The sequence below is a fragment of the Rhinoraja longicauda genome, chromosome 14 (assembly GCF_053455715.1).
Source record: "Rhinoraja longicauda isolate Sanriku21f chromosome 14, sRhiLon1.1, whole genome shotgun sequence".
Classification (NCBI taxonomy): Eukaryota; Metazoa; Chordata; class Chondrichthyes; order Rajiformes; family Arhynchobatidae; genus Rhinoraja; species Rhinoraja longicauda.
Genome location: NC_135966.1, coordinates 33,771,636 through 33,843,724, shown reverse-complemented (window position 1 = coordinate 33,843,724; position 72,089 = coordinate 33,771,636). Strand labels below are relative to the sequence as shown.

At 42.7% G+C, this 72,089-nt stretch overlaps 2 protein-coding genes and 4 pseudogenes across 2 annotated transcripts; all 6 read right to left on the bottom strand.

Moving 5' to 3' along the window:
- Positions 1-5,553: 5,553 nt before the first annotated feature.
- On the bottom strand, positions 5,554-9,369 carry LOC144599906 (protocadherin gamma-C5 pseudogene; annotated as a pseudogene).
- Positions 9,370-12,133: 2,764 nt separating this feature from the next.
- On the bottom strand, positions 12,134-15,965 carry LOC144599905 (protocadherin gamma-B1-like). Its single transcript, XM_078411172.1, has one exon. The coding sequence runs from the start codon at positions 15,787-15,789 to the stop codon at positions 13,396-13,398; it is 2,394 nt and encodes a 797-aa protein (XP_078267298.1). The 5' UTR covers positions 15,790-15,965; the 3' UTR covers positions 12,134-13,395.
- A 10,891-nt stretch (positions 15,966-26,856) lies between these two features.
- Positions 26,857-29,458, bottom strand: LOC144599904 (protocadherin gamma-C5 pseudogene; annotated as a pseudogene).
- Positions 29,459-41,140: 11,682 nt separating this feature from the next.
- Positions 41,141-44,999, bottom strand: LOC144599903 (protocadherin gamma-C5 pseudogene; annotated as a pseudogene).
- Positions 45,000-49,326: 4,327 nt separating this feature from the next.
- LOC144599763 (uncharacterized) lies at positions 49,327-64,044 on the bottom strand. Its single transcript, XM_078410999.1, has 5 exons — positions 61,491-64,044; positions 59,349-59,407; positions 54,346-57,040; positions 50,322-50,803; positions 49,327-49,575 (listed from the first exon to the last, which is right to left on the bottom strand). Exons 1-5 carry the CDS (start codon positions 63,868-63,870, stop codon positions 49,327-49,329), a joined length of 5,865 nt encoding a protein of 1,954 aa, XP_078267125.1. The 5' UTR covers positions 63,871-64,044.
- A 3,696-nt stretch (positions 64,045-67,740) lies between these two features.
- Positions 67,741-70,125, bottom strand: LOC144599762 (protocadherin gamma-C5 pseudogene; annotated as a pseudogene).
- Between the last annotated feature and the right edge of the window lie 1,964 nt (positions 70,126-72,089).

Here is a 72,089-nt window from a genome sequence, read left to right as displayed (position 1 = left end):
TACACCAATTACCTTGATCAATACCTTGTAGTACCCGGTAATTGTAGGAGAACTGTGATCCATGGCTTCGATATCAATGGAATAACTATTTGCTTCTTCAAAATCTAGCTCTCCTTTAGTTCGAATCTCCCCGATGTCGGGGTGCAAACTAAACATTTCGCGAAATTTTGGTGAAGTTAATTTGTTGAAAGAATATGTTAAGTCAGCATTCAACCCTTCGTCCAAGTCAGTGGCTTTAACTTGCATCACGCAGATACCAGGAGGTGCGTCTCCTTTTAAACTGACCCTACAAATTTCGTGATCGAATATAGGGGGATTATCACTGATGTCCATTACGGTAATTAACATCTGTGCTGGTTGTTCTGAGTTCACCGGAGGCTTGCTCAACTTTAAATAAACTGGGATCAGTCGACTGCAGTATCTTATAAAGTATCCGCGCACTCTGACCAGAATCTGTGTCAGTTGCTGTTAACTTGGTGACCAGGTACACCTGACCAGCTCACTGAGGCAGGATCTCCGCTGATGCTGCTACACTCTGTTCTGGAGGTGAAATAATTAATGGAGCGTTGTCATTTTGATCCAGGATAATCACATTCATTGCAGCGTTGCTGCTCAGCGGAGGCACCCTGAGGTGACGGGCCTGAACGTAGATCTGGAAGTTTTTCAGATTTCCGTAATCAAAAGAGTACAGCGCATCAATGGTACCGTTCATGGAGTTAATGCTAAAGTAACTGGACACTGGTAAGTCTTGGAAAAATCTTATTGAAAGGCACAGGCTAATTGGCAATTCTGGTCTTTATCAGGATCAAACGCAGTTGCTGCGAAAATAAACGTTCCGGGATTATTGTTTTCCATCACATATCTGTTGTAAGAGGTTTCAGCAAACTGGGGCGTTATCATTCACGTCAGTTATTACACTATGAAGGTTTTTATTTGTTGATAGGGAAGGTGATCCCGGGCTACAAAAGGTATTTTATACGCAGGGACAATTTCATGATCCAAATGTTCACTGGTACTCTATTCAAAATGGTTCTTCGATGACATTTGAAATCTGAAGGGTATGTGCTTTCGTATGTTACATCTAAACTGGCCGTTTTCTTCAGAATCACGATCGGCAACATTGATTACAATTATCAATAATCCTGGGCAAGCATTTTCCGGATTTTTTCTCATGGCTGATGCCAGTTTTACCTCAGGCGCGTTGTCGTTCATATCGATTACCTTGATCAACACTTAAGAGTCTGCGAACATTGCAGGCGATCCGTGGTCCACGGCTTGAACATTCAGGGTTTAAGCTTGCTTTTCTTCAAAATCTAGCGCACCTTCAACCCGAATCTCCCCGGTGAGGGCATCGAAACTGAATAATTCGCGAACTCTTGCTGGCTAGCTTGCAAAAAGAATACGTTAGCTGAACATTCGGCCCTTCGTTCATGTCAACGGCTTTGACTGCCATCACCAAAGTGCCAAGGGTTGCGTCTTCTCTTTAGCTCCCTCTGTAGATTTCATGCTCGAACACCAGAGGATTGTCATTGATGTCCATTAAGGTAATGTGAACCTGAGCTGTGCCAGATTTTGTGCGTTGCCGCCGTCAAAACTAATCGAAACGACGGTTGCGTCGCCCAAAGATTTTTCTGACAGCAGCTTGGCTACTATCCTCGGTTGTTTGCATCATTAGTTTAAAGTACTAACTGGAACAGGTTGTGCAACCGTCCACGGTTGTTTGCGTCTTTAGTCTAAAGTACTCACTGGAACTGATTGCGCAACCAATGGTTATATTTATCCCGACGTCCGGGTCGGGAGAGGGAAGCGTGCCCCCGGTGTAATCGTTTCGGCTATCTGGATGACAATGGTGTTTTCTTGGAACGTCGGCGAATTATCATTAACATCAAGAATCTCCACCTGCCCTCGATACACTGCCATGGGATTTTCCAGTAATACTTCAAAATGAATGTACAAGAGATTGATAGTCCACATATAAATATTGTCCATATATCTTTTCTATATTTCTATATACGTTCCCTGTCAATTTTTTCGCGAATAGATAAAATCCCATTATCCAAATTAATCATTACGTACTTCGCTCCGGCATCAGAGGACAACCGCAATTTACCGGCGGAAAATTGCTGTACATTCCGTTTCAAATCCCCTGCGATATCTCAAAAGCCCCTAACTCCAGTTCCAAGGAAATAGAATATTGCATGTGTCCTAAAATCAGATACGGTGCACATACCATAAACAAGAAAGCAGAGGCTTTGAAAGCCCTGGCACCTTTGATCGCCGAATCCGCCATCGTTCCGTGTTATCATATCATATCATATCATATATATACAGCCGGAAACAGGCCTTTTCTGCCCTCCAAGTCCGTGCCGCCCAGCGATCCCCGTACGTTAACACTATCCTACACCCACTAGGGACAATTTTTACATTTACCCAGCCAATTAACCTACATACCTGTACGTCTTTGGACGTACCAGGCCTCGGTTCGATCTCACCGGCGAACTGCTCTTATTACAAAATTACTGCGGCACCGTCTGTTTTATATATCCACATTCTAAATGTGTAAAAACAAGACGTTTTCCCCTTTTCAGCTCGACTCCACAGCCAGAAGCGGACTGCTGTCTTCTCTGGCCGATTCCGATTATTTATTCTGAGCTGTGGGAGAAGCACTGGACCCATCCCTTCGTTTACGATTCTTATTGGTACACAGCGATACAACCACTTTCAAGAACAACATCGAGCGCTGTTAAAGCTACACTGTTGGCGTGTATATGTAACAGTGTGCAACCTAAAAAAATCGAATAAAGCGCATATCCCATTTATTTTACACCTATAATCAAAAGTTATGATACCTATTTTAGCGGATATGTATACCTGAAGTAAAATGCCACATCCATGTTGTATCGGCAATAAAATTTGGCGTTAAAATACACAGCATGCATAGGAAAATGACTCCCTCTGGACAACATACAGTTCCTGCTAAAATCATCAAAGGTATGATTGCTAAATGTGACCGATATACTGAACAACCTATCCATTCACGTCTTGACAGTTGAGCAAAAACTATCCTTCCTTGGCACTGATTGCCATATGGCTGACACAGGAGATGTTTGATAAAACATAAGAGCTTCAAACATATAATGTTAAGAGTCAAGAGTGTTTTATTATATTTCCCAGATAGAACAATGAAATTCTTACTTGCAGCAGCACAACACAATATGTAAAGATAGTAGACTGTAAACAATGTAATAAATGAGGAAAAAATTAGCGTGTGTGTATATACACACACACACGTACACATAAAACAAACAATAATAGTGTAATAATAACAAAAATTGTGTATGTAGTTCAGAGCTTATTAGAGATTGTAGTGTTTGATATCCTAATGGCTGCAGGGAAGAAGCTGTTCCTGAACGTGGACGTTACAGTTTTCAGGCTCCGGTACATTCTTCCCGTCGGCAAGGGTGAAATGAGTGTATGCTCAGGGTGGCGTGGGTATCTGATGACGCTGGATGCCTTTTTGAGGCAGCGGCTCCGTTAAATCCCTTCGAAGTCAGAACCCCCGATGGACTGGGCAGTGTTCATAATCTTTTGCAGTCTGCCTCGCCCCTGGGCATTCAAGTTGCCGAACCAGGCCGAGATTGAACCAGTCAATATACTCTCTACTGTACACTTGTAGAAGTTCAAGAGAATCCTCTCTGGCATACCGAATCTCCGTAATCTTCTCAGGAAGTAGAGATGTTGATGTGCTTTATAGATAATTGCATCAGTGTGCTGGGTCCAGGAAAGATCTTCAGAAATTCAGAATCACGCTCAGGAATTTGAATCTATTGACTCTCTCCACCGTCGGCCCGTTAATATTGATAGGTTTATGTGTCCTCATCATTCCTCTTCCAAAGTCTACAATCGGTTCCTTGGTCTTACTGAAATTGAGACCCTGATTGTTGTGCTGGTGCCATTTGGTCAGTAGATCGGTCTCACTTTTATATTCTGATTCATCACCATCAGTAATTTGTCCCACAACGGTGGTGTCGTCGACGGACGTGAGGATGGAGTCACAGTCATGAGTAGAGAGTGAGTAGAGCAGGGGGCTGAGCACACAGCCTTGAGGTGCTCCCGTATTGATTGTTATTGACGAAGAAGTGTTTTTGCCAATTCGAACAGACTGTGTTCTGTTGATGCGGACTGTCTCAAACGCATTCGATGCAAGCAATATAAAGGCACCTGGGGATTAAACATTTATATCAAATCCATTTTGAAATGATTCCATTGCTATCGGAACATCGCGATGCCCTGGAGGATATCTCGATATCTGGATGAAATTCGTCAGGCAAGCAGCTATTCCACATCAATGCCCCCCCCCCCCCCCCCCCCCCCCCACATTAAATTATTTCATTTTCCTTTTTGTGGTCCTAAATTGTTTCTGCAGGCGATTACTTGATATATACGTCCAATCTTTTTATATGGGTGGGGAAGTCAATTCCACCAGCCTCATTTACCTACTTCATTGCGCCCTTGCATTTAAATGAGAGCTGGAGTTATTGGATCTCGCACATGTCTACTCATGACTCAATGTCCATTCATCTTCATGTACGTACTCTAATTACCTTTAACCGACGTTTCCGGCGGACATCTTGGAAGTTTTAAGAGAGCTGCTTGTTTTCGACGTGCTATGGACTGAACACTGAGTTTAATTTATATGTTTCCTTGAACTGAGACAGTATCTTAATGGTGGAATGGTTCCAGAGATACAGTTTAATTTCATACTATTTACCATGAAACAATTTAATAGACCCTGCTTCCCGTACTAACTAAAACGAATCGATCTTTGCCTTTTTGCATTTATGGAGATTCATCCAAATTATATTGTGCTTATACAAACTAATATCTGAATTTATGCACCCACACACCATTATATTCATAGCCTTGTCATCCCCCCAACCGAAACACACATCAACACAAAGTGTCAGGAAAAGAAAAAGGTAAACGTGTGTTATTTGCCTTAATGACTACCATTCGGTGGCTCTGCCATCCACCACCACGATATATTTAATCGACTCGTCATGGCGCGCATCAATTCCAGACTCTTATAAAACTTGCTCCACTACAATGTGTGTAGGAGCCATTTTGTGTTTATGAGCTATATTAGCATATTGTATTACTTTGCATCCTGCTGTATTAATTTTTAGACACCAAGAGATTGTCTTGAGTTTGATATTAAGCTTACGTATAGGACTGGGAGGACCCAGAGGTGTGGCTCGGGCTATGAGTATAAATTCTTCCAGCACTGACGTAATGCTTTAGTGTGTGTCATCAGGAGCAGCTGAAACACAGGGATCTTAGCTGCCATTGAATGTACGAGAAGTGCCTGCTGGAAATAGGGTCTAGCAAATCAGTATAGGTCACGAAGGAACGACGATAAGATATTAGATTCTTACCAAGTTAATGACAAGAGATATGTTAATATGTTTTTATTGCAACTTCAAATAAACGACTAACTAACTGAAACGTCGTGAAGATCTATGTTGGTATCTGCGTCAAGAAGTATCGCTCCCTAGAGTTAGCATTCACCTCTTTTATTGCACCCGCGAGCAACATGCGTAGAGGTGACAGAAGGCATGTAAAACAACTAGAACAGCAACCCACTGCAATTACAATATCACGGGTAAATAACTTAATGCGCAGGAGTTTATTCCGTGAAAGAATCTCTACGTTAAAAGTTTCTAATGTGACCACGTTGGTGATTTAATATTGCGACCTAAAGTCAAAAAGGACCTCGTTGATATTTGACATTGCAGTCTCCCAATGAAATAATCATGTAGTCTCATATCTCCAGAAAGTAACAAGACATTGCACTTAATGTATTCAAATGTATAATCATACTGTGTCATTGATATATTCAAAGCATGCTGCTCCAACCAATGCATTACTTCCATTATTGACATGAAACTTTGTGCAATTGATATATTTCACTTCAAATTCCAATTCCAGCATTCCAGCATTACAATAATGTTGTTAAAAACAAGGCTACACCTCACAATTTCCAGCATTGTCGTTCCTACGAAGACAATAAAGCACCAACTACAAATACATTAAGAAAACTTCTAAAGCAGCGAAAAATGAATCTGCCGGATGCACGCCAAAAATATTGGATTGGCCAATAAATTGCAATGACCATGCGATACTGTGTCTCCATTTTTCCTGCCACTTAACAAGATTAACAGTCGATTTAAAGTGCATTGCAGTCATGTGCGGAACTAAAAAAAATAACAACCTGCTTCGATTGATATACTGCATCGAGTGGTCTTCTTTCTGGGTCTAATATTTCATTCTCAATATGCCACGGAATAGCCTTCTAAGTACTTGCTTCATTATACTGACAGTACTCACGAATTGGTGCCACTTGTGCTACCACTTCCAGGTTTTGCCAGAATAATGTCGGACGAATTATGAAGCAACATTCATTTCAAAACTAATTTGGGTGGATTGTAGACTACCGGGGTGCAGCTCCGTGTAAAGTTAAGACTTGAAATACCCTAACTAGATCTATGCGCCACTTTCCCTATGGAATGTGACCCATAAACCCACACTTTAGGAAGAAATTCATGTCCTTTTGGTCCACTTCCATTCAACATGAACGCATGACAATTTCAGGCACTCGCATTCCAATTACGGGTGATTTTATTTTTTGACATGCAAAGATTCAGCCCAACTATTACGGAGACCGAAACAACAAAACTTAGAATATCAAAATTCCACTAAAAGGCATCTCACATAACGATCATTTATGATGTGACCAGACAGTTGTAAATTAACACTGGGCCTGCGACGTCGGAGTGCTGCATGGCTTCAAAAAGACAAAATCGCTCTTGGCCGATTCTGGAGACAGAGCAACCGAATAATGGTTCGCCTCAGGCACGCGAACCATCCGACCAGTCGCAGGATAGCGCAAAGTTTCATCAATGACAGGTGTTCTGTGAAATGGATCGTGCGATTCTCCACGGTTGTAACAAAAGCGTCTTGAATTATATTCTTGTAGGACACTCATTTCCTGTTTACATTTAATGCCAATAAGTAAAATGATGATCACAAGAAAGAGAGCGGAAGTACATCCGAAAATTATTATTAAATAAAGATTTAAGTCAGTGAACTGATCTGATCTCCTTAATAAGTTGTCACTTCCAAACACTTTTTCAGTGATGTTCTCCAAAACTGTAACGTGCATTGTAGCCGTGCTTGATAGGCTTGGCTGCCCATTGTCTTTAACCAAGATAACGATCGTTTGAGCAGTGGTATCGGACTGCAAAATATTGCGCGCAATTCTGATTTCACCAGAGTTTTGCCCAACATTGAACAAATTTTGAGCAGTCGATTTCACTATCTTATAAAAGAGCCGTGCGTTCTGACCAGAATCTGCATCGGTTGCCATGATCTTGGTGACCAAGTACCCCTGACCAGCTGACTGGGGCACGATCTGCGCTGCTGCTGATCCGGTCTGTTCAGAAGCTGAAACAATTACCGGAGGGTTGTCATTTTGATCCAGGATTATCACATTCACCGTGGCACTGCTGCTTAATGGAGGCATCCCGGCGTCACTGGCTTGTACACTGATCTGGAAGTTTTTTAGTTTTTCATAGTCAAAAGAGCGCAGCCCGTACATGGTGCCGTTGATTGAGTTAATGCTGAGGTAAGTGGACACTGGCAAGTCCAGGATAAGATCGGCCTGAAAAGAATATGAAACATAAGAATTCTGGTCCATATCTGGATCCCTTGCGGTTATTGCGAAAATAGAAGCACCCGGTGCGTTATTCTCCATCACGTATAAGTTGTAGGATTGTTCAGCAAAACACGGGGGGTTGTCATTTACATCAGATATTGCAATCCTGATGGTTTTATTTGTTGACAGGGAAGGCGAACCAAAGTCCCGAGCAATAAAATTTACTTTATACTCAGCGACAGCTTCACGATCCAACGGTTCACTTGTTATCAACTCATAATGATTTTTCGATGATGTTCGAAGTCTAAAGGGAAGGTTTTTCGCGATGTTACATTGAAACTGGCCGTTTTCTCCAGAGTCCCGATCAATAACATTGATCAACGTTACTAAAGTTCCCGGTGGGGCATTTTCTGGAACATTGCTCACAACAGATGTCACTTTTATCTCGGGTGCATTGTCGTTTTCATCTATTACCTCGATCAAGACTTGAGAATGCCCGCTGATTGCAGGCGATCCGTGGTCCACAGCTTGCACATTCAGAGAATAACGTTTTGTTTCTTCAAAATCTAGTCCTCCTTGAACCCTAATCTCCCCTGTATGGGGATCCAAACGAAACGATTTGACATCTCTTGCTGAAGCAACGTTGCTGAAAGAATACGTTAATTCAGCATTCAAACCTTCGTCCAAATCAATTGCTTTAATTTTTAGTACCAAGGTACCTTGGGGTGCGTTTTCTCTTAAGCTGACCTTGTTAATTTCATGCTGGAATACTGGTGGGTTATCGTTCACGTCCCCAACAGTAATGAGAATCTGAGTTGTGCCAGATCTCTCAGGCGTCCCGCCATCAATCGCCGTCAGAACGAGATGCAAGTCTGTCTGTTGCTCCCTGTTCAATGGTTTCTCTAACTGTAACTCGGCATTTATAACACCGGGCGCAATTCTCTGCGCTTTTAGAATAACGTATTCGTTGGAACTGATCGTATAAGAAACGACAGTATTTAATCCAATATCTGGATCATTAGCGCTCTTGAGGGGAAAGCGTACACCAGGTGCAATCGCTTCTGATATCTGCAAGGCAATGCTGCTATCCCGGAATGTGGGGGAATTGTCATTTACATCAAGAATCTCCACTTCCCCATGATACACCACCATAGGGGCTTCCAGTATTATTTGAAAAGGTATAGTGCACAAAGGGTTTTGGTCGCAAAGATGCTCTCTGTCGATTCTTTCACGAACACACAAAATCCCGTTCTCTAAATTAACCTTCAGATAATGTCCGCCATCATCGGAGGTTAGTCGCAATTTACGAGCCGACAATTGCAATATATTCAATCTCAAATCTTCAGCGATGTTCCCAACAAAAGCACCTATCTTCATTTCTTCTGGAATAGAATACCTAATTTGTCCGAAGTTAAGACCAGTGGCACATCCCAAAATAAAGAAAGCAAACCTACTGAACGTAATGGCGTTGCCGAGCACCCGATTCGCCATTTTTCCGCGATTAGTTTTTTTTTCCAATCCGGGCGTCTGCTCGAATAAAACGAAGAACTGATCTCACCACCAGATTATATCAACAGTGTGTATACCGTCTAAATGCATAAAACAGCAAAGATTCTCCTGCTCGCCAGGAGTCCACAAGCTGAATCCGCACTGCTCGCTTCTCGCGCCGATTCTGCTCTTTCTTGCTGGAATGTGGGTGGGTCAATGGATCCATCTCTGCGTTTCAAATTCTGATTGGTAAACAGCGACACAGTCAGTCCCTTTTAATAACTGCATCGACATTTCTTAAAGCTGCACTGTGCTCGTTAAGATTTCAGAGTGTACAACCATAAATTGTAGCCGCTGATAAATTAGCGTTTCAATCTATTTTGCAAGTCATGCCCTCAAAACTAATGATACCAACTTTAGAGGATAATGTAGCTAATATAATACGATTAATTCACAAAATGCTGGAGTAACTCAGCAGGTCAGGCAGCATCTCGGGAGAGAAGGAATGGGCGTCGTTTCGGGTCGAGACCCTTCTTATACTAATATAATACGATTTGGTGTCGATACGCGTTCGACCTAATGTGGGATTAAGAATATTTCATCCAATGCAAGCAACCAGACATATATATCTTGGGCATTTCGCATTTGTTTCTATTAATAATTCCCAACGAATCTTATACTCCTGCTGCATCACAACCTAAATAAGTCAAGTGAATGATGACCACTTTCAGAACTCCAGCAACTGTCAACAGGTCTAAGTAGATATTAGGTAATGTGCCTACTGAAAATGTGCCTACTGAACGTACAATATCTCAATATATTAAATATCCACGTTGGATGCAATCAATATAAATTAAACTTTGTAACTAAACATTTCGATCAAGAAAAATGAAATGAATTGCATTAGTATCGTGACCCTCACAAATGCCTTGAAAGTATTGTAATCAAGGATGTTTTAAGTGCGTACTTGTACACTGACTCGATCATCTGAATGCATAAAATTTGCCGTTCCCTTATCTGTTGACCTTTTTATACGCCATGGCAGGACCAAAGGATTCCACACTCTATTTGATATTCTCATTGGTACACTGTGGCATAACTGTTCTTTTCCATAACTACTTCGGGTATGGATAAAGCTAGACCACTCCTGTTAAATATTTAATCGTGTACAAATATAAAACCCAGTCTTGCTTAAGTTAACAATTCATTTTCCTTTGCAACGCCTGACCTCGAAAGTTAGACAGTTCTAACAAATGTTTCACAATTTATAACTATAAACCATTGTAATGACACAACTATTAAATTTATTTCGCAACATCAGTCTCAAAACCTATGGTTATTGGTTTAGCATCAAGATCTACTTAAAATTACGCAGTTCTAGACAAACATCTATGATGTACTTGGGGAACATAAAAAATAATCAATTTAGGAGAATCGGGCAAATTAAAGTTTTGGGACCACAGTAGAATTCCATAACCGTGGCGCCTTTAAGGGGTACTTCTCACGTTCCTTCCAAAATAAGTGATAGAAGAAATGAACTTGCAAAAGAAGATACATGCAATTGGCCTGTCAGATATTTCGGGCTATTAATATAAATTTCTTCCAAAACAGCATCACGGGAAAATGTATAAAATAATATCGCGGAGATTCAAAATTCCGGGCCTTGACAGTGCAGAAATCATCCTCTGCTATGCCTTGTAGTTAAGTACTTTTGTGCACTCTGACGGCTGATACACATTTTATTTGACATACCTCACATTATGTGGTTGACTGTGCAGTGCCGCGTTCGCCTGTGTGTCCAGTACAATGTAACTTATTTTGTTGCACAAATATATTCTCAAAGTGCAGTAATCAATAACACAGGTACATTAATTGCTGTCAAGACGATGAAGCTTGCGACCGTGTTTTCTGTTCCTAATTCTAAAATGCGAACGTTTTTGCTCCCAAAAATTGTTCAATTGCGGCTGCAGTTCACATTCATTAATTTTCATATAAGAATTCGAATTCAGTTATTTTATTCCGCTTGTGGACCACGTGCGTAAAAATGACTGAATACTGTAAAACTGTCAGAACAGCAGTCCAATGGAAATACAATGGCACAAGCTACGAAATTGAAATTATATGCACCAATTTGCTCTCGAGTAGATCTACTTAAAAATAATCAGAAGTGTGTACCTTAGTGATTCAGTAATGCGAGTTAAACCTAAAAAGTGTCATATTTATAGTTGAGACTGCATTCAATCGATGTACGAATCCATGGATTTCACATTTCCAGTTAAAAAAAACCAAGACATTAAATCTGAATCCGAGTGTGTAATCCTGCTGCGTAATTGGTTAATCCAGATCATACTGCGTCCCCAGAATGCATTACTTCCATTGTTGGTATTAGCCGTCTGTGCAATTAATTTAATTCACTTCAATTTTCAATTTGCGCATTTCAGTGTTGCAATAATGTCGAATACAAGGCTCCAACCCACAATTTCAAACTTCTTCCGCGCACATAAAGGCAACAAAGTTCCAAAAACAAATTGAATAACAACTCCAACAAAGTTGACACTAATGAATCTGCCGATTGCATGCCATAACGGGGCGCAATCCAACCAACCGTTTGTTTATACTTGTGCCAGGATATTGCAACCTTTCCAATTTTCTGTCATGCAACCAGAATTTTAAGCAGTCCATTTAAAGAGTACACTGGGACCTCACTCATGCACACCATAAAATTAAACGGTTCTTATATTGAGCCAATTCAAATATTATGTATCGAAGTGACCAGTAATGCACAATTAATTTGCAAATTGGTGCAAAATCAAGATTTGAGTTGGAAATTCAGAAACTAGTAGTAAGCATCCCATCAACGTAAACAAATATCAGTTCGAATTCTGGTTACTGCGGATTTTATTATCGATATAAAACAATTCACGCCAATTATCGCAGAAAACAAAAACAAACTCAGAGAAAGAACATGTTTACCGAATTATATGTTTGATAAGGTTCCGCATGGTAAACTGCACTGGAAGGTTAGATCGCATGAGATCAAATGAGAGCTAGCTGACTCGAGAGAAAATTGACTTCATGGAAGGAAGGGGAGGGTGATTTTGGAATATTGTTTCTCGGACCTGAGGCCAGAGGGATCGGTGTTCATCAGTGATCGTTGCTGGGCCCATTGGGTTTGTGGTTTATATCGACGAATTGCATGAGATTGCACAAGGCATATTTACTACATGTGAAAATCGCAGGTGGGACTGTAGAAAGCGAAGATGCTTATCAAATATCACGGAAGATTACTCAACTGAGCTGAGGTTTGGCTAATGCAATTTAATGCAGAGAAGTGCAAGGTTTGCATTTGTAAAGTCAAATTATGGCAGGATCTACAAGGTGACTGATCCTAGCCCTGAGCATGTTGGAGAGCTAATGGATCTAGGAATACACGTATATGTTTCTTTCAAAGTGCTGGTACATGCAAATAAAGCTTTAGGTCGCTTGCCCTTCATTACCCAGTGTATTGAATAGAGTAGTTAGGACGTTATGTTACAATTGTGCAAAATGTCCATGTGGCTACCTTTGCTGCACTGTGTTCAGTTTTGGTCCGCGTGCCATGGCAAGGATGTCACTGATCTGGAAAGAGTGCAAAGAACATTTATGAGGATGCATCTAGGGGCGAAGGCTTAAGTTATAGGGAAAGGGTTGGGTGACTAGGAATGTATTCCTTGGAGCTAGGAGGTGAAATGTTGATCTCGCAGAAATGCATAAAATTATGAAGGGGATATATAGCACGAATGCACAGACTTTTACCCAGACAACAACAATGAAAAAGCTAAACCGAAGCCTGGGGTAGGTGAGAGGAGAAAGGTTTTTAAGGAACCTGAGAGGGTTTTTTTCATTCAGAAGGTGATGGATGTATGGAAGGGACGTCCAGAAGTGGTATTTGAGGCAGATATTTAAACAGCATTTAAAACACACTTAGATGGGTTCATAAATAGGAAAGGGTTGGGGGGATATAATCCAAACACTAGCAAATGGGATTATTTTAGATGGGCGCTTGGGTGGCATGGATAAATTTGGCCAAAGAGCATGCTTCCATGCTCTATGACTCAGTGACACCGCTCGAACAGATCCACATTCATGCATTTAGAAAACAACGTAAGTTGGCCAAAAATCCAATCGCGATGTACCAGGGTCGTTGTAATTTATCATTGAGCCTGGGCGGTCGGAGCGCTGCGTGGCTTCAAAAAGAGAAAATCGCTCTTCGCTGATTCAGGAGACAAACAAACCGAGTAATGGTTCGTTTCCGGCACGCGGACCATCCGGCCGGTCCCAGGATACCGTAACGTTTCTTCCATTTCAGATCTTCGAGTAAAGGTGTCGCGAGAATCCCCGCCATTGTAACAAAAACGTCTTGAATTATATTCCCGAGAGATACTCGTGCTCTGCTTGCATTTAATGCCAATGAGCATAATAATAATCACTAGAAAGAGAGCGGAAGTGCAACCGAACACGATTATCAAATAAAGATTTAAGTCGGTGAAATGAACTGAGCTTCTCAATAACTCATCATTTTCAGAAACATTTTCAGTGATGTTCTCCAAAACTGTAATGTGCACTGTAGTTGTACTGGAGAGAGTTGGCTGCCCATTATCTTTAACCAAGATTAACAAAGTTTGCTTAATAGAATCCGACTGAGAAATACTGCGCGCGATTCTAATTTCACCGGAATTTTGCCCAACTTTGAACAAAGTGGGATCGGTAGATTTCACTATCTGATAAAAGAGTCGTGCGTTCTGACCAGAATCTGCATCAGTTGCCATTATCTTGGTGACCAAGTACCCTTGACCCGCTGAGTGGGGCACGATCTCCGCTGCTGCTGATCCATTCAGTTCTGCAGGTGAAACAATTACCGGCGCGTTGTCATTTTGATCCAAGATGATCACATTCACCGTGGCGCTGCTGCTTAACGGAGGCACCCCAGCGTCACGGGCTTGTACATGGATCTGGAAGCTCTTGAGTTTCTCATAGTCAAAGGAACGCAGCGCGTAAATTGTGCCGTTGATTGAGTTAATGCTGAGGTAACTGGACACTGGAAAGTTCTGGATAAGATCCTCCTGAAAGGAGTATGAAATATAAGAATTCTTGTTCAAATCAGGATCCGTTGCAGTTACTGCGAAAGTAGAGGTACCCGGAGCGCTATTCTCCATAATATATGCGTTGTAGGATATTTCACTGAACCGTGGGGCATTGTCGTTTGTATCAGATATTGCAATCTGGATGGTTTTATTTCTTGATAGTGAAGGTGACCCAAAGTCCCGAGCTACAATATTTATGTTATACTCAGCGACAGCTTCACGGTCCAGCGGCTCACTGGTAATCAACTCGTAATGATTTTTCGATGACGTTCGAAGACTAAAGGGTATATTTTTTGGAATGTCACATAGAAACTGACCGTTTTCACCAGAGTCGCGATCAATGACATTAATCAAAGTTATCATGGTTCCCGGTAGAACATTTTCCGGAATTGTATTCATAACTGATTTCACTTTTATCTCTGGTGCATTGTCGTTTACATCAATTACCTCGATCAAAACGTTGGAGTGCCCAATAACTGCGGGTGATCCGTGATCCTCAGCTTGAATATTCAGAGAATAGCTGTTTGCTTGTTCATAATCTAACTCTCCTTCAACACGAATTTCCCCGGTGTAAGGGTTCAAACTGAACAATTTGAGAAATCTCGCTGGAACTAAGCTGCTGAAAGAATAGGTTAGCTCAGCATTCAAACCTTCATCCAAGTCACTTGCTTTGACTTTCAACACCAAGGTACCTTGGGGTGCGTTTTCTCTCAATCTAGCTTTGTAAATTTCATGATAGAAGACAGGTGGATTGTCGTTCACGTCCACGACAGTGATGCGAATTTGAGTTGTGCCGGATCGCTGAGGGTTTCCGCCGTCATTCGCTGTGAGAACAAGCTGAAAGGCTGACTGTAGCTCTCTGTCCAATGGTTTCTCTAACTGTAGCTCCGCATTTACAGCACCATACTCAGTTCTCTGCGCGTTTAGGCTAAAGTATTCATTGGAACTGATTGTGTAAGCAGCCACGGAATTTATACCAATATCGAGATCCTGGGCGTTTTCGAGACGGAAGCGTAAGCCAGGCGTCATCGCCTCGGATATTTGTAAGACAAAGCTGGTATCCCGAAACGTTGGGGAATTGTCATTCACGTCAACAATTTCCACAACCCCGCGAAACACCACCACAGGGTTTTCCAGTATGATTTCAAAAGGTATATTACACACAGTTGCTTCTCCACAAATATGCTCCCTGTCGATTCTTTCGTGAACAGATAAAATCCCATTCTCCACGTCAACGTTCAGGTACTGTTCGCCATCATCGGAGGTTAGACGCAATTTACGAGCCGACAATTGCGGTAAATTCAGTCTCAAATCTTCGGCGATATTCCCAATAAACGAGCCTATGTTCATTTCCTCCGGAATGGAGTACCGAATCTGCCCGAGAATCAATCCCGTTATATGCCCCAGAATTATGAAGGCGACCCTACTGAACGCAATGGCGTTGTCGAACGCCGGATTCGCCATTTTCCGCGTTGAATTATTTTCCAAACCCGGGCGTCAGCTTCAATAAACTACTCAGTACGACTCACCAGCAAGTAATTCAACAATGTTTCCACTTTTTAAAAGCATAAAGGGACGACGCTTATCATTCTCATCTTGGATTCACAAGCTAAACGCGTACTGCTTGCTTTTCTCGTCGATTCTGCTCTTTCTCTCTGGGATGTGGGAGGGTCAATGGATCCATCTCTGCGTTTCATGTTCTGATTGGTAAACAGCGACACAGCCAGTCCTTTTCAATAACTGCATGTAAATTTCTTAAAGCTAGACTGCTCTCGTGAACATTTAAAAGTGTGCAACCAAAATTCCTACTCGTTGCTGAATTAGCGATTCAATCTAGTTTCCAAGTTTTGTGTTCTAACCTTATGATACCAACTTGTGAGGATGACATAACACAAATATTGTCCTCGAGGATTCTCCAACGTAATGTGGGATAAAGATATTTCACCCACTGCAAGCAATCATTCAGACTAGAGGCTTGGGCCGATATCAGTTTGATTTAGTTAATAATTTCCAATGAAGGTTATACTCCTGTTGAAACACAATCAGTAAAATCATGCTGCAGATGGCCACTTTCAGAATTCGAACAAACGTAGATATTAGCCAATTGATAGCAACCGAATGGATATAAAGATTCCTCTGAATATATCAACTCCCATTTTATGTATCCTCACGTTGGATGCAAGAAATATACAATAAAATTGGTGATCAAAAAGTTACATCAAAGAAACTTGGAAGGCATTGCAATGCTATTGTGAGACCCACGAAGTTATTCACGGCATTATAATTATGGAATGTTAGAATTATCTGACTATCATCTAAATGCGTAAAATTCGCCATTGCCTTGGTTGTTCATCTTTTTACAACAACGTTGTATTTCAGATTCTCATTGGTAGACAGTGTTGTAACTAGACTTTTAACAACTACGTCGACAATACTTAATGCAACAGTGCCACCGTGAAATATTTAATAGGGTACAAATACAAAACCTGGTCTTTCACAAATTAACAATTCATTTTAATTTGCAAAAGCTGGCCTCGAAAGCGAGACCGTCCTCGCAAATGTTTAACAATCTACAACTATAGAAAATATTCATGACACTATTCAATTTTCGTCGCAACATCAGCCTTTGAAATTCATGGCTGTCAGTTTAGCGTCAACATCTACGTAAAATGAGGAACCTCACCACAAATATATATGATGTACTATTGGACCAAAACACTTCATCAATTGAAGCGAATCAGGCGCACGAACCTTTGGGAAGCATAGCAGATTCCGATGACCATGTAGTGGGAAAGCGGTACTTCGCATGTTGCAAGCAGAAGAACTGAAAAGATACATGTCGTTGGCAACTCAGACTTTTGAGGCTTCTAAAAACAATTTCTTCAAGAATATTCATATCAATTATGATTTAAAAAACTGTCATATAACAGGCGGTTTTTAATATTCCTTCCTTTTCAGCGTAGCAATAGAGAAATCCTCCTATGCTATGCCTTGTAGTCAAGTACTATTGTGTCCTCTTCCAGTTGATACTGATTTCGTCTCTCCCCCTGATCGATCTTACTGGATGACTATTTCATTTGACACGCCTCGCATTATGTGCTTGACATGCACAGTGCCGGATTCCCGTGGTCCGCCTCGAACATTGTAGCTTATTTTGTCTCACAAATGTCTTCGTGAATTGCAGTAATCAACAGCGACGGTAATCAATAAAGACGGTAATCAATAACGACGGTAATGCCGACACGAAGTTGAAGCGGGTGACGGTGCAACACTATACAGTATAAGATGACGGCGGAGAAGGCCGTTTTCTGTCCGAAATCCAAACCCTCGAATTACCTTGCTGTCGAAACATATCAAATAGGGTCTGACGTTCACAATAATGAATTTTCATTGCAGAATTCGAATTCGGTTCCTTAAATCCGCTTGTGGATCACATGTGTAAATATGACCGAATGCTGCAAAGCTGTCAGAACAGCAGTTCAATGCAAATACAGTCACACCTATAAATAAATTAAATTAATGTGCACGGATTTAACATGAGAAAGAAGATATGCCATAAACGTTTCGCACGACTCCAGGGTGGTGCTTACGTAATGCGAGCTAAAACCTAAGGAGTGTCATATTGATAGTTGAGACTGTATTCACCCGATGAACGAATCGATGGATTTCACCTTTCCAGCAAAAAACAAGACATTAAACATGAATTCCAGTGCATAATCCTGCTGCGTAATTGTGTAGTCCGGATCATGCTGTGTCCACACAATGCATTACATCTATTTTGTGCAATGCATTCGCTTCAATTCAAATTTCACTTTCCGCACTTTAATGCTACAATTATGATGTGGAACACAGGACTACAACCCGCAATTCCAGATAGCGTCGCCCATATAGACAGAAAAGTACAAAAAACAAAAACAATACCAAATTCAGTAAAGGGTTCACTAAAGAGGACTATCTTTAATCGGACTTTTCTGTACTTTATCGAGCACAAAAATGTCTTCCCTTTCTACTGTATCTGTACATTGTGAGCGGCTTGAATGCAATCATGTAGTTTTCCGCCGACTGGATAGCGCGCAACAAAAAAAGTTTATTTACTGTAACAATAAATTAAACTAAACTAAACTAAACGAAATGAATCTGCTGATGGCATGCAAAAATAGGCATAGTTGAGACATTTGTTTTAAATTGACCGTTTGTTTTAAATTGTTACAATTAAATTGCAGTGATCATTTGTTTATTACTCTCCATTTTTGTGGTCGGCGACATTTTTAAACAGTCCATTTAAAGAAACTGTGAAACCTCGGTCGTGCAGAGCATTAAACAATCTGTTTCCATATATAGCCAATTTAAATGGCTTGCATCAAATTATATGACCGGTAATGCAGGGGGAACATCAGGAGTGGTGGAAACAGATACTGAGGGAACATCGAGAATACGAATATACTGCACCATGTTCCCTTCTTTCCGGTTATGATATTTCATGTGCTCTGTGTAATATATGAGTACACCAATTAATATAATGCAGCAGAATGATCGGGTAGCCGAATTACTCTTTGCTTTGTTACACTTTTTAGTTTAGTTTTGAGATACATCGCGGAAACAAGCCCTTCGGCCCACCGGGTCCGCGCCGACGAGTGATTCCCGCTATCGTGGATCAACACTATCTTGCACCCATTAGGGACAATTTACATTTGTACAAAGTTAATTAACCTTCAAACCTGTACGTCTTTCGAGTGTGGGAGGGAACCGAATATCTCCGAGAAATCCCACGCAATCACGTGGAGAACGTACAAACTCCGTACAGATCGAACCCGCGTCTTTGGCGCTGCATTCGCTGTCAGGCAGTAACTCTACCATTGCGCCCAAAGTTGAAAAGGGCACCATTTATGCTGCGACGTTCGTGTATTCCCTGAAAAATTTCCGACGTTCTACTCAGCAGCAGACAATTCACGATTTAATTGGATGGAATATAAATTCTCAGAATGCTTTTACATGTGATGCTAAATATTCAGGTACTATCAGGAGAAACATGCAACAAGCCAATTTCGACATTTGGCCCCAAATCAACGATTTGAGCTGCATATTCAGAAACTAGTGCGAGCCGTGCATTCGATGTGAACAAATATCAGTCCGGATTCTAGTTATTGAACATTTTAATTATGATGCAAATTGGTTCACCTCAAATATCGCAGAAAGTAAACGGAGAGAAGGAGCAGATTTCTTTGAATATATCTTTGATAAAGGCTGGCGCGGAAGGCTGCACTGGAACGTGACATCGCACGAAGGAGGGATAGCTGACTAGATGGGAAATTGGTTTATTTGAAGGAAGCAGAGGATGGTGGATTATGGAATATTATTCCTCAGACTGGATGTCGCAGGGATCGATGGTGAGCCCACTTATGTTTGTGGTTAATATGCACGAGACATTTTTTTAATGCATATGCACATAATACGGAAGTAGGTGACACTGTAGACAGTGAACATGGTTATCAAAACATAACAGCTTGCTCCCGATCAACTAGACAACTGAGCTGAGAAATAGCTAATGCAATTTATTGCTGATATGTGCGAGGTTTCACATTATGGGAAATCAAACTACGCCAGGATCTGCACAGTGACAGATAGAGCCCAGGGGGCGTGTTATGGAAAAGATGGTTCAAGAAATGCGGGACATCGTTCCCTGAAAGTGGCGTCACTGGCAAAGCAGGTTCTCGGTACATTGGCCTTCATCACACAGGGTATTGAGTAGCGAATGTGGGACATTAGATTACAGTTGTTCAACATGCGGCGAAGCCGTATTTGGAGTTTTGTATTCAATTTTGATCACTTTACCATATGAAGGATGACATTAATTAGGAAATAGTGTAGGGAGCATTTGCGAACAGTCTGAAGAAGGGTCTCTCCAGAAATGCTGCCTGTCCCGCCGAGTTACTCCAGCATTTTGTGCCTACCTTCGGTTTAAACCAGCATCTGCAGTTCATTCCTACACATTTACGAGGATGATGCCAAGAGACGAGCGCCAATTTGTTTGGGGGAGGTTGAGCAGACTGGGATGTAATCCTTTGAGCCAGAGTGTTCATCTGACAGATGTACGTACACTTATGAAGGGAATAGATAACGTGAAGACTTTTATCCAGAGAAAGGCAATCAAGAAGCAAGAGGGCATAGCTAAACCTAACCTTAAGGTAGGTGAAAGGAGAAAGGTTTTCATTGGAACTTAAGAGGGATTGTTTTCAATGATAAGTTGATGGATGTATGGAAGTATACTTGGATGGTTACATGGAAAGGAAAGTTTCAGGGGGTATCCACCAAACGCGAACAAATGTGATTATCTTAGATGGGGCATTTTGGCGGCATGGATACCTTTGGCAAAGGGCCTTCTTCCATGTTCAATGACTCTCTGACACCGCTCGATGAGATTCACAATCATGCATTTAGAAAAAAAACGGGAAGTTGGTCAAAAGGTCGATCGCGCAGCATCCGGATCGTTGTAATTTATCATTGAGCCTGAGAGGTCTGCCTTCAAAAAGCGAAAATCGCTCTTCGCTGATTCAGGAGACAAACAAACCGAGTAATGTTTCGCTTCCGGCACGCGGACCATCCGGCCAGTCCCAGGATACCGTAAAGTCTCCTCCATTTCAGACCTACGGGTAAAGGTGTCACGAGAATCCCCACTGTGGTCACAAAAACGTCTTGAACTATATTCCTCAGAAGTATCCATGCTCTGCTTGTTTTAATGCCAATGAGCATAATGATGATTACGAGAAACAGAGCGGAGGTGCAACCGAAAATGATTATCAAATAAAGATTTAAGGCGGTGAAATGGTCTGAACTTCTCAATAACTTATCAGTTTCAGAAATGTTTTCAGTGATGTTTTCCAAAACTGTAATGTGCACTATAGCAGATGTGGCGGATAGGCTTGGCTGTCCAAAATCTTTAACGAAGATTAACAGCGTTTGTGTAGTAGAATCCAATTGAAATATACTGCGCGCTGTTCTGATTTCACCGGAATTTTGCGTAACGATGAACAAAGTGGGATCGGTAGATTTCACCATTTGATAGAAGAGCCGCGCGTTCTGACCAGAATCTGCACCAGTTGCAATTATATTAGTGACTAAGTACCCTTGATCAACTGGGTGGGGAACGACCTCGACTATTGCGGATCCACTCTGCTCTGAAGGTGAAACAATTACCGGCGCGTTGTCATTTTGATCCAGGACGATCACATTCACCGTGGGGCTGCTAGTCGGCGGAGCCACTCCAGCGTCATGGGCTTGAGCGTGGATCTGGAGCTTCATTTGGTTTCTCATAGTCAAGGGAATTACAATAGACAATAGGTGCAAGAGGAGGCCATTCGGCCCTTCGAGCCAGCACCACCATTCAATGTGATCATGGCTGATCATTCTCAATCAGTGCCCCGTTCCTGCATTCTCCTCATACCCCTTGACTCCGCTATCCTTAAGAGCTCTATCTAGCTCTCTCTTGAATGCAGCGCGTAAACGATGCCTTTCATTTCGTTAATGCTGGGGTAACTGGACACTGGCACAATCTAGATTAGTTCCTCCTGAAACGACTGTGAAATTTATGAATTCTAGTTCAAATCAGGATCCGTTGCTGTTAGTGCGAAAATAGAGGCGCCGCGAGCGGTATTCTCCATCACAAGTCTGTTGTAAATTAATTCAGCAAACTGCGGGGCGTTATCGTTCACATCAGATATTATAATCCTGGTGGTTTTATTTCTGGACAGCGAATGCGACTCAAAATCCCGAGCTACAAAATTGATTTCATACTCAGCAACATCTTCACGGTCCAGTGGCTCTTTGGTAACCAACTCAATGATTTTTCGATGATGATCGAAGACTAAAGGGTGTATTTTTCGGAATGCCACATTGAAACTCCATTGATATCATCAATGACCTTGATCAACACCGTACATCGTCCTGCCATTGTTGATGATCCGCGGTCCACAGCCTAAACCTCCAAAAATAACCGTTTGCTTTTTCGGAATCTATCCCTGCATCAACACGGATCTCCCCGGTGTTTGCGTCCAAACGGAACAATTGGAGAACTCTTGGTGGAACTAAGCAGCTGAACGAAAATGTTAGCTCGGCATTCAAGCCATCGTCCAAGTCACTTGCTTTGACTTTCAGCACCAAGGTACCTTGGGCTGCGTTTTCTCTTAAGCTGCCCTTTTCAATGGTCTCAGAGAATACTGGTGGATTGTCGATTACATCCACTACAGTTAGGAGAATTTGAGTTGTGCCGGACCTGGCAGGAGTTCCGCCGCCATTCGCCATCAAGACAAGCTGTATGGCTGATTGCCGCTCTCTGACCAATGGTTTCTCTAACTGTAGCTCGACATTAACAACACCATGCAATGTCAGCGTACAATATTCCGTGGAGCTGATTGTGTAAGCTGCGACAGTATTTTTTCCAATATCCGCGTCATCCGCGCTCCCGAGGGGAAAGCGCACAGCGGGTGAAATCGCTTCGGACATTTGCCAGACAAAGCTGGAGCCCCGGAACGTGGGGGAATTCTCATTTACGTGAAGAATGTACACTACCCCAAAGGGTTTTCCAGAATGAGTTCAAAAGGTATATTACATACAGTTGCTTCTCCACAAATATGCTCCCTGAAGATGTTTGCACGGACAGTGAAACCCCCATTTTCCACATTAATCTTCAGATACTGCCCGCCATCATCAGACGTTAGACGAAATTTGTGAGCATTTCAGTACTTTGCGAGCATTGCGTTACATTTAGTCTCAAATCTTCCGCAATATTCCCAAAAAATTATCCTATGTTCATTTCCTCCGGAATAAAATACCAAATTAGCCCGAGAATCAATCTCGTTATACACCCGAGAATTATGAAAGCAAACCTACTGAACGCAATGGCGCTGTCGATCGCTGGATTCGCCATTTTCCGGGTTGAATTATTTTCAAAACCCGGGCTTCGGCTCCCATAAACCGCTGGGTAAGACATACCAACAAATAGTTCCAACAATGTTTCCATTTTGTAAAGCATAAGGGTACGATGTTTAACCTTCCCATCTTGCGTCTACAAGCCGAACACGCACTGCTTGCTTTTCTCGCCGATTCTCGTCTTTCTTTCGGAGATGTGGGAGGGTCAATGGATCCATCTTTGAGTTTCAGGTCCTGATTGGTAAACAGAGACATAGCCAGTCCTTTTCAGTAATTGCATCTAGATTTCTGAAAGCTAGACTGCCCTCGTGAACGTTGAACAGTGTGCAACTATCAATGGTTATCTTTTCTAAATTACCATTTCAGTCTCTTTCCTCAGTTATGTGTTCGAATCTAATGATACCAACTTGAGCGGATGACATGGTAAATATTTTACCCTCGTAGTCTTCAACGTAATATGAGATAACGATTATAGCATCCTGCAAGCAAACATTGAGACTATAGACATTGACATATATCATTTTGATTTTATTAATAGTTCCCAATGAATGTTATACTCCTGTTGAAACACAACGAACAAAATCATGTTGATGATGGTCATATTCAGAATTCCAGCAACATAATTCTAAATGGATATTCGGCATTAATAGCAACTGAATGGATATAAATACTATTCTGAATATATAAACTCCCAACGTTTATGTCTCCTCGAGTTCCATGCAAGTATAAATTAAAATTGGTAATTAAAAATATACATTTAAAAAACTTGAAATGTAAGTACTTTGCTATCATGCCGCCCACGAGTCTCTTCAGAGCATAATAATTATAGACTGTTTTAGGTGTTTCGTGTTATCTGACTATACTATCTAAACGCGTAAAATTCGTCGTTTCTTTGGTTGGTGATCTTTTTACTACGAAGTTGCATTCGAGATTCTCATTGGTACACAGTGACATTACTGGCGTCAACATCTACTTTAAATGACTTCTTCAAATGAAGCGAATCAGGTGCACAAACATTTTGGAACGATAGCAGCATCCGATAACCGTATGATGGGTAAACAGTACTGCGCAAGTTGCACCCAGTAGAAGTGAAAATATAAATGGCGTTGGCGTCAGACTTGTCAGGCTATCAAAATTAATTTCTTCCAGAATATTGCAATCGGGTATAATGCAAAATTGCGTAAAATAATACCGACGATCTTGGATTTTCAGGCCTTGACGGCGTACCAATAAAGACACCATCCTATGCTATTGTACACTCCGACCGTTGGTGCTGATTAGTCACTTCCTCTGATCTATTTTATTGGATGAAATATACCTTTGACACAGCTCGCATTGTGTGCTTGAATGTACAGTGCCGGGTTCCCCGTGGTGCGTCCAGATCATTGGAGCTTCTTTTGTCCCACACATGTCTTCTTAAATTACAACATTGAATAAAACAATTGTTATTCACTGCCCTCAAGACGATGAAGCGGGCGATCGTGTAGCAGTATAGGGCGCAGGAAAACGGCGCATATTGCGGGCTCCGCGTCGCGAAAGTACTTTCCTGCCGAAATTTATTAAATATAGACTGCAGTTCACTTTCATTCATTTTCCTAGCAAAATTACAAACAGTTCTTTTGTTCCGCTTGTGGACTACATGCGAAAAACCGAGGGAATTCTGTAAAACTGACAGAACAGCAGTCCAATCCAAATACAATGACATAAGCAAAGTAACCGAATTAACGTGTACGAATTTTGTCACGAATAGATGATCTGCTTTAAAAGTTACGGAAGTGTCCACATTGGTGATGCACTCATGCGAGATAAAACGTAAGATGCATCACGTTGATATTTGAGACAACATTCACAAAATGAGGGTGTACTGCTCCGAGTGACCTCTTGAGTTCTGATGTTCTATGTAACATGTAATAATAAGCATCCTTGATATGAAGGAACAAAATGACAGGTAACCTAATAACTATTTATTTCGTTGCACTTCAGTTGAAAACGGGACGATTTATGCTGCCACTTTCCTGGTTTACGTCACAAATTGCGGACGAACTGCGAAACAACATTCAATTCACTGCTCAACTGGATGGAATATGAATTTTCAGAATGCTTCGTCTTGTGATGCTAAACGTTGAAGTACTACAACGAGATTCGTGCACTAAATTGATTTGGATAGTTGGTCCAATATCAAACATGTTTGAAAATTGAGAAACTAGTGGTTTGCGTACATTCCACGTAAACAAATATCTGTTCGAATTCTAAGGTAGATTGTATAACTGATACACAAAAATTCACGCAGAAAACAAAAATAACCACAGAGAAAGAACATGATTACTTAAATATATATTTGATAAGGTTTCGTATGGTAAGCTGTTAGAACGCATAGGATCCAAGAGATCACGCTGACTGGGTAGAGAATTGGCTTCACGAAAGGAAGGCGAGGTTGTTTGTGGGATGTTGGTTCCCAGCACAATTACTACGTTTGCAAATGACACTGAAGTAGGTGGCAGAGTAGACAGTGAAGATAGTTGTCAAAAATCACAGCAGGGTCCTCATCAACTTGGCAAATGAGCTGCAGTGTGGCAAATGCAATCTAATACAGATAAGTGCGATGTATTGCATTTTGTGACGTTAGATCAGGACACGAAGTTAGAGCAGGACATAATGTCTGATGGTGTCCTGGGAAGTGTTATGTAGTAGATGGATCTAGAAAGACAGGTATATAGTTCCCTAAAGTGGGTCACAGGTACAAAAGGCTTTTGGTACATTGGTTATATCGCCAATACTATTCAGTAGTGACCTTGGGGCGTTATCCTAGAATTGTGCAAGACGTCGGTGACGGAGGCATTTCGAGTATTGTGTTCAGCTTTGATCACCCGGCCATGGGAAGGATGTTAATAATCTGAAATGAGCGCAGAGAACATTTTGGAGGATGCTGACAGGACTCCCGGGCCCAAGATCTATGGCGAGGTTGGGCAGACTAGGGTTTTTTTTCCCAAGGAGCTAGAAGGCTGAGAGCTAATTTTATAAAGTTGCAGAACATTATGAGGGGAATAGATAGCGTGCGTATTTACCCAGCGAAAGACAATTAAGTAGCAAAGGACATGGATTTAAGTTGAGAGGAGAATGTTTTATTGGGAGTGCAAATGCTAGTTTATACCAAATATAGTCACAAAATGCTGGAGTAATTCAGCTTGCCTGGTTGAATCTCTGAATAAAATGGTTACGTGAAGTTTCGGAAGAATCCTGACCAGCTGAGTTGCACAGCGTTTTGTCGAAGGTTTATTACGATTCTGAGGGACATTTGTTTTCACGCAGAGCGTGGTCGGTTTACAGATCGACCTGCCAGAAGAGACAATTGGGATAGGTATTTTAATAACATCGAAGAGACACTAAGATACAAGATATATATATATATATATCTTGTATCTTAGTATATATATATATATATATATATATATATATATATATATATATATATATACGAATGTTCAGTGCGACATAGGTCAAAAGCGAACTTATTGGATTATCTTTTAGGAAGGCATTTGGTGCGTCATGGACGAGTTTAGCCGGAAAAAAATGTTTGGATGCTGTTTGACTCTATCAAACCGCTCAAAGTGATCCATCTCAATAATCTAAAACATAATTCGCTGAAAAGTCAATCGTGATATTATCAAATCATTGCAATTTATCATTGCGCCTAAGATGTGAGTGCGCTGCATGGCTTCAAAAAGAGAAAATCGCTCTTTGCTGACTCAGGAGACAGGCAAACGGAGTAGTGGTTCGCTTCCGGCACGCGGATCATCCGGCCAGTCCCGGGATACCGTAAAGTTCCCTCCATTTCAGATCTTCGAGTAAAGGTATCACGAGAATCCCCGCCATTGTGACAAAAACGACTTGAATTATATTCCTGGGAAGCACTCGTGTTCTGTTTACATTTAATGGCAATTAGCAGAATGATAATCGCAAGAAAGAGAGTGGAAGTGCAACTGAACACGATTATTAAATAAAGATTTAAGCCGTTGAAATGATTTGAACTACTCAACAAGTTATCACTTTCAGAAAGGTTTTCCGTGATGTTCTCCAAGACAGTAATGTGCATTGTAGCCGTACTGGAGAGGCTTGGCAGCCCATTATCTCTAACCAAGAATAATACAGTTTGTGCAATAGTATCGGTCTGAAAAATATTGCGCGCCGTTCTGATTTCACCTGAATTTTGCCCAACGTTGAACAATGTCGGATCGGTAGAATTCACCATCTGATAAAAGAGCCGCGCGTTCTGACCGGAATCTGCATCAGTTGCCATTATCTTGGCGACCAAGTAGCCTTGGCCCGCTGACCGGGGCACAGTCTCCACTGCTGCTGATCCACTTTGTTCTGAAGGTGAAACAATTACCGGCGCGTTGTCATTTTGATCCAAGATGATCACATTCACCGTGGCGCTGCTGCTCAGTGGAGGCACCCCAGCGTCACGGGCGCGTACATAGATCTGGAAGTTCTTGACTTTTTCATAGTCAAAGGAACGAAGCGCGTAAATTGTGCCGTTCATTGAGTTAATGCTGAGGTAACTGGACACTGGCAAGTCCTGGATAAGTCCCTCGAGAAAAGAGTAAGAAACATAAGAATGCTGGTTCAAATCAGGATCTGTTGCAGTTACTGCGAAAATAGACGTACCTGGAGCGTTATTCTCCATAACATATACGTTGTAGGATAATTCACCAAACCGTGGGGCGTTATCGTTTATATCAGATATTGCAATCTGGATGGTTTTATTTCTTGACAGTGAAGGCGACCCAAAGTCCCGAGCTACAAAATGTATGTTATACTCAGCAACGGCTTCACGGTCCAGCGGCTCACTGGTAACTAACTCATAATGATTTTTTGTTGATGTTCGAAGTCTGAAGGGGGAGTACTTTGGAATGTCACATTGAAACTGCCCATTTTCTCCAGAATCTCGATCAATGACATTGATCAAAGTTACCAGAGTTCCTGGAGGAGCATTTTCTGGAATATTGCTCGTAGCAGAAGTCACTTTTATTTCGGGTGCGTTGTCGTTTACATCAATTAACTCGATCAGTACTGTGGAGCGACCCGTCATTGAAGGTGATCCGTGGTCCACTGATTGAACATTCAGCGAATAAATATTTGCTTCTTCGTAATCTAGCCCTCCTTCTGCACGAATGGCCCCGGTGTTGGGGTCCAAACTGAACAATTTGAGAACTCTTGGTGGAACGAGGCTGCTAAAAAAATAGGTTAGCTCAGAATTCAGACCTTCGTCCAAATCACTTGCTTTGACTTGCAGCACCAATGTACCTTGGGATGCGTTTTCTCTTAAACTGGCCTTGTAAATTTCCCGATGAAAAACTGGTGGATTATCGTTAAAGTCCACGACGGTAATAAGAATCTGAGTTGTGTCGGATCTTGCAGGTGTCCCACGATCAATCGCCGTCATGACCAACTGAAAGGCTGCCTGCAGTTCCCTGTCCAGTGGTTTTTCTAACTGTAACTCATTATTTATAACACCGGACGCAGTTCTCTGCGTTTTTAGAGTAAAATATTCATTAAAACTGATTGTGTAGGCAGCGATTGTATTCGAACCAATATCGGGATCTTCCGCGTTCTCGAGGGGAAAACGGACACCGGGTGTAATCGCTTCGGACATGTGTAAGACAAAGCTGGTGTCTCGGAATATCGGGGAATTGTCATTTACATCCAGAATTTCCACAACCCCGCGAAACACCACCAAAGGGTTCTCCAGTATTATTTCAAAAGGTAGAATGCACTCAGTTTTTTGTCCACAAAGTCGCTCCCTGTCGATTCTTTCACGCACAGACAAAATCTCATTCTCTAAATTAACCTTCATGTACTGTCCGCCATCATCAGATGTTAGTCGCAATTTCCGAGTCGACAATTGCCGTACGTCTAGTCTCAAATCTTCAGCGATATTTCCAACAAAAGACCCTATCTTCATTTCTTCGGGAATAGAATACCGAATTCGTCCGAAAATCAACCCGGTTATACAAGCCAGAATAATCAAAGCGAACCTATTGAATACAATGGCGTTGTCGAGCGCTGAATTCGCCATCATTCCGCGTTGAATTATTTTTCCAAACCCGAGCTTCTCCTCGAACAAACCTCCGGCATGCCTTACCATCAAATAATTCCAGCAATGTATCTACTTGCTAGTTGCATAAATGGGCGACGTTTATGCTTCTCAGCTTGAGTCCGCAATCTAAAACCGTTCGTTTTTCTCGTCGATTCCTGTCTTTATTTCTGGGATGTGGGAGGGTCAATGGATCTTGCTTTGCGTTTGAGATTCTGGTTGGTAAACAGCGACACAACCAGCCCCTTTCCATAGCTGCATCGACATTTCTTAAAGCTAGACTGTTCTTGTGAATATTTAACAGTGAACAATCATAAAGCTTCTTCTTTCATAAATTGGCCATTCAATGTATGTTGCAAGGTCCATCTTCAAAACAAGTCGAATGTATTGTCATTTGCACAAGTCCGCAGAGGTACAGATATAATGGTAATTTTACTTGCAGCAGAATCACGGAATCGTCGATACCGACAATATCACACTAATATGAATTACCCACAAATTATATGTAAATTATAAGTTACACAGAAATTCTGCAGAGCAGAAAATAACTTTGCACAAGGCAATCGTTCATGATTAACAAAAACAAGTCCATGGTCGTGTGGGAGGTCGTCCGTGGTATTCCGTTCTCGAGGTAGGATTGGTGTTGTGCAAATTTGTTCAAGGCCCTGGGTATGGAGGATAGTAGACACAAAATACTGAGGTAACTCCGCGGGTCATGCAGCATCTCTGGAGAAAAGGAATAGATGACGTCTCGGGTCGACGCTTTTCTTCAACCATTGCTCCCCCTATGTGGAAAAGTGGCAATTCCAGAAGCTGATGGCGTGAGACCTCATGACCTCTGTCCGTCTTGCATGATGGTAGCAGCGAGAAGAGGGCGTGGCTCTGATGGGAGTGGATCCTCGACAAGAAATTCCTCCTTTTGTGAGGCGTTGCCCCATGTGATGCTTACGATGGTGGGCAGGCCTGTGCCCATGAAGGAGCCCGCTGATTTTATGTCTCTCTGCAGCCTCTTATATCACTGTGTGTTTGAATTGGCATTCCATGTGTTGCTGCCATGAGCCAAGATACCTTCCACAACAGACCCGTGCAGGTTTGTTAGATAATTTGTGGATGTACTGAATGTTTTGACATTTTCTCAAGCAGTAGAGGTACCGTTGTGACTTCCTATTATTCTGTGCGCTGGGTCCTGGGCAGGGAATCTGAAATGTGAACGTTCTGCAATTTCAAGATACTAACCATTTCCCCCGCCGACCACCATGAAAAATTACATATGTTCTTCCTGATTCCCCTATCTGAACTCAACGATTAGTTCCTTGGTGTTGTTGAAACTGAGTGAGAAGTTTTGTTCTGGCACGACTTAAACAGATGCCTTATCTCTCTCCAGTATGCTGACCCATCACCATCCGTGATTCGGCCAACAAAAGTTATGCCATCTGTGAATTTATAGATGACACTGGAGATATGTTCAAACGCATTATCACGAATGTACAGAAAGTAGAGCAGGTAGCTAAGAACACAGCATTGGGTTGAACCCGTGGTGATGGTCAGTGAAGAGATGATGGCGTTATCAATCCACACTAATTGATATCAGCATTGAGGGAGCCAAATATCCAGTTACAAAGGGAGGCACAAGGCGCAGATCGTGAAGCTTTGTGATGAATTTCGAGAGGCGTGGTAATGCTGTTCTTCGAGCTGTAGTCAATGGCCAACAGCATGACGTATGTATTACTCTTATCCAGATAGCCCAATAAAGAGTGGAAAGCCAGTAATATATCATATGCTAGAAAAAAAAGAACTGCTGAGGCTCTCTACACAAAAGGACATCAAGTGCTGGAGTAAAACAACGGTTCAGGCAGAATCCTCGGAAAACATAGATAGGTGGCGTTTCAGGTCAGGGCCCCTCTTCTGGTTGTAAACCGGTATGATAGATGCCCTTTCGACACAGCTAGAACCTTGGGCAACAGAAGCGAGAGGCTAAAGATTTCTTAGAATATTCCAAACAATTGGTCTTCACAGGTCTTTAGAACTTGGTCAGTAGATCGTCCGAGCGGGGCTCTTCATGTGCATTTACTCTCCTGAATGATGCTCTGAAGGTCCACCACAGTCCGAGATAATAGAATCGTACGGGGATGCGGGGGCTTGTGTGATGGTGCCATCGTTCTCCCTTTTAATACGTCTATGAAACGTAAAGAGGACAATGCAAAATTTTGATGGTAACACAGCAAACATGACATGCTTTGGTTATGATACACCTTCAACTCAATATTGGAGCAAGACATGTTATCCACTCCAGGCAACCAATCAGACGAATGTCTTGGAACCATGTTTATTTATATTAGTAAAGTCCAGCGAAGCTTATACTCGTGTTGCAATCCAATAAATAAAGTTGTATTGATTGCTGCCAAGTTCAGATTTCCAGCAACTGAGAACAGACGTGCAACTAGATTACAAAAAAACAATAAGTAGCAATTGGTGTAATATAAATGCAGTTCTGAATATACGAACTCATAAGATACGATACCGCAGGCCCAGTAGATGAAGATTCGTGATTAATCATTTAAATCGAGGAAACGTTAAGGGAGTTATGTGGCTATCGTGACATTCAGGACACTGTAGAAGGCATTATAATTAATGGAATATATTAGGATCGTCATGGTTGTAATAATAGACTTAGGTTAAACATGTTTTGATCGTCTGGAAACAATACAAAATGACCGATTGTAGTGTAATGCAGATGATTATGAGAGGTTGCATTTTGATCAAGCAATTATTTACGTTATTTACAGAGGAAATGGTGGAGGCACATGGAGCGCTAAAGCAGAGAGGAATCTAGGTATGCAGGTATATAGTTTCATGAAATCGGAAACATAAGTAAAAAGGGTCGTAAAGGGAGTGTTTGATACACTTGCCTGTGTCGGTACTGAGGACAGGAGATGGGATGTCCTGTTACAGCTGTGCAAGAGATTGGAACACTGTTCACAGTTCCGGTCACCCAGTAATAAGATGGATGTTAGTAAATCTGAAGGACACTGGAATGTTTGAATTATAAAGAGAGTCTGGATAGGTTGGATTTTTTAATAGAGAGCGTAGGGGATTGAAGGAAAACTGACAGTAGCCTTGGAAATTACCATGGGCATAGGTAAGGTAAATAGCCACCGACTTTTCCCTGGAGTATGAGAATCTAAAGCTAGAGGGCATTAGATTAAGATGAGAAGCGAAAGATTTAAAAGGTATCTGAGAGGCATCGTTCTCATAGCGTTTGGTGTGTAGCTGGAACAAGCTGCCAGAAGAAATAGTAGAGATGGACACAATGAAGACATTTAAAATAAACTTTGACAGGCAGATTTTGTAGGATTAAGTGCGAGGTGCAGGCAAGTGCGATTACTTGTTTTGCAACTTGGTCGATATGGAAGATTTGGAACGAACGAATTGTTTCAGTGCGATTTCCCATGAATTGTTTCATCTAGGAATAAATTTTAGGGTCTTATCTTTATAATATTTGGTCCGTCCTGGCTTTGGTGATGATGGAGTAGGGGGAGAGGGGGAACATTTCTCTCAGTCAGGCTTCCTTCCTGATTACATGATATCCCGTATCTCTGCAACTTATTCGCTCTCACATATGTCAATCAGCTCCTACTTAAATATTTGTGTTGTATAAACTGCAATATTAGCTAGCTAATATTGACAATTAACTAAGATGAACACATTTGGGTATCTGGAGGAAATCTTCACGGAATTTCCAAACACCTTGCGGACAACACCGAAGGGCACAAAGGTCCCCTGGAGCCGTGAGACAACAACATTAATAGTCTGAAGAACGTTCTCGACGCGAAACGGCACCTATTCCTTTTCTCCAGAGATGCTGCCTGTCCCGCTGAGTTCCTCCAGATTTTTGTGCCTATCTTCGGTTTAAACCAGCATCCACCGTACCTTCCTAAACATTAACTGACGCGCCACCATGCGGCTGATAGGCAGATTTGACCAGGGTAACCAATTGGTTGCTCTGCTCTAAATATCTATTCTGTAATTATCCATGATATCTTTGCTCTCATTGCAAACCTAAGTGGAGTGAATCCTGACACCAGCTTTTCAAACATTAATACACATGTCTGCTCATTATTGTGCTACGGCATTCGAAAATAAATCGTAAAAATCTGTAAATTCACAAGACGTTTTCCAGCTGAGCGTCCATAGCTTCAATGGAGAAACAATCATTTATTTATTTATTCATTTATTTCGTTTATTTATCATTCCACTCCTTACAGATCACGCAACGAATGGGATGAAACAGAGTGCCTCTGGGGGCCATAGTGCAATACAATACTATATATATAGACGGGGGATTAAAGGATGTAAACGGTAAAAGGTAAAGCATTTAACCTGGTGTTTAAAGCATGTAAACGGTTAATTTAAAACCATCAATGAGAGCAGGTAAATTATTGATTGCACATTAGCTGAGATTATCAAGTGCAGTGTGCTAGGTGAGGTGCTGACCCCCTTGAGTCAGGTGGGGCAGGTCAGTAGACGAAACAGGCTGAGGGAAAAAGCTGCTCCTAATGCTCCTCAGCCTTCTTCCGGAAGGCAACGGGTCAAATAGACCTTGGAAGGGGTGAGAGGAGTAATTCATGATGCTGCAGGCTTTACTTTTGCACCTTCCTCTGTAAATGTCACTGATGGCAGGGAATCTGATCCCAGTGATGTGCTGGGCTGCCTTCACAACACGCTGCAGGGCCTTCCTGTCTGCAGCTGAACACGTCCCATGCCAGTCAGTGATGCAGCAGGTGAGAATGGACTCGATGATGCATTTGTAGAACCTGGAGAGAATGCATGTACGCAGACCAACTCTCTTTAGACTCCTTAGGAAGTACAGGCGTTGTTGAGCCTTCTTCGCTAAGGAGGAGGTGTTCTGACTCCAGGAGAGATTGTCTGTGATGTGCACTCCCAGGAACTTGAAACTGTGCACTGCCTCTACCGTCCTCCCGTCGACCTGCAGGGGGGAGTGAGTTGCTCCTTCTGAAGTCGACAATCATCTCTTTCGTCTTGTCGACATTCAGAGAGAGTTTGTTATCTCTGCACCAGAGCTCAATCTGCCTCACCTCGTCCCTGTAGGCTGATTCATCGCCTTTGGTGATGAGCCCCACGACTGTGGTGTCATCCGCGTATTTGATGATATGGTTGGCCTGGTGTATGGCGCCACAGTCGTGGGTCAGCAGTGTAAACAGAAGTGGGTTCAGCACACAGTCCTGGGTGGCTCCGGTGTTCACAGTGGCATTGAGAGGTGACCGAGTGTGGACTCTGACCATCTGTCCCGTTACTTAGAAAGTCCAAAATCAAATCGCACATTGAGGTGCTCAGACCAAAAGTGCTCAGTTTACTTATCAGGGTCTGGGGGATGATGGGGTTAAACGCCGAGCTAAAGTCGACGAACAGCATGCGTCATAGGTGTTTTTATTCTCTAGGTGAGACAGGACTAGATGGGTGGAAGAAGCGATTGCATCCTCAGTGGAGCGGTTCTGCCTGTATGCAAATTGGTGGGGGTCCAGTGTGTTTTGGATGGAGGCGTTAATGTATGCCTTGACCAGCCGCTCGAAACACTTCATAACGACCGAAATCAGTGCCACTGGGCGGTAGTCATTGAGGCATGTTACTGGGGATTTCTTGGGTACTGGGATGACGGTAGCAGATTTGAAGCATGAGGGAACAACAGCTAAGATCAGGGCGATATTATGTCCATTAGAACGTCTGTCAGCTGGTGGGTACACTCTTTGAGTATGCGCCTGAGGATGTTATCTGGGCCGCCAGCTTTGTGTGGGTGCACCCTCAGCAGGGTTCTCCTCACATCATTTGTTGTAGCAGGCAGTACCTGGTCACCCTGCGGGGGGGGGGTCTTCAGGGCTGGCTTGTTGTTGGTAGCTTCAAAGCGTGTGTAAAAAGAATTTAGTGTGTCTGGCAGGGACCTATCGTCATCTGTTCAGGCATCAGGGCTACCTCTCTTGTAGTTGGAAATTGTCTGAATGCCCTGCCACATGCGTCAGGAGTCATCTTGCTGAAAGTGATCTTGAATTTTCAAAGCGTAGAAAGCTTTAGCTCTTTTGACATTGGCAGTGAGGCTATTCCGAGCTGCTCTTAGCACCGCCTTCCCCCAGATCTGAAAGCAGCATCATGGGCTTTGCGCAATGACAATAATAGACAATAGACAATAGACAATGGGTGCAGGAGTAGGCCATTCGGCCCTTCGAGCCAGCACCGCCATTCAATGTGATCATCGCCGATCATCCACAATCAGCACCCGTTTCTGCCTTCTCCCCATACCCCCTGACTCCGTTATCATTAAGAGCTCTATCTAACTCTCTCTTGAAAGCATCCAGAGAATTAGCATCCACTGCCCTCTGAGGCAGAGTATTCCACAGATTTACAACTCACTGAGTGAAAAAGCTTTTCCTCATCTCTGTTCTAATGGCCTACCCCTTATTCTTAAACTGAGCGCCTGGTTCTGGACTCCCCCAACATTGGGGGCATGTTTCCTGCCTCTAGCATGTCCAATCCCTAAATAATCTTACATGTTTCAATAAGATCCCCTCTCATCCCTCTAATTTACAGTGTATAGAAGCCCAGTCGCACCTGTCTTTCAACATACAACAGAACCACCATTCCCCGAATTAACCCAGTGAACCTGCGCTCCACTCTCTCAATAGCAAGAATGTCCTTCCTCAAATTTGGAGACGAAAACTGCACACAGTACTCCAGGTATGGTCTCACTAGGGCCTTGTACAACTGCAGAAGGACCTCTTTGCTTCTATAGTCAACCCCTCTTGTCATGAAGGCAACATGCCATTAGCTTTCTTCACTGCCTGCTGTATCTGCATGCTTACTTACAGTGACTGATGAACAAGCACACCCAGATTTGTTTGTACTTCCCCTTTTCCTAACTTGACACCTTTCAGATAATAATCTGCCTTCCTATTCTCACCAACAAAGTGGATAACCTCACATTTATCCACATTATACTCTATCTGCCTTGCATCAGCCCATTCACATAACCAGTCCAAGTCACCTTGCATCCTCATAGCATCCTCCTCACAGTTCACACTGCCACCCAGCTTTGTGTCATCTGTAGATTTGCTACTGTTACTTTTAATCCCTTCATCTAAGTCATTAATGTATATTGTAAAAAGCTGCGGTCCCAGCAACGAGGCTTGTGGTACCCCACTAGGCACTGCCTGCCATTCTGAAAGGAACCCGTTAATCTCTACTCTTTGTTTCCTGTCTGCCAACCAATTTTCTATCTATGTCAGTACCCGACCCCCATTAACATGTGCTCTAATTTTGCCCACTGTTCTCCTACGTGGGACATTATCAAAGGCTTTCCGAAAGTCCAGGTACATTACATCCACTGGCTCTCCCTTGTCCATTTTCCGAGTTACATCCTCAAAACGTTCCAGAAGATTGGTCAAGCATGTTTTTTGATTCGTAAATCCATGCTGACATAAGAGCGGACCTCAGAATTCAGCCAGTGCTTCTTTTTGGGTTGTATTTTCATAGTTCTGGTGGTTGCAACATCACCCGCACATTTGCTGATGTAGCTGATGACAGCCGTTGCATATTCCTCCAGGTTCGTGTGGCGTCTGCATGTGGCTGCCTCTTTGAAAACAGACCAGTTAGTCTCAAAGCAGTCTTGCAATGCTGAAGTTGCTCCCTCCTGCCACACAGTGATGTTCCTGGTGACTGTTTATAGAGGAAACAGAAGTGCGCTCTTCAACATCAAACCAGGAACCAGAACACTTCAACAGAATCTGATTTTCTTCTACTGTAGTGCAGAAGTAATTCACAGGCTACGATGTGGTCAATCGGGCGAGGAGGTACACGATTCTTGGTTAGACGTGCCTAACATGTCGCATGGAAAGTAAATGTTGGTGACATAACGATTACCACAGTCATAAAGGGCCGGACAATTATTTGTTCTGGCTCCTGGTTAGATTATGGCAAATTTCCTTGCCCGAATGATATTTTATATTCCAGTGATATGTTTGTAGTCGTAATCACTAAATATCCAATTTCCACATTATTTGCCGGAAGCTCTGAATTATTAGCTAAATTCTCTAGATTAACCACAATCGCTCATGGCTATCGTCTTTTATCTTATGGTACCTAAATGTACCCGAATGAGCAGATCAGAGGACCAGCTAACTCTTCGCGTGAGCGACAATATCTTTCAGTACTTACCAAATACACCACAAGGAAACCAGATTTCTACTACTTGCTCTGGTGTCTGCACTGGGTTTTCGGGTCTTCAGCTTCCGCTTCAGTTGCAAATTTGTCGCCCATTGCCACAGCCCATCCACACACATAAATCTCTGATACAGTTATTAAGTTTAAGTCGAGGCGCCAGGAACTGCCAATGCTAGAGTGTGCTGGAGGAACCTGTGAGGCTGTTTCTGTGGAGGAAATAAACAGACGGCACTTCGGATCGGAATCCTTCAGCCTGAAGTTCAATCCAACCCCGAAACGCTGTGAAGTCTTTTCCCACCACAAGTGTTGCCTGACTCGCGGAATTCCTTCAGCATTTTAGTTCGGCTATTAATTTTCAATAATATGTTCCTATCAATCACCACGATTAAATGCAAGGTGTATCCGCGCAGCACAGGTTAAGGATCTATTAATGCCCCAGGTAAGTATCTTACTCCAAAATTGCCTGTCCCTTTAGAATTGGTCAACTTAACTCGATGATCTTCATGATCCAAGGCATAGCTATGGGCAGTCGCATGGGCCCCAGCTATGCCTGCCTCTTTGAAGGGTACGTCGAACAATCAATGTACCAGGCGTACACTGGTACTATCCCCGAAATCTCCTTCCGCTACATTGACGACTGCATCGGTGCTGCCCGCTGCACCCATGCAGAACCACTGACTTCATCAACTTCACGACTAATTTCTATCCTGCACTCAAATTCACTTGGACCATCTCCGATATCTCCCTACCGTTTCTAGACCTGACCGTCTCCATCACAGGAGACCGACTATTGACCGGCATCTAATACAAACCTATTGACTCCCAATAGCCATCTAGACTACACTTCCCAGCCTGCTTCCTGTAAAGACTCTATCCCCCAAATCCCAATTCCTCCGTCTACACCGCATCTGCAGCCAGGATAAGGTTTTCTATACTAGATCATCGGAGATGTCCTCATTCTTTAGGAAACGGGGGTTCCCCTCTTCCATTATAGATGAGGCTCTCACTAGTATCTCCTCGAAATCCCGCAGCTCCACTCTTATTCCCCATCCCCCCCCCCCCCCCACTCCCCCGGTTCGCAACAAGGACAGAGTCCTCCTTGTCCTCACCTTCCACCCCATCAGCCGTCGCATACAGCATATAATCCTCCAACACTTTCGCCACCTCCAAAGATTTCCCATTACTGGCCACATCTTCACATCTCCACTCTTTTCTGCTTTCCGCAGAGACCGTTCCCTCCACAACTCCATGGTGAACCCGGCCCTTCTCACTCAAACCACCCCCTCTCCAGGTACTTTCCCCATGCAACCGCAGGAGATGCACTACCTGTCCCTTTACCTCCCCACTCGACTCCATCCAAGGACCGCGACAGTCTGTCCAGGTGAGGCAGAGGCTCACTTTCACCTCCTCCAATCTCGTCTACTGTATCCGCTGTTCCAGGTGTCAACTTCTGTACACCGGCGAGGACAAGCGCTGGCTCGGCGATCGTGTCGCTGAATACCTCCGCTCAGTCTGATTCAACCTACCTGTTTTCCCGGTTGATTAGCACTTTAACTCCTCTCCCTTTCCCAATCTGACCTTTCTGTGCTGGGCCTCCTCCATGTACGTCGGCGAGATCAAGCGCAAATTGGAGGAACAGCACCTGATATTTCGCTTGGGTAGCTTACCCCCTGCGGTATGAACATTGACCTCTAACTTCAAATAATTCTTGCTTTCCCTCTGTCTCCATCCTCTCCCCCTTCCCAGTTCTCCCATCAGTCTTACTGTCTCCGATTACATTCTATCTCTGTCCCGCCCACTCCCCTGACATTAGTATGAAGAAGGGTCTTGACCCGAAACGTCACCCATTCCTTCTCTCCAGAGAGGCTGCCTGACCCGCTGAGTTACTCCAACATTTTGTGTCTATCCATGATCTTCAATTGTGGTCTGCGAATGATGGATTGCACAACTTGCACTTCAGTAACAAATAATCTGTTTAGAATGCGTTTCGGTTTCAGTTAGTAAAAATGCCCAAATACACCCAATTTTCGGAGACTTCAGATTAATACCTTTAATATCGCTACTCCAATTTCCACTATGTAAAGAAATTTGGCAAACGGAGCTCTTCCAATATTCATATCCTCCAAAGATGCTGTCTGGTTCACTGAGATACTCGGCACTTTGTGTTTCACAGATATCCTTTTCAAAATTCGGCGAGTATCACCGCACCTGCCAATCTATGAAACGTTGGAGTTGGCATCATTCCAATGCCCGATCTGCGTTCTCGATGTATTAACACCAAAGCACCGCGGGCAATGTGTTTTTTTAAATTGTTGTTTCATTCTGAGATAAGTAAACTGGCAGAGAGGTCTCTTTACGCATCCATCATACGGGCTCATGGAGTCACATCAGCGATGCAAAGTTCTCCACAAATCTGGGCCGAAAGCCTTCCTTTCTGGTTGGCCATGGAAATGGACTGTGTGACGCTCGCAGCCTGGAACAATGCAAAGAAAAGTGCTTATTAAACGGACCAAACATTGTTTTAAAATATGTACTAATTATATTTCCAATTGCCTGTCGAGGGGAACGATAGCATATAGCAATTGGAGCATAGAACATGAAGCAGTACCGAACTGGGATAGGCCCTTCAGTCCACCATGAATGCGCCCACCATGATGCCAATCTACCTACTCCAATCTGCCTGCACACGGTCGGTATCTTTCTGTTCGCTACGTCTCCATGCGCCTGATTAAATGTCGCTTAAACGTGATTATCTGATTCCATCATTTTACCGGTTACGCATTCCAAGCAGTTGCCACTACCTATGTAAAGCATTAGCACCGCAATCATCTTTACATTTCCCCCTCTCACTTTAAATCTATGCCCTCTTCTATTTGCCATTTCCATATTCGGAAAAGATTCTGACTATATCTTCTGTCTCTACCGCATTATAAGAGGTTTGGAAAATATAATAATATATCTTTCTATCTGATCGCCTTCGCCCCCCACTGCAGGAGGTAACAAAATACAATCCAAGTTTGTCTAAACGTTCCTGATCTGAAACACCATTCAATCCAGACAACACCCCGCGGGCATCGTCGCACTCTCTGCAAATCCACCATATCTTTCCTGTAACACGGCGATCAGAAATACACACAATGTGGCCAGGCTCCAACGATCGCCGAAGGAAGGAGATTGTTGCCAGGTTCATATTGATGCATCATGACTTCCCGCCAGTTATACTCAATAACCTCACTTGCATCCCTACTGAGGATTGTTGTGCGGCATTACCATGGTATGATTGCTAATCGGCTGTTCTGTTCGTGAAATCCGCCTTGCCCTTACAAAAAGAGAGGGGAAATCAAGCAAGTTAACAACAGGAAAGACTATCTGAGAACCTAGAAGGGAATTGGTTAATTCTGAAATGAAAATGCTAACTAGTGAAGATATTTGCAAATGCCTCATTTAAAGGACTGGTTGTAAAGATTATTCGAACATGGTTTATTCTATGATATTTATCAAAAATAACTAGAATGTGCTCCGACTCACTTACTGAAATAAGCACGTCCACATTTCAATTTTAGGAGTTCTGCACCTTTATTAGGCCAATTTCAAACATTATATTTCTATGTACGCTCCCAACCGCCAACAGCAAGCTCACAATTCACAAACGTGCACGAACAGGTATACACATCACATGGTGTTCGTGACGCGTTATTAATCCACGCACTGGTGTGGAATTGGCATTTTAACTGACGAATTAACTATAACCAGGATTTCTTGAGGATTGTGCAGGGGAAACGAACGACGGATGGTGCGCCCAGAATTACTTACGAGATTTCCAGCGATTGGCACTTGGTGGAAACGGCCTTACAGAATCCAGTATCTCGAGAATGTGAACATCAGAAACGACGCAAAATTCTGTATAGTAATATCACTCAAGTTGAAATATCAGACGTTATCGGTAACGATACTACCGATGTTACTCCCAAAGTCTTTCTTCACTACTTGCGGTCTCTTCGGTCGGGCGACATCAATCAGACACCACTTCGCAACCTTTCCATGTTCTTCTTTCCTGGGATATAGCGTAATGCGACAGACAACGTAGTCCGGCCTCTTGTGATGTGCCCGGTCAATTGCGGCTATTTTGTCCCAGAAATCACTCCCTAAACTGCTGCAAACAATATCTCGGAAATCATATTCCCAATGGAATTGTGAAGCGATCGAAATCGGAACACTTGGAACGATATATTAACGATCAAAAAGACATTTAGTGCTCATCTGGAGTACAATTAAATTTATTGCCAACTGCGCCGAACCATCTTATTCTTGGATCTGATTTGATTAACCTGCACAATAAAAGACTGCAGCAACTACTTTTAATATAATATAAAACAATTACTCTAACAGCTTTTCCTTTATTCAATGTATTATACATGCGTTTAAAATCGATATTCAATGAGTTGAGCACGTGCACTTTTTACCTGAAACAAAACCGATACACATTGAAATAGAATCACCGTCAGATCCAATTAGATGGCTGAAACGATTTATACAGAATCCTTTTCAACAAGTTTGACGACATATTCTTGTTGATAAATGTTTTCAAGGTCTACAATTGTGCGGACACACTGAGATGCTGCTGTGTAGTCTGCACTGCAAACACTGAATGATGCACGCATTCAGTGACCATTTGTAGGTTTTCCTTGGAAGTGGACACTGATCTGCTTCGAATGCCTGTAATCCAGATGTTGGTGGTCGCTTTTTCCGACCTTTTCCATAAATTAACTCAGTTTCTTAACAGGGAAAAAAACAAACGGAATATTTGCATACATATTTCACTCCATATAATAGACATGGCCAGATAAAACATTTCCTGGCAATGGTTTGTTGCTGCTTGATGTTAGCCGACCATTTTAATTTAGCATCGGGCCTGGGACGTGGAAACGCCGGATGGCTTTAAAAACAGAAAATCGCTCTTGGCTGATTCTGGAGACAGACAGACCGAGTATTGGTGTGGTTCTGTGACGGAGGGCACCCGGCCTGTCCCGGGGTAGCGTAAAGTTTCCTCCATTGCAAGCCTGCAAGAAAACGCATCTCGAAAATCGCCACATCTGGAAAAATTGCTTGAAGAATTGCATTCCTCGACGGCATTTCTATCCTGTTTACACATGATGCCAATCAGCAGAATGATAACCACGAGAAAGAAAACGGAAGTACAACCGAAAATTACAATTAAGTAAAAACTTGCATCAGAGAAATATTCTGGTTTTGCCAGGAAGTTGCTGCTTTCAGTAATTCTTTCAGTGATATTCTCCACAGTTGTGATATGAATTGAAACCGTACTGGAGAGCGAAGGCTGCCCATTGTCTTTCACCAAAATAACGAGAGAATGTGTGGTCGTACCTGATTCCAAAATAGTTCTGGCAGTTCTGATTTCACCAGACGTTTGTCCAACGTTAACTAAACTGGGTTTGATGGATCTTTGCAACTGATAAGATAGCCGTGCGTTCTGACCAGAATCTGCATCTGTTGCTATGATCTTGATGATCAAGTACCCTTGGCTCGCTGTTTGGGGCAGCATCACCACTGCTGCTGATCCCATCTGTGCTGCTGGTGAAACAATTACTGGAGAGTTATCATTTTGATCCAGGATTATCACAGTTACAATAGCACTGCTACTTAGTGGGGGTACACCGGCGTCACGGGCTAGAACATGGACCTGGAAGCTTTTACGTTTCTCATAGTCAAATGAACGTTGTGCGTAAATTGTGCCGTTTATCGAGTTGATGCTAAGGTACCTGGACGAAGGAAAGTCTTGGAGATGATTTTCCTTAAAGGAGTAAGAAACATAGGAATTCTGGTCGTGATCTGCATCGATTGCAGTCACTGCGAAAATCGATGTACCCGGAGCATTGTTCTCCATCACATATACGTTGTAAGAGGATTCACCAAAACGTGGCGCGTTATCGTTTACATCAGATATTGCAATCTGGATTGTTTTATTTGTTGACAGTGACGGTGATCCCATGTCCCAAGCTAGAAAAGGTATGTTGTACTCAGAGACACTTTCACGGTCCATGGATTCACTGGTGATCAACTCATAATGATTCTTGGACGACGTTCGAAGTCTAAATGGGATATTCTTTGGTATCTCACAGTGAAAACGCCCGTTTTCTCCAGAATCGCGATCGATAACATTGATCAAGGTTATTAATGTGCCCGGGGGACTATTTTCCAGAATTTTGCGTTTAGTTGATGTCACCTTTATCTCTGGTGCGTTGTCGTTTACATCAATTACATCGACGAAGAATTTGGAGTGTCCAGTAATTGCAGGTACTCCATGGTCCACAGCTTCAAGATCGAGTGAATAGCTGTTTGCTTCCTCAAAATCTAGCCCTGCTTTGGTCCGAATCTCCCCAGTGTGCGGGTCCAAGGTAAACAATTCTTTAACTCTTGCTGAGGACAGCATGCTAAAATAATATGTTAAATCGGCATTCGGCCCTTCGTCCAAATCAATGGCGTTGACTTTCATCACTAGCACGCCTTGAGGTGTGTTCTCCTTTACGCTGCCCCGATAAATTTCGTGATCGAATACAGGTGGATTATCATTTATGTCCACCACAGTGATAAGAATCTGAGCGGTGCCTGATCTCTGAGGGATTCCACCGTCAGTCGCTGTGAGCGCCAGTCGAAAGGATGACTGCAGCTCTCGGTCCAAAGGCTTCTCCAGTAGTAACTCAGCAATTGTAACACCGTCCTCGGTTCTCTGCGTTTTTAGACTAAAATGCTCGTTGGAACTGATTGTGTAAGCAGCGATAGTATTTATTCCAATGTCGGGATCTTCCGCGCTCACCAGCCGAAATCGAACCCCTGGTGCAATCGTTTCGGCTATCTGTAAGGAAATGCTGGTGTCCCTGAAACTGGGTGAATTGTCATTTATATCAATAACCTCCACTTCCCCGCGTTGCGATGCCAAAGGATTTTCCAGTATTATTTCAAAAGGAATAGTACAGACGTATGTTTGTCCACAGACCTGCTCCCTGTCGATTCTTTCACGAATGTACAAAATCCCATCATTCAAATTCACCTTCATGTAATGTCCAGCGCCCTCGGAGGTGAGCCGGAATTTACGAGCATACAACTGAGGTACGTTCATACCCAAATCTTGAGCAATATTCCCAACAAAACCACCCACTTCCAATTCCTCGGGAATAGAATAGCGGATTTGCCCGGCACACAAATCTGATGTACATACCAGAATCAGGAAAACGAAGATTTTGAAAGCAACGCCTCTGTTTTTCGCCGAATTCGCCATTGTTCCGCAATGAAATATTTCCGCAGACTGGACCTCTGCTCGACGAAACCGGGGAACTGGTCGTATCATCGAATTACGACAGAAATCATTCAAAATTCTGAATGGACAACATATGAGGTTATCCTTTACAATTAGATTCCACAATCTAAACACGTAATGCTCGCTATTCTCGGCGATTCTGGTCTTTTTCTCTGAAATGTGGGAGGAGCATTGGATCCATCTCTTTATCTGTGGTTCTCATTGGTACACAGCGACACAACCAGTCCCTCCCAGCGACGACATCGATAATTCTTAAAGCTAAACTGTTCTCGGGAATATTTATTAGTGTACAACTGTAATATATAATCATTCACAAACCAGGCACTCAGTATAAACATTTGCATCCAAAGGACCTGATGCTTTTTTTCAGGAGGACATAAATAGGTGGAATTATCGGTTCTCCCACCATCATAATTTCATTATAATGTTGATCCATGAAACCTCATTCAATACAACCTCGCAAAAGATTCCTATTGGATTACACCGATCGCGGAGTCGGCTATAAACGAGAATTCCTCTAATCAAATTGATGGAGTGACTGCCCAGATTGTCCCTAACAGGTTGGTACTAGAGAAACGAATATGCATTGAGTATCGCAGATAAACATATATTGCGCATTAAAAGCGGTTAGATAACGAATGTGATATATAGACCCGCTTTTCTCACCGTTTATCCTAGGGCTACAAAAGAGATGCAAACGCAATTTAAAAAACACTTTCTGGTCGCTGGTCCAATTCAAGACGACTAACAGGGTGAACTGATGTTAAGTACATACAAAGCAATGAATTGTGATTGATTGGAAGTAAATATTATTCTAACTTTCTGCAACTCCTGTCATATGAAGACCCGCCCATAGTGGCTGCAAGAAACATAACGGAAACTACGGGGTAAAGATTATATTAATGAAAGTAGTGAAGATCTTCCACTGTTGTCGCCACTTTATCTAGGCTATGTATCGAACTTTTCAGGGACGTTGTCGGTGTAAGGTGACATTGGAATTGCCATTATTATTTTACGATAGTATGGAAATAGCAAAGGCAGGCAGATACGGGAATATATATTGACAACAATATGAATTCCACATCCTGTAATCTGAGCAAGACACAAAATTATAAGATAACTCAGGCAGCATCCATGGACAGAAAGGACTGGCGACCTTTTACAGTCCGATTACTTCTTCAGTCTGGAAAGATTTTCTGACGAGAAACGTCGCCTGTCGTTTCCCTCCACAGATGCTGCCTCGCCCGCTGAATTCCTCCTGCACTTGGTGTTTTGCTGACGATAAATATTGCTCATTGTACAAAAACATTCTGCGTTGGCCATGTTTGGATACTTTAAATTTCAAGGGCTGGGTGCTCCTTCTATGGGCGGCATTTAGAGCACACGCCAAATTGCACGAAATTGAGTGATTTGATAGGCAATCGCACAGTGTTATGTCAACACAAACGGAAGCCACTTGTTTCACGCCGATACCCAGGGAGGGGAGTGGATGCTGGTGTATTTTATTCCATTGGTCATATTTCCCCTTCTGTTAATTTACTGTCCCCATGTATTTTTTTCTTCCCAACATATGTCCATGAGCGTTCCCGTTGGGTCTTTTCTTTGTAAATTGTGGGCTAATTTACATCAACCCATAATCACAAAAGAACAAATATGTGAACAAAAAGGAAATCGTCAACTGGCGGTACCTCTGACGGAGCGAAGCGACCAGCTCTGCACAGAGAGCAGGAAATGTTAAGATAAAAAACCCCCGTTCCTGAAGCGTGAGGAAATAGCTGCGCCACCGTGCGGCCTAAAGACGAAATTAATGGGAATAAAGTACATGAATAAAGAATATGAATACATCTAACATTTGCTCCCCCCCCCCCCCCTTTATGAGTAGTGTTGCATTCGTGGCTCTTTGGTCTTCTACAGACAAATATCCATTTAAGGAATATGGCTTCACACGCTGTCAGATTTTAATTGCCTGTCTATTCTTGCCATTGCGAAGGTATCGTGGAGCTCCCTTCTTTAACCGCTACCAACCTCAAGGTCTGAATGTACCCACAATGAGAGGCCTGGATTCCTGTTCCTGGTAGTTTAGACTTGACCATTGCAATATTCGAGCCCTCATTTTTGACGAAAAAAAAGAGAAAGGAAGGTAGTATTGAACAACTTCAATGTAACCAGATTGGAGTTTCAATAATTGTATTTGTAAGATAACTGTTTTGAAATTTGAGACTGCGTTCAGCCATGATACTAATCATGCTTGCCTCTCGTTTGTGCTAATATTACTCGGCAAATGTTCTCTCTAATAAGAAAATCAAAGTAATTGATTGTATATTCAAACATATAGCCCAATGTAACTTTCATTGTTTCATGCCGTCCTGTTTTTAGTTTACACATAATTCTGAAATGCACGATGGACACGGTAAATGTTTTAAGAATTGTCAGCATTCAACTTCCGTACAATTGATTGATTTTCTTTTAATTTCCTAATCTCCACATTTCAATATTAAAATAATCTTGTCCAAAGCATGCATGCAATCTACCATGACTGACTCTTTCACGTTACAGCCAAAATTAAGACAGCACATTAGCTAATGCGTTAACTATAAAATCTATACCCAAATAAACATGCAAGAAATACTCCAGTTTTGGATAGATTACGTCTTTAGGATCCCAAGTTGTTAGTTACAATTATTCTGTTGTTCGGTATCTCCTATTTAATTCCAGTCAGCATGACCTTTCACTAGCACGTCTGCAGAGCACAAAATCTCATGTAAAGCACAAGGAAATTCCAAACGTTTTTCTGGCAATAAAACTGAACATTGAAAATTATAGTAGATTGATGATTATTGTTCATTTTCTGTGCATAAGCCCCGTTGCCCGTCTCTCTCACACACACACACACACGCATATATATATATATTCCCAACATATATCAATAATCAGTTTACATTTCACATGAATCATTATCGTTGCTAGTGTACTGAAATAGTTCAGGAGTGATGGCACTAGTTTTGTGTGAGGTCAAATTAAAAAACATGAATCTATTCCACTAAGTGACCTGTGGTTTGATTGTGATTTTTTTTGCATCCTTGGCAATGAGCGCACCAACAACATCTAATATAATGACTCTTACAATCCCATCTCCATTTTTATAATAGCCATCGACCTACATGTATGTCCATGTTGGACAATTTCGCAACCTAATCCAGGTTTGTATTTGATCATGCCAGGTATAAATTCTAAGTATTACTTATGGTGTCTTATTGTCGCGAGTTAGTATCATGGAAGCATACAATATGAAAACGGGTCTTTCGGTCCCAATTGCCAACAATGACTAATATGTCCTATCTGTACTAGTCCCACGTGCCTGCGTTTGGCCCATATCCCTCTAAACCTTTTCTATCCGTGTAATTCGATGTCTTTGCTTCAGTATGTTAATACCACAACACACACAACTGGATCCCTGTGCAAAGATCCTTTGCGCAATTGAACCATCAGATTTCTGATGGTAGTCAGTGACTGGTCGGAAGATTACCTTCACATTGAAGATATTCTAGATTCAGACACGTGTATTGCAGTCACTCGATGGTTAAAATTATTTATCATTCCAATAACTGACGAAGATGCAGAAACAAGGACAAGAAACCAAAAAAGATACGCAGTTCTGGACTAACTCAGCAGGTCGTTCAGCATCCCTGGAGAACATCGATCAGTAACGTGCAGGGTCGCGACCCTTCTGAAGACTCAATATCTGAAATCGCTAGCTCAGATGAAAACAAAAATAACAGAAAAAGGGAATAGTAACAAATATTTTACTCCCTATGATCACGCTGTTGGATAAATATTATGACCGCCAATAAGTTGGCCTTCAATTTATCGTGACATAACTTCAGATATGGGAACGTCGCAGCTTTAAATAGAGAAAATAGCTCTTCATTGATTCTGGACACAGACAGACCGAAAAATGCTGTGCGTCTGGAACACGGACAATACGGCTAGTCCCAGGGTAGCGCAAGGTCTCCTCCAATGTAGGTTCTCAGTTAAACATATCTTGAGAATCTCCAAATTTGTAACAATGACTCGGAGGACTCTATTCTTAGTTAACAATGCTGTCCTGCTAACATTCGATACCGATCAGCAGAATGATGATCACAAGAAATAGAACGGAAGTGCAACCGTAAACTACAATTAAAGATAGATTCAGGGCAGTGACATTTTTGGGACTCGTTGGTACATAACTTCGACCAGAAAATGATTCAGTGATGTTCTCCAGAACTGTAATCCGAATGTTTATTGTGCTAGAGAGGCTTGGCAGCCTATTGTCTTTCACTAAGATAACAAGGTTTGAGAGAAGGAATCTGTCTCCAAAATATTGCGGGCTGTTCGGAATTCACCGGAATTTTGCCCAACATTGACCAAACTGGGATCAGATAGGAGATTCGTGCGTTCTGACCAGAATCTGCATCAGTTGCCGTAATTTTGTGATCAAGCGTCCTGGAACAGCATTCATGGGCAGGGTCTCCACTGCTGCAGATCCATCCTGAACTGTGGGTGAAACTATTACCGGAGTGTTGTCATTTTGATCCAAAATAATCACGTTCACTGTAGTGCTGCTACTTAGCGGGGGCATTCCAGCAATGCGGGCTTGAACGTGGACCTGGGCGTTCTTGAGTTTCTAATAGTCAAAAGGACGCAGTGCGTAAATTGTGCCATTAATCGAGTTAATCCCGAGATAACTGGATACTGAGAACTCTTGAACAATATTATCTAGGAAGGAGTAAGAAACATGCGGATTCTGGTCTAGCTCAGGATCGGAAGCCGTCACTGTGAAAAGAGATGCGCCCAGGGGGTTATTTTCAGTCACGTACATGTTGTAGGTGGATAAAGAAAAGCGTGGCGTGTTATCGTTAACATCTGAAAGTGCAATGTGTATAGATTTATTACTTGATAGTGAAGGCGACCCCATGTCCCAGGTGATGAAGGGTATTTTATGCACTTGGACAGCTTCGCGGTCAAACGGTTCATTCGTAATCAACTCATAATGATAGTGGACGATGTTTGAAGCCTAAAGGGGGGCATTTTTGCAATTTCACACGGTACTTCTTTTTCTCCAGCAACCCGATGGATCACATTGATCAAAGTTATTAAAGTTCCCGGAGGAGCATTTTCGGGAATATTGCTGGTAGCTGATGACACTTTTATCCCGGGTGCATGTCATTTACATCAACTGCGTTGATTAAAACTTTACAGTGTCCTATAAGCGCTGGTGAACCGTGGTCAGCGGCTTCAGCATGCAAAGAATAACGATTTGTTTTTTCGAAATCAAGTACTCCTTCAATATATATCTCCCTCGTGTCAGGGTCTAAACCGAACAATTCGCGCATTTTTTTCTGAAGTCAGTTTACTGAAATAATACGTTACCTTAGCATTCGAGTCGTCATCCAAATCATTTGCTTTATCTTTCAACACCAATGTACCAACGGGGTCGTTTTCGCTTAAACTGCTCGTGTAAAACTTTTGTTCTAATACAGAAGGATTATCGTTGATGTCCACAAAGGTAATGAGAAACCCAGCGGAGCCGGATTGCTGAGGAGACCCTCCGTCAGTCTCCGTCAGGATCAGTTGAAAGGATGACTGTAGCTCACTGTCTAAAGGTCTCTCCAGCAACAACTCGGCAATTATAGCATCGCCCACGATTTGCTGAGTTTTTACACTGAAGTACTCGTTGGAACTCATTGTGAGAGCGGCAAGTGCATTTGCCCCAAGGTCCGCATCGTCTGCACTCTCGAAAGGGAACTGTACCCCTGGTGCAATCGTCTCGAGTATCTTTAAGGCAACGGTGCTGTCTGGGAAAGTGGGGGAATTGTTATCTGCATCCAGAATCTCCATTTCCCCGTGATAAACTACCAAAGGATTTTCCATTATTATTTAAAAAGAAATAATGCACATTGTTGCATAATTGGGCCATTCGGCCCATCGAGCCTACTTCGCGATTTAACTATGGCTGGTCTATCTTCCCCTCTGAACACGATTCTCATGCCTTCTTTTGTCAAGAACGTTTCCATCTCCGCTTTAAAAATACCGAATGAACTGGCCTCCAGCCTTCTGTGGCAATGATTTCCACAGATTCACCACCTCCAAATTCCTCCTTATCTTTCTAAATGTACACCCTTTTATTCCGAGGTTGTGCGCTCTGATCATAGACTCACCCACAGGTGGAAACATCGTCTCAACTTCCACTCTCTCCAGGCCTTTCACTATTCGGTGAGTTTTAATGAGGTGCGCCCCTCCCCCCCGTCCTCCCCCCCCCCCCCCAGGGTCCCGACCCGTCACCCACTCCTTCTCTCCAGAGATGCTGCCTGTCCCGCTGAGTTACTCCAGCATTTTGTATCTGCCTTCTTCTCTGTGCGATTTGCCAACTTTGTGACATGTAACTTCTCAACTGACATTATCCCAAGACAGCCCATTCCTGGACCTATTTTAATCAGACTCTGATGATGGATACTAATCCTAAATGTTGTCTGTCCATTCCCTCCTCAGATACTGCCTGACCCATTGACTTCCTCCAGCACTTTGCACATAGCTCAAAATTCCAACATATGCAATTCCTTGTGTCACCACATTGTGAAGCCCATTCACTAACTAGTATTACAATTACCTTCCAAATTAACAGACACGAATGACAGACGGTTGGATCGCAATTACCGTAACATTTATTTTAGACTATTAGTATAACCAGACGCCAGCCCTCTTCCTGAAATACCCCAAAATAAACATGCAGAAATTGAATATTTATTTAAATACTTTACGCACAGTGATCCACATTCCATGATATGAAGAGATCCGTCCATAAATTGGCAATTTCTAATCGCATAACCGGGTTGTTGCAATTTAGCTTTTGGCCTGATATTTAAGAACGGTACAAGGCTTGAAAAACGGAAAATCGCTTTTGGCGACAATGGTGTAATAATGCGGTTCTGCAAAGTGGATCATTCTGCCAGTTCAGGGATAACGTAATGTTTCCTTCATTGCCTGTTTTGGATGAAAAGAATCGTCTGAATCTTTAGGTCTGCAACAGCGACTTGGATTTATGTGCCCTCGTACGGGATTCCAGTTCTGTTTGAACTTGATCCCCATTAGCAGAACGATGCAGCCGGAAAGGCCGACCATGTAAAGATTTCGTTCGGAGGCATATTCACGATTCTCTACTAAGTTATGACTTTTAGTGACATTCTCCAAAACTGAAATGTGGACTGTAACCCAGCGGGAGTAACCCAGCTGGAGTGGCATGGTCGCCTATTGTCCTTCACTAAGAACACGAGAGAATGTGCAGTGGTATCTGACTTTAATATTGTTCTACAGCTCTTCTGATTTCACCAGAGTTCTGACCAACATTGAACACACGAGAAGATAGACACAAAATGCTGCAGTAACTCAGCAGGTCAGGCAGCTTCTCTGGAGAAAACAAATAAGTGACGTTTCGGGTCGGACCCTTCTTCAGACTGGGTGTTAAGAGAGAGGGAAACGAGAGGTATGAAAAGGTTCGGAACAAATCAGAGCCGACACAGATGACAAAGTATAGGAGGAGCCCGCTGTGGCCATTTGTTGGCTGTGGAAGAAGTGATAGCGATGGGATACATGGATGCAAAATGTGGACCTAGCAGGCCGAACAGGGTGAACAAGAACGAACTAGCAGTTGAACAAACTAGGATCAGTAGACCACTCCACCTGATCTGAGCCATGCGTTCTGACTTGTATCCCCATCAGAAGTACCCCCTGACTCGCTGACTGCGCATGACCTTCAATACCGCTTGTCCTCTCCATACTGACGGCGAATCCATTGCCGGTGGTTTGTTGAGGATAGCAGCAAAGAGGTCCTTCTGCAGTTGTACAGGGCCCTAGTGAGACCGCACATAGAGTACTGTGTGCAGTTTTGGTCTCCAAATTTGAGAAAGGATATTCTTGCTATTGAGGGCGTCTAGCGTAGGTTTACTAGGTTAATTACAGGAATGGCAGGACGTTGAAAGTCTGGAGCGATTAGGCTTGTATACACTGGAATTTAGAAGGATGAGAGGGGATCTTATCGAAACATATAAGATTATTAAGGGGTTGGATACGTTAGAGGCAGGAAACATGTTCCCAATGTTGGGGGAGTCCAGAACCAGGGGCCACGGTTTAAGAGTAAGGGGTAGGCCAATTGGAACGGAGGTGAGGAAAAACTTTTTCAGTCAGTTGTATATCTGTGGAATTCTCTTCCTGAGAAGGCAGTGGAGGCCAATTCTCTGAATGCATTCAAGAGAGAGCTAGATAGAGCTTTTAAGGATAACGGAGTCAGGGGGTATGGGGAGAAGGCAGGAACTGGGTACTGATTGAGAATGAGCAGCGATGATCACATTGAATGGTGGTACTGGCTCGAAGGGCCGAATGGCCTACGCATGCACCTATTGTCTATTGTCTATTGTCATTTTTTATCCAGGATGATCACGTTTCCAGTTCTGCATTTAATGCTGTTCAGCTGGGGTATCATTGGCTTGAATGCATATCAGGAAGATTTTCAGATCATCCGTACAATAGTTCTATGCTATCCCACTTTCGCATCTTAAACTCTAGAGGGCATTTACAGAAGCTAATGAATCTATAAACCTGCATGTCTTTGATTTGTGGGAGAAAACTGAAGTACTCGGAGAAAGCTCACGCGGGCTCAAGGGGAACGTACGTACCTACAGCACCCATAGTCAGGATTGAACTAGGGTCTCTGACGTTTTGAGGCAGCAATTCTACCGCTGAGATACTGTGCCACTCCTCTTCGCCATCAGCTTGTCCCCCCCCCCTCAGGATTCCAGCATCACCATATTGTATTCAATAATGTTGTCTTCATTTGAAATGCCTCCGTTTGTATTTTTCTAACTCTTTCATGCTATGGATTACCTTGTGTATGAATGCTCTGATTGCACTGTTCAAATATTAACACATTAGCAAAGAATTAGACCTTGGCACAAAGATCTTTCGCGTAATTGAACAAATAGCATTTGTACCAGTCTTGTTTAAAGACTTGATTGCATTTGTGTACGCCCATTCAATTGCAAAGAGTAAGGCTCCCTTCAGAGAAAATTGGTGCCATTCTTAGAAGATTGGATTGCATTTGATGAAAATGTTAATTTCGACCCTTACACATACTGACCCCTCTTTGCGCAGACATGAAAAACCGAAGGAGCCGAATATTTTTTAATGAGGGACTGCAGATGCTGGAATCTAGAGTAAAAGTCAAAGTGCTAGAGTATCTCAGCAGGCCAGGGAGCATCCGGAGGGGGGGGGGCATGGATAGGGGAAATTTCGGATCGGGGCACTTCTTCAGACAGAAGTAGCTTTTTTTCTTAAATATTACATATACAACCATTCATATATTTGTATAGAATAATGGATTCATTCATTAAAGATACCCATCATTGAGCCTGAGAGACAGGAGCTCCGCATGGCTTCAAAAAGAGAAAATCGCTTTTAGCTGACTCTGGGGACAGACATACAGAGTACTGATGCGATTCTGGCACGCGGGCTACCCGGCCTGTCCCAGGATAGCGCAAAGTTTCCTCCATGACGGCTCTTCCATTAAATGTGCCCTGCGAATCTCCACGATTGTAACAATAACTTGGGGAGGTATACCCTTGGATAACACTTCTGTCCTGTTTGCACTTGATGCCAATCAACAGAACGATGATCAGGAGAAAAAGAGCGGACGTGCAACTGAAAATAATGATTAAATAAACATTTGGATCAGAAAAAAAACCCGGATTTTTCACCAAGGTATTGCTTTTGGACATTGTTTCAGTGCTGTTCTCCAAAACTCTAATGTTCATTGTAACCGCGCTGGAAAGGCTTGGCTGCCCGTTGTCCTTAACAAAGATGACCAGAGTTTGTGTAGAAGCATCTGACTGCAAAATATTGCGCACAGTTCTGATTTCACCGGAATTTTGCCCAACGTTGAACAAACTAGGATCGGTAGATTTCGCCATCTGATAAAAGAGCCGTGCATTTTGACCAGAGTCTGCATCAGTTGCCATTATCTTGGTGACCAAGTACCCTTGACCCGCTGACCGGGGCACGATCTCCTCTGTTGCTGATCCACTCTGTTCCGAAGGTGAAACAATTACCGGAGCGTTGTCATTTTGATCCAGGACGATCACATTTACAGTGGCGATGCTACTCAGCGGAGGTACCCCAGCGTCACGGGCTTGAACGTGGATCTGGAAGGTTTTGAGATTCTCATAGTCAAACGAGCGCAGCGCGTAAATTGTACCGTTCATTGAGTTAATGGTCAGGTAAGTGGTCACTGGCGAGTTTTTGACTTGATTCTCCAGAAGAGCGTAGGAAACATACGAATTCTGTTCCAGATCAGGATCCGTTGCAGTTACTGTGAAAATGTACGCACCAGGAGCATTATTTTCCATGACATAAATGTTGTAGGAAGGTTCAGCAAACCTTGGAGTGTTATCGTTAACGTCTGAAATTGTAATCTGAATGGTTATATTTGCGGACAGTGATGGGGATCCCTTGTCCCAAGCCGAAATAAGTATTTTATACACAGGTATCACTTCACGATCAAAAATTTCACTGGTAATTAATTTGTAATGGTCCGTCGCTGATTGTAGTTTAAATGGAATGTCGTTTGATAACTTGCAGCGGACTTGGCCGTTCTCTCCAGAATCTCGATCCATAACACTGATCAATGTTACAAAAGTTCCTGGCGGAGCATTTTCAGGGATTTTGTTGAAAGCTGATGTTACCTCTATCTCGGGTGCATTATCGTTCACATCAATTACTTTGATCAGCACTTGGGAGTGTCCTGTCATTGCAGGCGAGCCGTGGTCCACAGCTTTAACATCGAGAGCATAGCCGTTTGCTTGTTCAAAATCCAAAGGCCCATCAATGCGAATCTCCCCGGTATCTGGGTCCAAACGGAACAAATTACGAACTTTTCGCACGGCAACATCACTAAACAAATATGTTATCTTAGCATTCTGTCCTTCGTCCAAATCATTTGCTTTGACTTTCATCACTGAGGTACCTTTGGTGCAGTTCTCGCTTACGCTTCCCCTGTAAATATCACGATCGAACACAGGTTGATTATCATTGACGTCCAATACAGAAATCAGAATCGGAGTTGTGCCTGATCTCTGAGGGGTTCCACCGTCAGTCGCAGTAAACAAGAGTTGAAATGATGATTGCAGCTCTCGGTCCAAAAATTTCTCCAACAGCAACTCGGCAATTATAAACCCGTCATCGGTTTTCTGCGTTTTTAGACTAAAGTACGCACTGGAACTGATTGTGTAGGCGACCACTGTATTTATTCCAATGTCAGCATCATCTGCGCCCTCGAGACGGAAACGAACACCGGGTGCGCTCGCTTCCGATATCTGTAGGACAATGCTGCTGTGCGGGAAAGTGGGAGCATTGTCGTTTACATCAAAAATCTCAATTTTTCCGCGATGCACCTCCGAAGGATTTGCCAGTATTATTTCTAAAGGTATAGTACACTTATCTTCTTGCCCGCAAATACGTTCCCTGTCGATTCTTTCAAGAAGGGACAATATTCCATTCTCCAAATTAACCTTCAGGTACCGTCCGCCATTATCAGACTTCAGTCGTAATTTGCGAGCAGCCAATTGCCATACATTCAGCCCCAAATCCTCAGCGATATTCCCAACAAATGCTCCTTGTTCCATTTCCTCGGGCATAGAATAACGCATTTGCCCGGAAATTAGACGCGGCGCACATTTCGTAAGCATGCACACTAACACAGTGAAGGCAAACCTCGGTAGGTACGCCATTGTTCCGCGCTCAGTCAATGTCCAAAACCAGGCCTCTCCTCGGGTAATCCGTAAAATGTTTTGAGCATACGATTTTAACAAAAAAGATATTCTAAATACAGAATCGAAACAGTTGGGATATTTTCCTCCAAACCTTGATTCCGCAACGCAAACGCAGGCACTGCTCGCCTCTCTCGTCGCGTCTGACGTTTTTATTCTGGGATGTGGGAGGGGCAATGGATCCATCTGTGCTCTTGACCTTCTCATTGGTAGACAGCGACACGACCAGTTCTTTTCGACAATTGCAGCTACAATTCTTAAAGCTGCACTGTTCTCCTGTAATTTAACGATGTGCAACCATAAAAAGTATTTTTTTTAAACAACAGTTCTATTTTGCTTGCAGCATTTAACTTCGCAATTCACACGTTAAGAGGGTTTTTGACCCAGAATGTTACTACGTTCTGTCGGTTCAGTCATAATACAATAGAGAGTAACTCGATGACATCAGTATCTCTATGATGCAACTTATCATATCGGAAACATATCTACTTACAGTTGTTGGAACTCTCACAGTCGCACATAAGGCTCGTAAGAAAATATATTCAAATAATGATCACGTAATGTGTTCTTCTTTGACATGTGAAGTCTATAATCATGCCCTGTCTAACAAAAATACTTGATGCAAAGTTGACCTGAATAGTAATCAGAGGATATAATCTTGAAAATTACATTGTCACTTTTCAGATATTGGAGAAGGTATTCGTGAACATAATGCTTTCGACTGGGAAATTGCTGAAGCAAATTCCTGTTTGAAGAAAGTGATTATTGGATGAAGACATCGTCACGTCCACGTCAAGACGAGTTTACATGCAGTTGTTTCACAGGTACATAATCCACAGACCCGGACGGATATTAGGGGAAACATGGAGCATAGGTCTTGGTGCACGGTTGAGCGCGGGAAATTTGGTGAATTGTTGAATTATTATTTCCTTTATGAATCTACGTTTCATTAGTTTTCCATCCAATGGTCCCGTTATTGAAATTTGCAACTAAATGACTTAATTACCCATTGATCTGCAGGTGGTTGTTCATTTAAAAAGCGCCCTAATTAACACTAATCTCTTGGTACTATATTTAATGTGTAAAATGGCCTTTACAGTGAACATTGATTTATAATGTGTTCAGCCAACTGGAGTTTCATTTCTGCGACTGGAGTTTACAGTGGATGCTCAAAGTCGTGCATGGTCCCGGCAAAGAATAAATGGGGCAAGTCGTAGAGGATGCAATGTTAATCAAAAATATTGCATTAGTGAAGTTCTCCGTTGCTTGCAAGATTTGCGAAGATTTCTGATGCCACAATAGGTCAAATAGATGCCTATTGGACGACATTCTGCATTTAGCTCTGGAATTCACCTTTTAATATCCCCTAACAGCAGGGAGGTATTACAATAACCGAACCAAGCGAAAGTAGCAAAAATCAAATCCTAAAATAAATATCAATTGAACATTTGTAATAAAACCGGCAAAAAATCTAAATTAACACGAAAAACTATAGGTGTGATTGGGAATCATTCTTCCTCCAAACAACAAGCATGCTGCTATCGTTATTTTAGCAATTGCTGGAGACACTCACCGACTCAAATGTCACCCGAGGAAGATAATCAAATTATCGCTTCCCGTCTTCGATCCTATATAAACACCGTGAGAGAATAAAAAATATGGGATTTTATTCAGTAGGCGAGGATGGGAATAAAGGAGACAAATATACATAGTTCTTGGAATTGTTAGGACAAACTATGCTTCATTGCTTCTGTAATGCTTCTTTAATGCATGGCTAACAGCAAGGGAATGGGACATGCTCCTGTTAACGAACAGATGTGGATGTGTGGTAAAAGAAAGGTGTTTTTTTTTAAATGGGAACACGTGTAGACAGGTTTATGATGATGGCATATGGCATGGTCGCCTACCTTAGCAGCGGTATTGTATGTAAGAATTGAGTTTTATTTCCACAAATCATTGCATTGACTGGATTTGAATTATTCTGTGCAGGTCCAGGCAGCACACTGCAGAAAGGGTTTCTTTAAGCCAGAGAGGGAGAAAGCCAGACTCCAAGAAGGTTGCCAGGATAGGAGGGTTTACGTTAGCATGGCAGATTGTATATGCTGGAACTGTATTCCCGGGAGTGAACACAGTTGAGGGGTGTCATGAGAGCGATATATTCAATCATGAGAGGCACTGGTAGGGCTGTTGGCCAATAGCAATTTCAAATGGTACGGACGTCCAAAACTAGAAGATGTCGTTTTAAGATCAGAGGGAGGAGATTTAAAATGGCCCAGCGGTCTCATCATGTCAGAAAAGGAGAACATGGCATCTGGATTGAGTTGGCGCTATAGGTGGCGGAGACGAGAACACGCAAGTGTGTCAAAGATACTTAACGGTAATGTGAAAATGCAGGGAACTGATGGATATGTAAAATATGCAAGTGTTGAATTAATATCGATAAACAATATTGTTAGCGTAGACGCGGTGTGTCGAAGGGTGTGTTTCTATGCTCTACACCTCAATGCAAAATAGAGTGCAAAACTGAACCGAAATAATACCAGACAACAGTGCTGAGTTTTAGAGGATTGCAACTTGTCCATACGAAAGATGATGTGCAGATTTTCAAACGCGCGCTTTTGCTTTGTCCTTGTTCCAACAGAGCTGGAAATCAGAGATAAAAGGGTTAACTTGCACTGAAATTGAGAATAAAAATGTTATGCAAACAAAAATCTCAGATTAATTCCTGCAGACTGTACGCACGTGAAGAGAGACACAAATGCTGGAGTAACAGTCGGGACGGGCAGCATCTCTGGAGAGAAGGAATGGATGACGTTTCGGGTCGAGACCCTTCTTCAGACTGTACGCATGTGCTTTACAAAACAATAGCACAACCCTCTTTCAATGTCTCCAATTCAGTGTCACCACTTTGGGAAGGCCAAATACTAACGTTATATTGACAGAAGAGCACGCAAATCACTGCTTCACCGGGAAGAATTTTGGGTCCTGGAAGGGAATTGGTAAAAGAAAAAACGTTACACATTTTGTGGTTTCATGGAAAACCGCCAAAGGACGGTGAGTGATCGGAACGGGACCTAAGTCCGCAACATGGATTGATGAAGGCCAGGTACATTTGAACTGCAAAACAGGTAGAGAGGGATAATCAGTGCTCGGTGACGAAATATATTTCGAACTGTGGTAAGTTGCATTGAATGTGAAAGGTAGTGATTGGACGATGACAATTAGGGAAACACTATTATTGTTCTATCCATCAACAGAGGCGGTAGAAGCCACTGAGAACAGATCTCTACCCGATTGCTGGGTGTCTTGGCAGTACCATTCACATCACAAAAAAGCACAACTTCAAGCTCACGGTTACCTCTGCTACTACGTTCACTCGTTTATCCTCTCCCTTTCATAGATATATTTATTCTATTAATAATTTCCTCACCTGTCTGCTTCTTCCAAAATAACGTGGTTTCACTTTTTCCTCAGTTGCCAAAATTAATTTTCTCATAGAATTTTACTTTCCCCAATATGTGACGCCCAACGTGCACAGTGTTTCCAGTGCCTTCTACCCGAGACCCATAGGCAGGACTACCTTGTTTGGCCCATTGATTTTAGCTTACTGTTGCCCAACTGAACTCATCTGCTCACACCTCGAGTCTATCGCCGAATCTCCATCCCTGTCCCGTCCCTTACCTCTCCATCAGGAAACACCGCACATGCGCTTCGCCACTTTATCAACTTGCAAATTGTATGTCAATCCTCATTTTACCATCGACAACGCCGCTTCTCCGCTTCCATTGCGCATCAGCAAGACATCGAAACATTCAATTTAATCTAAGAATGGAGACTCAGCCTGATCTACTCAATGTAAACTACCTTCGGCATGAATGAACTGCCAAAATGCTCTCCTCGCCTGGTTCCAAAGTACCACTTGCTATCGTTTATAATATAGGAAAATAACTGCAGATGCTGGTACAAATCGAAGGTATTTATTCACAAAATGCTGGAGTAACTCAGCAGGTCAGGCAGCATCTCAGGAGAGAAGGAATGGGCGACGTTTCGGGTCGAGACCCTTCTTCAGACTTGCTATCGTTTGCTCTATTCCTTCCCCTCGTCTATTTCTACCAACAACTGTCCTCTCCTGTACTCACGAAGGGCTCGACACTAAACGTTGTCAGCTGTTTGCGCTACGCAGTTGCGGTCTGAATCATTGAGTTCATCTGGTAAGTTGTGATCACGAATTCAGCATCTGCAATTACTTGTCTTTCAAATGTATGGGTTAAATTATTTCCTGCGTCAGCTGTTTGTTCTTAGGTATTTTTGTACAACCATTTATCAGCAATTCTAATGGAACCTATCGGTACGCGATCGGGATTTTTTTCACGGCAATTTTCACACAATTAATACTTCAACTTGTAACTGGAACCAGACAACCACATCATACGCGCAATCTACTAAATGACAACACATTCGTGTATGTTATCCAATGACAAGCAGAAGGTCTGCCTTCGGAATTAACGGACACAATTTCAAGATGCTTTCATTCCAGTTGCAGGATAAATTTATTTTTCACAATTACAACAACTGTGCCCCCATTTAAGCGAAAAAGAACAATACTAACAATGGAATGTTTTCGCAAATATTTCACTAGCAGTGGTTCAGATTCCTGCGCACAAACAAATGGCTGCATTCTTTTTTAAATGGTGTTCCTTGATACTACCCATCAGTGTAATTTAGCATTGAGCTTGAGAGGTGGAAGCGCCGCATGGCTTCAAGAAGAGAAAATCACTTTTCGCTGACTCTGGAGACAGACAGACCGAGTATTGATTAGTATCTGCAACGCGGACTACCCGGCCTGTCCCTGGATAGCGTAAAGTTTCCTCCATGGCAGGTTTTCTTTTAAACGTATCGTGAGAATCCCCACGATTGTAACAATAATTGCGGGAGTTATGCTCTTGAATATTATTTATGTCTTGTTTACACTTGATGCCAATCAACAGAACAATGATCAGAAGAAAGACAACGGAAGTGCAACCGAAAATGACGATTAAATATACGTTTGGATCAGAGAAATATTCAGAATCCATCAATAAGTTGCTTCTTTCCGCGATTCCTTCGGTGCTGTTCTCCAATACTTTAATGTTCATTGTAATCGTGCTGGAGAGGCTTGGCTGCCCATTGTCCTTCACCAAGATGACCAGTGTGTGTACAGAAATATCTGACTGTAGGATATTGCGCGCTGTTCTAATTTCACCGGAATTTTGCCCAATTGTGTACAAACTGGGATCGGTAGATTTCACTATCTGATAAATGAACCGAGCATTCTGACCGGAATCTGCATCAGTTGCCATTATCTTGGTGACCAGGTACCCTTGACCCGCTGACCGGGGTACGATCTCCATTGCTGCTGATCCACTCTGTCCTGACGGTGAAACAAATACCGGTGTATTATCATTTTGATCCAGGATGATCACATTCAGCATCGCACTGCTGCTCAATGGAGGCACCCCTGCGTCGCGGGCTTGAACTTGTATTTGGAAGTTTTTGAATTTCTCATAGTCAAAGGAGTGTAACCCATAAATGGTCCCGTTCTTTGCGTTGATGCTGAGGTAAGTGGAAACTGGCAGGTTTTCCATGTGATTATCCACAAAGGAGTAAGAAACATAGCAATTTTGTTCAATGTCAGGATCCATTGCAGATATTGTGAACAAGGATGCACCTGGAGCGTTATTCTCCATCACATATACATTGTAGGATGATTCAGCAAACCAAGGGGCGTTGTCGTTTACGTCTGAAATTGTAATCTGGATGGTTATATTTGCGGAGAGTGAAGGCGACCCCAAGTCCCATGCCGAAATAGCTACATTATAGTGAGATATCGCTTCACGGTCCAACATGTCACTGGTAATTAATTTGTAATGATCCGCTGCTGTTTGTAGTTTAAATAGTATGTTCTCTGGTAAAGAGCAGCGGACTTGGCCGTTCTCCCCAGAATCACGATCTATAACTTTGATTAACGTTACCAAAGTTCCTGGCGGAGCATTTTCCGGGATTTTATTGGAAGCTGCTGTCACCTGTATCTCGGGGGCATTGTCGTTTATGTCAATTACTTTGATCAACACTTTGCAGTGTCCTGTCATTGCAGCTGAGCCGTGGTCTACAGCTTGAACATCCAGATAATAGACTTTTGTTTCTTCAAAATCCAAGTGCCCACCAACTCGAATCTCTCCAGTGTCTGGGTCTAAACTGAACAAGTTACGAACCTTTCGCACGGCAACATCACTAAAAGAATATGATATCGTACCACTCTGTCCTTGGTCCATATCGTGTGCTTTGACTTTCAATACTGAAGTACCTTTGGCGCTGTTCTCGCTTATACTCCCCCTGTAAATATCATGGTCGAACACTGGAGGATTATCATTGATGTCCAATACATTAATGCGAATTTGAGTTGTGCCTGACCTCTGAGGGGTTCCACCGTCAGTCGCAGTAAGCAAGAGTTGAAATGATGATTGCAGCTCTCGATCCAAAGATTTCTCTAACAACAACTCGGCAATTATAAATCCGTCCTCGGTTTTCTGTGTTTTTAGACTGAAGTGCTCACTGGAGCTGATTGTGTACGCGGCCACGGTATTTATACCAATGTCAGGATCTTCCGCGTTCTCCAAACGGAAACGTACACCAGGTGCACTCGCTTCCGATATCTGTAAGTCAATGCTGCCATGCGGGAAAGTGGGGGGATTGTCATTTACATCAAGAATCTCTATTTTTCCGCGATACACTTCCAAGGGATTTTCCAGTACAATTTCGAAGGGTATAGTACACTTATCCGCTTCTCCACAAATACGTTCCCTGTCGATTTTTTCCCGAATGGACAATATTCCATTGTCTACACTAACCTTGATGTACTGTCCGCCATTATCAGAGCTCAGTCGAAATTTGCGAGCTGACAATTGCCGTACGTTCAGGCCCAGATTTTGAGCGATATTCCCAACAAATGCCCCTTGTTCGATTTCCTCGGGAATAGAGTAATGAATTTGCCCGGAAATTAGACACGGTGCATATATCGCAAGCATGCCAACGAACATTGTCAAGGCAAATCTCGGTAGGTACGCCATTGTTCCGCGCTATCAATGTCCAAAACCAGGCCTCTCTTAGGTTAATCAGTAAAAAGGTTCCAACTATAAGCTTTAAACGAAATCATACATATTCTAAATACCGATTCGAAACAGACGGGAAATCTATCCTCTTCAGCTTGGTTCCGCAATCCAAAACGCAGGCACTGCCGGCCTCTCTCGTGGTGTCTGACGTTTTTATTCTGGGCTGTGGGAGGGGCAATGGATCCATCTGTGTAGTTGAGCTTTTCATTGGTAGACAGCGACACAGCCAGTTCTTTTCAATAACTGCAGCTTCAATTCTTAAAGCTGTGCTGCTCTCCCAAACATTTAAGGGTGTACAACCATAAAGCGCCTTCTTAAAAAGCGAGCTTTCTGCATTTGACTTTGAAACTCATGGGAGGCGCATGCAGAGGGGTTTTTAATGGAAAATGTTATCACGATTTGTTGTTTCACTCGTAGGGAAATATCGAATTATTAGATGGCATAGGCCTTTATCCCAAAGTTTCAGAAATTGATTATAATGTGATCAAACAATTGCAGTTTGGTTAACAGCGGATGTTCAACGACGTACATGGTCTCGTCAAAAAAGTGATGGAACAAGTTATTTATGTCGTGGAGGATAGGATGTTAATCAAAAAGTGTCTTTCAATATTGGCACCAGATATGCCATCGGATTCTGGTATTGTGGCAAATAAGTTCCGCTGCATATCAAATGAGAATCCATGTAAAAACCCAAAGGAGCCAACGATGAAATTTCGTGCGCGTCAACAACTGAAAATGCTGAAAACACTCATGGTTCATACATCATCTGCGGAAAGAAATACAATTAACGCTTCAGGTCAGAGATCCTTTATCAGAACTAGGAATTAATAAAAAAATAAGTTAATTTTGAGCAGCTCTGGAGATAGGAAGTAATGGATAGAAAACAGGTATCTTTCTTCGGAGGGTAGGACCAAATAAATATACACAGTAGACAAATTATTTTTCATTGCTTCTGTGATGCATATCGATAGCAAGGGGATGGGTCATGTTCAGCGGGCTAAACTGCAGACGGTGCGTGTCAAAATCTTGCGGACTGATATTCAACGGATGTGGATTTGGGGTAAAATAAAATTGTTCTTTAAAACGGGAACACGGGTAGACAGCGATGTGGCACGTTTGCATGCATCAGCCGAGGTACTGAGATAAGAGTTCAGATTTTCTGTTACATTTGAAGAAAACATTGCTTCGGACGGATTAGAATTATTGTGTGCAGGTCTAGTTAGCACATTGAGGAAACGATTTGGTTAAGCCAGGGAGCGAGCAGGATAGACTCTTAGGATTATGTTTGCGTTATCAGGTAAAATTGTAGGCTGGATCCGTATTTTTTGGAGTCAACGCAGCTGAGTAGTGATATGATGGAGATAGAGAAAAATAAGTGAGGCACAAATATGGTAGGCGGCCAATAGTAATTTCCAGTGCCTGGGGAGGCCGAAATAATTTTCAGATGGAATATGTTCAACGTGGAACTGACGTTTAGATTTCCAATAAAAGAATACAAGGCATCTGGAATAAGATGCCGATGCAGGTGGTAGAGACAGAACACTTAACTATATCTATGGTACTTAACGGGTATGGGAATTAATGGACACTGACCGTGACGGAATTCACGCAAGAGTGTAATTAATACAAATAATCACGGTGGTTAGTGTAGATGCGATGTGCCGACGGGTCTGTTTCTATGCTCTACAGCTCAATGCAAAATAGACAGAAAAACTAAGCCGTAATGAATGGTCAGGAGTGGTCAGGACTGGAACGTTGCAACTTGCCCATATGAAAGACGAGGTGCTGTTTTCCAAGCGTGCGCCTTAACCTTGCCCTCGCTCCAACAGCGCTCGAGGTCACATACAGTAATAAGTTGCTGGTGACTTTGTGAATGAATGTGGTAAGAAACCGGAAATTCAATTTCATTGTTTCTTTCCTGCAGACTAAACGCACGAATTTACTACCTATATGGAATGGATGTGGAGGATATTTCCAGTCGTGGGAGAATCTAAGAAAATGGGGCACAGCCTCACAAGAAAATGCCGCACATTTAGAATGGTGTTCCAAATTAATGTATTTATCCATTGGATGGTGAATCTGAGGAATTCATTGCCACAATTTTATGTCGAGGTCGTTATAGTATATTGTTAAGGCAGAGATTAATAGCCTCTTGATTAGTAACCGCGTCAAATGCTAAGGGAGAGAGGGGAAATAGATCAGCCTTGTTCGAATGACGGAGAAGACTCGATTGTGCCAGTGGCCTAATTGTGCTCCTATGTCTTGTTGCAGTGTCGCCACATTGGGAAGACCAAACATCTACATTACATTGAAAAAAAGTGCAAGCAGATCACTGCTTTACCGGGAAGAATTTTTGATCCTCTACAGTGTAAGGGAAGTGGTACTGTCAACGGAAACTGCCAACGGGAGGCGAGTGAGTGGTTACAAAGCGAGAACGGGGATTAGTGAAGGGGTGATACTTGTCAATTTCTGAACATGGAAGGGGAATCTTTGCCCAGTGAGGGAATGTTGTTAGAATTTGGGTAAATTGCATTGAGTGTGAAAGCTAGTCAGTGGAATGGGACAAGCAGCGACAGCCTGATCTCTTGCCGATTGCTGGGCACGTTAGCAGTACATTAGGCAGAGCAAAAGGCAAAATGTGAACCTCACGGTTATCTGCTGCTATATTGACACGTTTTTCTTCCCTATTCTGCAACTCACCAGTTCCCCAAACTAATGTGGTTTCACTTGTTCTCAGTGTGACAAATAGCCCCGTTTTTCGACATAGAACTTTCCTGCTCCCCCATGTGTAGCCTAACATGTTCAGTGTTTCCTGTGTCCTACCTGGGATCCATAGATAGGGCAGTCCTGTTTAGCCCATTGTTTCATGCCTGCTATTGTCCGTCTAAACTCATCTCCTCCCACATCGAATCTATCGCCGATCTCCCATCCCTGTCCTGTTCTTTCCATCCTCCATCCGAAAACACCTCACATGCACTCCATCACTTTAACAACTTGCAGATTTTATGCCAATGCTCATTTTGCTATTTTGGACGACGGCGCTTTGCACTTCCATTAAGCATTAGGAAGACAGCAGAACTTTCCGTTTCATCTACGAATGGTGACACAACCAGTTCTCCTCAACTAACCCTACCATTCACATGAATTAACTCCCAAAAATCAACTACCAACTACCTTCTCACCTGGATCCAGCTTTCAGTTGCTATCCTTTGCCCCAAAGCCTCAACCTCGCCTACGTCTAAAACGAATTTCCTCCACATTGAGCTCGACGTCAAACGTTATCGGCCTGTTTCTCTCCAGATACTCGCTGATCTCCTCTGGCAGATTGTGCTCACTATTTCAGCGTCTCCAATCAATTGCCTTTCAAATATATGGGTTTCATTATTTCGTGCATCTGCTGATTATTGCCATTTGTATTTTGTACAACGTATTATTAACGATTCATGTAGAATGCATGAGTACACAATTAGGAAACCTTTCAAACCAACCTTCGCATATTAATACCTAGGCATGTAACTGGGTTATGTACCCAAAATCCTTTGAGTAATAACTAAATGACAACACATTTCTGCACATTATCATGTGACAAGCAGAAAGACTGCCTTCAGAATTAATAGATGTATTTTCAAAATGTTTTCATTCCAGTTGCAGGAAATTTTATTTTTTGACAATTACAAATACTTTACTCCCAATTACGCGAAAGAGAAAATATGCAACAATGGAATGTTTTCGTTAATATTCCACTCGCACCGATTCATATTCCTGGGCAGGAAAAAAAAGCATGGATTTTTAAAAATGGGGTTCCTTAACACAACCCATCAGCGGAATTTAGCATTGAGCTTGAGAGGTGGAAGCACCGTGTGGCTTCAAGAAGAGAAAATCGCTTTTCGCTGAATCTTGAGAGAGACTGACCGAGTATTGATTCAGATCTGACACGCGGACTAACCGGCCTGTCCCAGGATAGCGTAAAGTTTCCTCTATGGCTGGTCTTCCATGAAACGTGCCGTGAGAATCGCCACGATTGTAACAATAACTGCCGGAGTTATACGCTTGAATGTTATTTCTGTCTTGCTTACACTTGATGCCAATCAACAGAACAACGATCAGAAGAAAGAAAACGGAAGTACAACTGAAAAGTACGATTAAATAAACGTTTGGATCAGAGAAATATTCTGGATCCATCAATAAGTTACTTCTTTCCACGATTCCTTCAGTGCTGTTCTCCAAAACTTTAATGTTCATTGTAACCGTACTGGACAGCCTTGGCTGCCCATTGTCCTTCACTAAGATGACCAGACTTTCTACAGCAGTATCTGACTGCAGGATGTTGCGCGCTGTTCTAATTTCACCGGAATTTTGCCCTAACTTGTACAAACTGGGATCGGTAGACTTCACCATTTGATAAATGAGCCGAGCGTTCTGACCAGAATCTGCATCAGTTGCTATTATCTTGGTGACTAAGTACCCTTGACCCGCTGACCTGTGCACAGTCTCCACTGCTGCTGATCCACTATGTTCTGACGGTGAAACAATTACCGGTGCGTTGTCATTTTGATCTAGGATGATCACGTTCACCATGGCGCTACTGCTCAGCGGAGGCACCCCAGCGTCACGGGCTTGAACGTGGATCTGGAAGTTTTTGAGATTCTCATAGTCAAACGAGCGCAGCGCAGAAACTGTACCGTTCATTACGTTAATGGTTAAGTAGGTAGACGCTGGCACGTTTATGACTTGATTCTCCTGAAATGTGTAAGAAACACGCGAATTCTGGTCCAGATCGGGATCCGTTGCTGTTACTGTGAAAATGGACGCACCCGGAGCGTTATTCTCCATGACGTATATGTTGTAGGATGATTCAGCAAACCGAGGGGCGTTATCATTAACGTCTGAAATTGTAATACGCATGGTTATATTTGCGGACAGTGAAGGCGATCCCAAGTCCCAGGCTGAAATAAGGATTTTGTACTCAGATATCGCTTCACGATCAAATATTTCACTGGTAATTAGTTTATAATGATCCGATGTTGTTTGTAGTTTGAAGGGTATGTTCTTTGGTAACGTGCAGTGAACGTGACCATTCTCTCCAGAATCACGATCCAACACACTGATCAAAGTTACGAAAGTTCCTGGCGAAGCATTTTCTGGGATTATGTTGGAAGCTGATGTCACCTTTATTTCGGGTGCATTGTCGTTCACGTCAATTACTTTGATAAGCAATGTGGAGTGTCCTGTCATTGCAGGTGAGCCGTGGTCCACTACTTCAACATCGAGAGAATAGCTGTTTGCTTCTTCAAAATCCAGCTGCCCTCCAACTAGAATCTCCCCAGTCTCTGGGTCTAAACTGAACAAATTACGAACTTTTCTCAAGGCAACATCACTAAATGAATATATTATCTTTGCATTCTGTCCTTCGTCCAAATCATTTCCTTTGAGTTTCATCACCAAAGTACCATGCGGTGCGTTCTCACTTATGCTGCCCCTGTAAATATCACGATCGAAAACAGGTGGATTGTCATTGATGTCCAACACTGTAATGAGAACTTGAGCTGTGCCTGATCTCCGAGGAATCCCACCATCAGTCGCAGTAAGCAAGAGCTGAAATGATGACAACAGCTCTCTGTCCAAAGATTTCTCCAACACCAATTCGGCAATTATAATAGCGTCCTCGGTTTTCTGGGTCCTCAGACTAAAGTACTCACTGGAACTGATTGTATAGGCGGCCACGTTATTTGTTCCAATGTCGGGATCATCCGCGCTCTCAAGACGGAAACGTACACCGGGTGCATTCGCTTCCGATATCTGTAGGGCAATGCTGCTCTGCGGGAAACTGGGGGAATTATCATTTACATCACGAATCTCTATTTTTCCGCGATACACCTCCAAGGGCTCTTCCAATATTATTTCGAAAGGTATAATACACACATCCGCTTTTCCGCAAATACGTTCCCTGTCGATTCTTTCACGAATAGACAATATTCCAGTGTCCAAACTGACCTTCATGTACCGCCCTCCATCATCAGAGCCCAGTCGGAATTTGCGAGCTGATAATTGATGTACGTTCAGGCCCAGATTTTGAGCGATATTCCCAACAAATGCCCCTTGCTTCATTTCCTCGGAAATAGAATAAATAATTTGCCCGGTAATTAGACCCGGTGCACATATCGTAAACATGCACACAAACACATTGAATGCAAACCTCGGTAGGAACGCCATTGTCCCGAACTCAGTCAATGTCCAAAACCAGGCCTCTCCTCGGACAGCCCGTAAAAAAAAAGGTTCCAACCACAAGATTTAAAAATATATCAAAGATATCTAAATACCGATTCGAAACAGATGGGAAATCTATCCTCCTCAGCTTTATTCCGCAATCCAAACCAGGCACTGCTCATCTCGCTGGTCGCGACTGACGTTTTTATTCTGGGATATGGGAGGGGCAATGGATCCATCTGTGTACTTGAGCTTCTCATTGGTAGACAGCGACACGACCAGTTCTGTTCAACAACTGCAGCTACAATTCTTAAAGCTGCACTGTTCTCCAAAACATTTAAATGGCGCGCTACAAAACAGACCCTTAAAAAAACGATTTCTGCATTTAACTTCGTAATTCACAGCAGGCACGTCCAGAGTGGATTCCCCCCAGAATGTTAACATGCACTGTCGTTTCACATACAATGCAATAGCGAATAAATGGATAGTATCCGTTTTTCTATGAGGCAACATATCATGCCGGAAATATAGTCTTTGCTTATAGATGATAGCTACAAAGTGCTTTGTTGATAGATACAAAGAACGCATTCAGTCTATGGAAGAGTTCCGACGCGAGACATCACCCATTCCTTTTCTCCAGAGAGTCAGCCGGACCTGCCGACTTACTTCAGCACTTGGTGTCTATCTTCGACACCTACCAGCATCTGGTGTTCCTTCCTACATACTTTGCTTACAGGTTCGGGGACTTTTATTATATGATTACATTGGAGTAGGAAGAAAATGCATTGATCTTCTTTCTTCTTAAGCCCTTTGCTCCTCTAGGGAGCATAGGCCATTGACAAATGTCCTCCACCGCACTCGGTTGTTGGCGGTTCTTTCGAGATCTCCCCAGTTGAGCCCACTCCCAGACATTTGTGCCTGGATACCTCTTCTCCAGCTGTTCCTGGGGCGACCTCTTTTCCTTTTTCCTTGGGGGCTCCATTTCAGGCCTTGCCGGGTGATGTTTGTGACAGGTTTTCTGAGGGTGTGTCCAATCCAACTCAATTTTCTCTTTCGAATTTGTAAGTCAATGGGATCCTGGCTTGTTCTTTTCCACAGGTCCACATTGCTTACTTTGTCTCTCCTCCAGATGCTTAGTATTCTCCTGAGGCAGGTGTTAATGGATGTTTGCAGCCTGTTTGTTGTGTGTTTTGTTGTTTTCCATGTCTCTGATCCATACAGCATCACCTGCTTCACATTTGAATTAAATATGCATATTTTGGTGTTGATTGAGATGTATTTTGAACTCTAGATCTTCGTGAGCATGTTAAACACCACCCTAGACTTACTGATTCTGCTTTTTATGTCTGCATCTGCCCCTCCGGTGGTGTGCATAACACTGCCTAGGTATGTGAATGCTTCTATCTCCTCCAGGGCAGTGCTGTACATGAGGAGAGGGTTGCTGGTTTTGGAGTGGATATTCATCACCTGTGTCTTTGCTGTATTGGGTGTAAGACCAAGTTTTGTTGCAGCTTGTAAGAGTCTGTCCGTCTTCTACTGCATTTGTATCTGTGTGTGTGAAAGGAGAGCTATGCCGTCTGCAAAGTCAAGGTCATCTAGCTGTTCCCACATTGTCCACTGAATTACATTTCTTTTCCCTTCAGTTGTTTCCATCATGATCCTGTCAATTGCCAGGAGGAACAGGAATGGTGACAGTAGACATCCCTGTTTGACGCCCGTCTTGACACTAAAGCTCTGGGAGAGCTGGTCTGCATGCATAACTTTGCATGAGGTTCCATCATATGAGTTATTGATTAAGTTTATGATCTTCGTGGGAATTCCATAGTGGTACATGAAGCGCCATAGTGTTGTTCTGTCTAAGCTGTCAAAAGCTTTCTCAAAGTCGATGAAGTTGACGTATATGGGCGTGTTCCATTCAATAGACTGTTCAATGATGATGCGTAGTGTTGCTATGTGGTCTGTGCATGAGC

What these genes read in the sequence shown, in the direction of transcription:
- LOC144599763 (XM_078410999.1), bottom strand. Translation starts at nt 63,870, where the DNA reads ATGGCGTACCTACCGAGATTTGCCTTGACAATGTTCGTTGGCATGCTT. An exon ending in TCCTGTCTCTCAGGCTCAAT is followed by an intron (nt 50,804 to 54,345) that starts GATGGGTATCTT and finishes ATCCTTTGGTAG; the next exon opens with TTTATCACGGGGAAATGGAG. An exon ending in ATGACGACTCGAATGCTAAG is followed by an intron (nt 49,576 to 50,321) that starts GTAACGTATTAT and finishes TTTGACTATTAG; the next exon opens with AAACTCAAGAACGCCCAGGT.
- LOC144599905 (XM_078411172.1), bottom strand. Translation starts at nt 15,789, where the DNA reads ATGGCGAATCCGGCGTTCGACAACGCCATTGCGTTCAGTAGGGTCGCC.